This window comes from Ochotona curzoniae, unplaced genomic scaffold (genome assembly GCF_017591425.1).
Source record: "Ochotona curzoniae isolate NIBS_2020 unplaced genomic scaffold, NIBS_Ocur_1.0 contig_2723, whole genome shotgun sequence".
NCBI lineage: Eukaryota > Metazoa > Chordata > Mammalia > Lagomorpha > Ochotonidae > Ochotona > Ochotona curzoniae.
The window spans coordinates 20,681,881-20,749,864 of NW_024465573.1; the positions used below are offsets into that span (position 1 = coordinate 20,681,881).

Genomic DNA, 67,984 nt, shown 5'->3' on the forward strand with positions numbered 1-67,984 from the left:
CATTTTCATTTCATCTAAAAGTGCCTTTCTAGAAACATCTAGAATAATATTTGCCCCAATATTTAAGTACTGGGGCCTAGCAAGTTGACATGTAAAATTATCCCCACAGTTCCAGTGGTCTCTCACTGCCCACCTGTGTACAAAGCCACTAGGCCAGACCAGAAGAGCCCTGGTCACCTAGCACCCGAATCCTAATATAAAAATCCAATGTTCCTCGCCTAAAATACCCTTCCTTAACATTTTCCTTTCTTTGCTTTTCATTGTTTCACACTGTAGTCTTCACTCCAGCCAAGCCATCCTCCTCAGAAGCTTATTTGCATCTAGGCTTCTACTTCTGTTCCATCCATTCCTCTTTTGCTTCACCAATCTGTGTATCAACTCTGTTACAGAACACTGTCCCAAATAACATCCTCCCTCTGCATTTCTCACCGGATCTCCCCCATGGCTCTCTGCATCATCTCTATCTTTACATTGCCTTATATTGTTTTCCTTTGGAATGCCTTGTGGCCTCTTTTATATAGATGCACACATGTGCATGTGTGTGTGCACCTGTGACTTGTCAAACAGACCATACACTCCTAGAACCATTAGCCTGGTTTCTCTATTTTATCCCCTGGCTAAGCCCTGGCCCATACTGATTTGCTGCTTATGTTGATTCTAATATCTACCACAGAGCACCCAGTTGAACTCACTGCTGATGGTGGACACACAGTCTGAGGGACAAAATTGATGATCAGACACCCAGGCCATGGACGTACCCCTAGGCCAAATCTGGGCAATCGTCAGGAGGAAGATTAGCAGCAGAAAAGGCCGTGGGGTTGTAATCATATTCGGTTGCCGAATGGGGACACAAAAGTCCAAAGCTGTTTGCTGGAAGCTTTCTCCAGTACTAAAATTGCCTTTTAAGAAACACGTGCTCCCCCCCATCCTCTCAGAAGAAAAAGAATTTAAATTCAAACAGCTTTTATCTGCATCATCCCTCTCTTATTACCTCCCAGTTAGTGCTCAACGCCAATTGTCCATGAAATTCCACCGCTGCTGTTAATGAAATGAGGAGCATAAGAAGTTTGCCGACAGGAAGTGTCCATGTAAACTTCACCTGTTTCCTTCCTCCCTTCCCTCTCCCAACAGTGGCCTCCTCCGCTGGCTCACTCTGACGCACTGTGCTGGCCTCTATTAATTCTGGCCTTCTCCGCTTGCTCTCCTGGTTCATGGAGGAGGAAAACAGGAAAAAGCCTGCTGTGGGGTTTCCCCTTCTGCCTTGGAGAAAGCACCTGATTAAAATGCAGAAGTCCTGATCTGGGTTCTGGCTCCATTCTTCTCTAGCCACAGGGCATGGAGCTAAGCCCCTCTGACTTCCCTTTATCTTATTTGACATTAGAGCTGTTGGAGTTTACCCTATCCACATCACTGGAGTTGTGAGAATCCAAACAAAACAGCATATTGACCAACACTTCGAAAAGTAAATGACTTATCACCAAAGATAAGATCCACCTTGCTGTCATCAGGTAGGTCCCAGTCTTGGATCCTTGCTGTGGGTTCAGCTTTCCAGCTCCTTCTCCCACAATCAAGTGCTGGGCTCTGGCTCTCCCCAGTAGAGGTGAAGCCTAAACCAACTCCAGGGCAGGCGCTCTCTGCCCAGTGTTGGGTCACCCTGACCACATCCCAGGACCAGGAACTCATTCCCAGGGTCAGGTCTGCCTCCCCACCCTGCCGTGCTACGGACACATCCACTAGACACTTCTTCCTAGGACAGTGGCCTTGGCCGTGGAAGGAACACAGGGTGCCAGCAGCCCTTATGGGAGCAGCTCTGGCTTAATCCTTTCAAACACTTATTTCATGATTCTTGTTTCATCGAGGGAAGAAACTGAGGAAGAGAACAAAATGGGATTCTCCCAGCTGTAAATGCTCTCACCATATGCTGCTTCCCAGAATCTAAAGGTAATTTCAGCATTCACCAAGCACCTGCAGCTCCAGTTCTGAGGACGGCACCGGTGTTTCCAATAGGGTTAAGTATACACACAGTCTCTAGGCTGGCTAGGTAGCTTTTAACTCACCATTACATCTCAAGACAACTTTGACTACTTCTTAACGACCTTCCAGAGCCCCTGCAGCCTTTTGGGTCCCAAATAATCGGGTGGCAAAGCCTTTCCCTTTGCTCCCCAAGTACGCACTCTCCCTACACCTAGCTTCTGCCATCTGTGGTGGGAGCACTTGTCCCGGGAACCTTCACAGTGGAGGGAAGTTGAACTTCTCTCCTCTTAACTGTCCTCTTGGACACCACACGTCTGTCTCCTGGCCTGACTCTTCCTGGCTGGGTCAGAAACTGGAGACAAATAGAAGAACACATGCCAGAATGGGGCAGCCAGCATCATACCTGCTCTGATGAAATTCAGGCTGCCTCAGGTCTTTCCATTTCTCAGGATCTAATTACGCACTTGAAGGCAAGGTCAGCACAAGCACAGCAAGCTTGGATTTTTACCCTCTGAAGCTGCTAGGCGATGTCAGAGGTGGGCTGGCAGGTGGTCAGCCTGGGACAGAGACCCCAGCTCCTGGGCTGCTTCTAGAGGCTGCAGCCCTGGCTGTGCCCCTCGGCCCACCTCAGTGGTCTCTGTGCCCAGCTCGGTATACCTTGTCCTGCCCCCAAGCTCAGCCCCATCTCAACAGTCAGAACTGCTCAGCCCTGAGTTATCTACCTGCAAGAGCTTCACAGGCAGATGAGCCACAGCGGTGAGGGGGCTTTTACGAGCAGCCACGTCTCCCGCCTCACTGCGGTGGCCATAATTGAAATGACCCACACCACTGATTAGATTAGGGGGCTGAAGGAGCGCAGCACGAAGCCCCTCGGACCCCTCCCTCATCCTGCCGGGGAGGTGATGTAGTTAAGTTTGTGCTTCATTTGGCAGAGGCCATAAAGCGGCAATGGCAGGCTGGCATTCTGCAGGGGCTGGCAGGCACCGCTGGGCGCTGAGCAGGCTCTGGGTATGGCAGCATGGTTTCAGGTCCAAGGGAGAAAGCCGCTTGCTAAGCCTTTGCCCCTGGTTTCTCTCTAGTGCCCCTACAGCCTCATGCTGGGCTCCTGGGACCTGCAGGCTACATGGATATAGCAAGATTTTCAATCCTGCTGGTTTTTTTTTGAGGGGGTGGGGAGGAGTGGCAGGGAGGGTCCCTGGAGAGTAAGTCTGCCTGTGGACCCCCGGCACTTGATCTCAGGAGACCCCACTCCTGCTTTCCCTGCTCATCTATTTTTGCAGAACTCATGGCTGACAGCAAGGCAGCCAGGCGCTGTGTACTTTCCACCTGCTCCCTGCATCTCTGCTGCTCCCTGTATCTCTGTGAGCCTCTTCCCCACCTCAGCTCAGGTGTCTTTCTGCTCCCTCCCCTAACCTGACCCTCTGACCACGTTGTGACACAGCCAAAGCCCGAGTTTCTTTCACTTCTTCCTACTCCCTACCCTCACCTACCCAAGACATCTGTCCCCATGCTGCCCAAAGGGCCTCTCACTGCTCCAAATTTACCTTTCTGAAGTTCATGTGCAAAACCAGTCAAAATCCCTCCACTTGGGCCAATTCCTATATAGTCATTTAAATTAATGCATGGGAGGGGGTGGAGGGCAGTTAAGCAGCCATGAAGATGCTATTTAGGATATCTAGATCCCGTATTGGAGTATCTGGGTTCAAGGCCTGGTTCTGCTCTCAGCTCCAGCTTCCTGTTCATGCACAGCCTAGGAGGGAGGTAGCAGTCAAAGGCTTGAGTCGTTGGTTCTGTGCCACCCACCTAGTATACCCAGATTGAGTTTCCAGCTAATATCTGGTGAGTTAAACATCAAATGGAAGGAAGATATGTCACTTTGCCTTGCAAATAAATGATTAAAACAAAAATCTGCAGTCAGTAAAAAAAAAAAAAGATTCTTGTATATTCAAGTGCACATTTGGTGAGGCAAGTTCATGTCTAGTGTTTAGATTGCAGTCCATGCATCCCTGGAAAGGCTGAACAGAACATCAAATGTGTGCAAAGGCCTAGGATGGATACAGTTCCTCTTCTGAATCATTTGTTACTGAGTAGTGTATTGTCAGGAAAGCTGTTCACTTTCCTGTGAAAATAAATACTGATAAATTCTGGTGAAAAAGCAAAAACAATGTTTTTAAAACAAAAATTCAAACTGTATGAAATGGGGGGGGGCAAATTTTAAAAAGTAGAAAATGAGCTTATTTGGTGTTTGTGGAGGGCTTTACCAGCTACCAAGCACTGAGTGGCTAAGTGCTTTGGATGGGATTCTAGGATACAAGCATGCCAGCCCCAGGACAGCAGGGAGCTTGTTTTGTTCCGTGCTGAAATTTTCATCGTCTATACTGAATAGACTGACAGAGTGAGACTAAGCCAGGGTTATCAAGAACGCTGGAGTTATTATGAGGAGAGCGCCTCATATATCCTCATATATCTAGTGAAATCTCATTTAACAGGACTTTCATAACTGCCCCAGTATTATCATTCCCATTTCACAGCTGATAAAACTGAGGTGCAGAGGAATTAGGGATATTGTCCTGGAATACTGCAAGTGGAAATACTGGGACTCAGCTCTAGGCACTCTGGGTCCAGCTTGCCCTCTAACCTTGCCCCCTTGCCCGTTAGCTTTTAGAAGCAACTCCTGTTTGTCCGCTATGTATGGGGAATCGAAGAAAGGGCTAGGGCTGGAAGGTGAATTACTCAACTGTGCAATTCATTGGGTTTCTAAGTCTGGGCAAGTGATTTAACTATCTTAGGACCCAAAATCCTTAAAGAGCTCTTTTGTCCAGCAATGAGAATTTTGTGGGCGACAAGGCCTTAAGCGCTGAGCTCGTTGCCTTGCCTGATCACCAACCTTGCTGCAGGGCTGTGATGATCCCAGCCTGAGATCCCAGGGAGGTTATTTTTCTCATGTTTCTTATATTTCTGAACAGCCTTTGTCAACCACAAGTGGGCTCCTCAACATGTGATGCCTGTACCAAAGACAGATTCTCAGGTCTGCCCACACCTACTGACTCAGAAACTGCATTCTAACCTAACCCCCGGGGGCGGGGGACAACGCTGCTTCGCGTATTCCTTTGTGCATTGCTATTGGAGAAGCAGGGTCCTAAGGACCTCTGAAGGTAAAGGGAAACAATGGGGGTGGCACAGGGACAGTGCAACATCACATGGAGCCTGCCCCTGCTACCAGGGCAGCTGGGCCCGCCAGGCACCTGCCAATCACTGTGCCACACTCAGTAATCTCCTCTCCTCACAATCAGAGCAGTCATACAGTCAGTGCAGCTGGGCGGCTGAATTATAGGCTGTGGGCAGATGGCAGAAATGGCTATGCGTGTGCCATTCAAGGGGAGAGCGATGGGAGAGTAAAGATGGCCCCTTGCACCAGCCTCCTTCCCCTGATAGCACACACCCCCTGTCTTTGAAGAAGAGGCTGCCAGCACAGTGAACCAACACACCCTTTCCCCCAGGGTCCTCTTGTTGCCCTGGGAAGATTCCTGTGTCCCCTAAAGGTTGAATCAAGGCCATAGTATTTCAAGGGGCCCTATGAGTCCCTGTGTGTGTGGGAGGAGCTTCTTCCTGCTGCCGCATGTCTGACAGGTGTACCCTTTGGTTTACCTGGTCACCTTCCCCTCCTCCACTCTCCCCAGCCTGAGGATCAGGTGGAGGTAGGGATGAGACACGAGGGACCACCTTGTGATCAAGTCACCCTCCCTTCACTGCTAGTCAAGAGTTCCATGGAAACATCTTAATCACCTGAGAAGGGCTTAAGCAAGAAGAAGGTTTATTTTGGCTTACAGTTTTGGACACTGCCAGTCTGAGACCGGGTGGCCCCTTTTGTCTGGCGTCTGAAGAGGACAGGATGTTCGCGGGGAATTGGTCACATTGTGAGTCAGGCAGCAGAGTCGGAATCTGGCCTGCACTCCACGATCCCATTAAGTTCCATCCTTAATCCATTAGCATCAGGCTCTGGGGAGCAAGACTTTTAACACACGGCCCTTTGTGGGACAACAAATTATCTTCCAAACCATAATACCCTATCTCCGGCATCCAGTCCCAAGGCTGCCATAGAGCAGGATCATGGAGAGTTCTGGCTGCTCTCCACTCATTTTCCCTGAAGGGCAGCCAGCCAGGCCATGCTGGGAAAAGCACCTTTCTGCCACTTCACATAAAGGACCTGGGGTGCCGGGGAACAAGGGGCTAGGAAGGCAGGTTGCATTGCTGTTACTGCCCAGGCCCCCACCAGCACCCAGCACTTACGAAGAGTGACGTGGAGCCAGCCAGCACTCTGTCTTCCTACCCTGCAGGCTCTCTAGCCACCGGGTCTAAGCCTTGGTCCCTGGGCGAGGCCGATGAAAGCTCTGCATCTCCCAGCCCTACCTTTGTGGGCCAGATCTCCAACACCCATTAGATGCTATGGGCCCCAGGTCCAGGACTACCGGACATAGCTCAGGGTTGCACTGCAGGCCTTTGGGTCTTCTGAGCATCTGCAGATGCCTCTGGCCTCTCTAGCCAGTTCCCCTTCACACACAAACCCCTTGCCCTTCAGCCACCAAGCTGCTCTCTGCACCACCCTGAGTTTGCCAGGAAGGCATTACGAAGAACTTGGAATCCAAGCTTGTGATTGTGGCTTCATCAGTCTGGAGTCTATTGTTTTAGTACTTGGGCAGAAGACAGAGAAAGAGAGAGAGAGAGAGAAAGAAAAAGAGAACTCAGGAGGGGAATCTAGCTCGTGGAAAGCTTTCATTTTGCTGATAAGATTGGGGGAAGATAATGATATGCCCAGGATTATAAAGATGGTGATAATGAAATTGATTATTAGTTGCTGATAACCAAAGCACACGTACTGTGTATCATACATTGTGTGAGACTTTTTGATCAATGTATCTAGTGTAGTCCCCATGATAATCTTCTGTAATAGGGGACACTTACAAATATACTGAAGTCCAGACACACAGGAAAATTTACACATATAATTTGCACAATGAGTAGGGTCCAGCATGATGGCTCAATGGCTAAGTCCTCATCTTGCAAGCACTGAGATCCCATAAGGGTACCAGTTTGTGTCCCAGCTGCTCCACTTCCCTCCAGCTCCCTGGTTGTGGCCTTGGAAAGCAGTTGAGGATGGTCCAAAGCCTTAGGACCCTGCACCCGAGTGGGAGACCTAGAAGAAGCTCCTGGCTCCTGGCATCTAATAAGCTTAGCTCCAGCCACTGTGGCCACTTTGGGGAGTGAATCAGTGGACAGATCTTTCTCTCTGTTTCTCCTTTTCACCATAAAATCTGATCTGCCTTTCCAATAAAAATAAGTAAATCTTTTAAAAAAATTTATGCAATGAGTAAACCAAAGAGTAGAATTTGGTCTCAGGTTTCTCTGCTTTGGTGTCTAGCAACTTCAATCTTATTTGAAAAGGGAGTTGATGATAAGAATAGCCCAGGGAACCAGGGAGGCAGTAAATGAACTGGGGCTGGAGAGGGAAGGATTGAGTACTACAAAAGTGAAGAACGAGCATTCCTGAGCAGGGTTTCCCCTGGGGCTGTGGCCCTGAGACCCTGTGCAACTGCGGCTACCCCCAACCCCTGCTGCCAGCTGAGAAAGAAGCAAGCAGGAAGCAGAAGAGGAGAGTTCCAAAATGGTAGATCAAGAATGGGCAAGGAGTGGGCTAGGGAAGGCTGCCACTTGGCCCTTGGCAAATCATACAGATCCAGGAAAGCCATGGGGCCTGTTGGAGGTGCAGTGGACAAGGAAGGAGCTTAAGAGCAGATGATACACCCAGTACTGGGGCACTGCTCTCCACAGGAAGATAAAGAAGTTGCTGGAGAGCCAACCAACTCTAAATTCAATTCCTGGCTCCACTGCTTAATGCCTGTGTGGCCCGGGCACATTCAGTTACTTACTAGGGCCTCAGTTGACTCATCACCTAAAATAGGTGTAATGATGATGCCTCACCCAAAGGCCATACATTGTGAGGATGTGGTACAGGATTTAGAAAAGTTGCTCAGAAATTCACTCTCCTTTCTCTTCCAGGGCCCTGGCATTAACTCCTAACTAGTGCACTCTGGGACATGTATTTGCCTACCTTTATAATAATAATAGCAAGAGCAATAACAACCACATCTCCCATGAACTGAGCATTTAGTATGTGACAAGCACAGAACTCAAGACACTTAACTCCTCCTGAAAACTGTAGTGGGTGCCATACATCCATCTCCTCAAGCTCCAGAGATGCTGGGTGGCTTGTCCAGCACCGTGTATCTGGGACGTGGCACAGCTGGCATTTGCATGAGGAGAGTCAGGACAAATCAGGTCATGCTGTGAGAACAATGACCACCAAGCTGTGGTAGCTGATAACAGTCCAGTACATGCCTACTGCAGGGTAAGCACATACATCCTCACTTGGAGATGCAGAGCATGGAGCAAGCTCCAACTGGAACATCACCAGTCCCCAGGGCAGAGAAAGAGATCTTGAGCTCTTTGTAAGAGAAAGGGATCTCTGAGAGCAAGTGAATGCCCAAAATTTTGGACTCTGAGAACTCCACGGGGGCCTCCCATGTGGCTATAGGAGCCTACATACTTGGGCCATTTTCTACTGCTTTTCCAAAAGCTGGAGAGGAAGTGAAACATTTGGTACTTCATCCTGGTCTGGAAGACACATCTATCCCTACTACTCAGTATTCCATTGTCCTTGTCATACAACACCCTGCCAACTGCTCCAAGACCAGGAGATACAAACCTGGTAAATATCCAGGAAAGGCGAGAAGGGAGCTATCTGGAGCAGTGCACTTGGAGTACTGCTTCTCATCTCTGCCCTTGGCTTCCTCATCTGAAAGGTGGACATAGTCACTTGGCCTTGCAAGAGTGTTGTGGTGAATAGATGACACATACACAAAAGTGTGCAGCCTCAGAGCACAGAGTCACGACAGTATGTGCCCAGTAGGAAGTTCAGGAAGGGCCTGGCCTGCTCAGCCTTTGCTTAGTGCCCTGAGAAATCAAGCAATAAAATTCAGAATCCTCTGGTTTGAATGTGTCCCCAAAAGGTGCTAGTGATGGAATCTCAGGCCTCAAATGTGGCAGCGTTAGGAGTTGGTGTGGATCACTAAGAGCGGAGGGGACCTGGTATAAGAGCCTTAGTTCGTTGGACTCTGCTCTCAGATGACATTAAAGTACTTTTGTGGGAGTCCTGTTAGTTATCTTGAGAGGATTGCTATGGAGTGATCAATACCGGCTTCCCCAGCCTCTCTGGCTTCCTCTCTGGAGATGGGAACTCTTGCTCCTCTACTTGCTCCCACTTTTGTGATGTCACTCCCCACGGGGCCTTCACTGGAGCCAAGCCATTGGCAGCACCACCCCCTTCGGCCTTCAGCACATTTCTTTGCTTTAGAAAGTTCTCAAGACTCAGGGATCTCACATAGTAATGGAGCTAGACTGCAGACTCTGGAGCAAGAGGACATGCTTTGGTCAGCACTGCTGCTCTCAGTGGGAGTGAAGCTGCCTTTAGAGAAGTCAGAGGGGAAGGGTGCCCAGCAGTGAAGGCGAAGCTGCTCATGTCAGCAAGTACTCAGTGATATGCACTTTTGGAGGGTTCTTCATTTAGGAGTAATTAAATGCTCAGAACCAGGAGGATTGAGAGAGTCCTCTTGGGGAAGCTAGTTCTGACCAGAAAGACACATCAGGGTCTGTTGAACGGGTGGAAATCTTCAGAAGAGGAGGAAAGAAGATGACTTAGCTTGGAACACTCCAGAGGAGGAACATGATGCTACAGGGCTGAAAGTTACTCGGGACAATGTAGGGTCCTCTCACAACTTTGATCTCTGAAGATCTGAAGTTTTCTTTAAAGATTCATTTCATTTATTTGATAGGCAGAGTGAAAGACAGATCTTTCAACTGCCGGTTCACTATCCACATAGCTGCAGTGGCCAGAACTGTTTCAGGCTAAAGTCAGGAGCCGGGAACTGCATCCAAGTCTCCCACAGGGGTGACAGAGACTCAACTACCTGGGCCATCTTCTGTTCCTTTCCAGGAGTGGAACAGGTTCTTAGGACTTGAACACTCTGATTTACAATACAGTTCTCATGGGTGGAGGCTTATCCTACAGTGCTGTAATGCTGGCCCAGATCTGTAGTTTTGTAGAACATGAGAAAATGAAATTATGCAATGGAAGAAAACTAAATCTGGACACCTTCCTGCTCTAAGACTCAACACTGAGAAAATTAAGGGATTTGAGAAGAGAAAGCATATCATTGAAAGGACTTTAATATTAAAAAGGCAGCCTCAAAGCTAGGGGTTGCAGGGGCGGAAGTGTTAGAGAAACAACTTTGAAGATCACTCTAAGAAAAGTTCTTCAGAAGCAAAGTGAGCCACTGTGAAATCAAGACTGAAAACTCGTTTTCCAGGCATTGCAGAAATGTGGGTGTTGGAGGGAACCTAGACTACAGCACTTTCAAGGCCGGCGTGGATTTTCTCTGATGCATGTTTTCTCTGGAGCACTGCGGTACAAAGGCAGGTTTGCGTCTGTTAGGATAGGCAGAAGGTCTGGCTTTAAACTTTCCCACAAATGTTGAGATGAATGAGGCTGTGGTCCCAGAGCAGGAGGGTCACGTGACCTGTTCAGTGGGCCCTGCCTCTCCACCAGGCGGTGTGAGTAGTGGTGCCTTTGGGAAAGATTAAGTTATAAGGTCAGAGCTCTCATGAGCAGGATGAGTAATTTTACAAAAGAGATCGGAGAGACTATATGGCCCCATGAATTATGGCTTTTATCACTTCTGTGTAGTGGGGAAGTGCAAGGGGTGGGTTTCAGGATATCTGAGGGGTGGGACATAATTTGAACCAGGTGATGCTGACATTGCCTTCCCCAGTCCAAATAAGAATTACTGAACTACATGACTCCTAATGAAAGTCTGGCAAATTTGGTAGGCAAGGCACTTATTCATTCCTTCTTTGTCATTTGATAGGAGGCAGTTCACACAGAGAGTTGATGACGGAACTATCATCAACTGCTTAAAAATACTCCTTTGATTTTTTTTAATAGGTCGTGCATTTACAAGGTAAAAGCATGACAGGGTGGAGAGGGAAACAAATATCTTCTTTCAAATGTGCCCTTCGTCTGTTGACACATCCCCCCTAGAGATTTGTGTTCTTTTCCTCTTTGCCTGGGACCCCATTGGAAAAGACTGAGGTGAGAAGCACATTTTTAAGAATGTGGTCCTAGTTAGCTTATGGTGCTGAGCAGCAAGTCAACAAATCGCTCAGAGTCGCAATTCTTCATTTCTTAATGAAGTTCTTCATCTCTGAATGAACATCTTAGAGTGTTACAATGAATTCAAAGAACCTGCATGAAAGTGCATTGTGGGCCAGGCAAAGGCTGGTGAACATGCTTGTTCTCAGCCTGTCCTCTCCTATCAGGAAGAGCCAGTGGACGGCCGCTCCGTGGCCCTGGCTTCTCAGAGGCTGTGCAGAGGATGAGTCGGAGATGGGACTCATTTCTGCAGGATGGGAGGAAATGGCTAAAATGGTACCAAGTGCAATTAAAGCGAGATATTAGAAGAAACTTTGTTTTGAAATCCCAAGGGCTTTTTCTTTCTTTCTTTTTTTTTTTTTTTTTTAGGTCTTTTGTCTTTGAAAACTTCTTAGGAAAAATACCAATAAGGATACATTAAGCCTCTATTGTTCCCAGAAGCAAGAGGAGGGAGAAAATGGCTTCCCCTACCCCTTCCTCTCTAGAAATTAGAATTCAGTAAGAGAGAAATTCAAGATGCCCCTGGCTTAGTTCAGTGCTGGGCAGATGGGTGAGTGATTCTCACCAGGAGTGGTGTGGCCCTCCAGGTCCCTTCCTTTCTGGACTTTATTCTCTTGTTAAAGAGAATTTTAAACCAAATAATCGTCTACTCATAGGTCCAACTAAGGGATGACCAGATAGGCTACCCACCCATGATCAGCTCCACTATGGCCTGGCCTTTGCTACCATCTTACCCCTTCTGGATGCACTTTCTCCACCTAGAGTACCTTGGCATCTGCTGTGCTGTTTGGGGCATGGTGGGGAGAGCTGTTGCTCTCAAAGAGAGGAAACAATCCAGGACTTGATGATGGAAATATCAATGTATGGGGGAAACAGATGGGAGTTTTGTCTCATGGGAAGAGACTGGAATATCCCCTTCTTGGATTACTGTAAGAAATGGAGCAGGTTGAAAGGAAAGGACCCTGCTTGCTCTGCCATTTTCACATGCCCACAATTCTCCAGTCCCCTATTACACAGATGAAAGATTACTGCCTCTCTTATGGAGATAAATCCTCAAATCTCTACAGTCTGGCATCAGTAAGATCTCCAGGTGGTGCAGCAGGAACCACAAACCCCATGCAGTGCTCTGGGTTTCCCCTCCACTGGTGATTTGTTCTTTCACATCACCACCAGAATGGCGTAATCAGGAACAAAACCCCTTTTGCCCTTTGTGTCCGAGTGTGAAGGATGCGTATTGGAAACCATACTATAAGAATACAAACTAAAGGATGAGGCAGAAGGAGTAACTGGGCTGTGAAAGAGTGAAACATGAATTTGTGAAGGGTTGGGTCTGAGCTCTATACCTCTCCTTGAAACAGCTCTGTCAAGTTCAAAGAGACACCCTAATCTCATAGTTCCTTGCTTGTGCTTCTTCATTTCTAGTCCTTATCTTTCTTTACACCTGCCAGGGACAACTTGTCCACCATGTTGAGTTTTTGTGGTCAACACTGAGATAAAAAAAAAAAAGAAGCCCCATGGAGCTACAATGTCAGCATCTCTAAGAGACCTAGGAAAGCCCTTTTCCCCAAGGCTATGGCAGAGGAGAAGCAAACCATCCTTAAAAAAAAAAAAAAGATTTATTTATTTTTATTGGAAAGGCAGATTTGTGAGAGAAGGATACACAGAGAAAAAGACCGTTTGTCTATTGGCTCACTCTCCAAATGGCTGCAACAGCTGGGGTTGAGCCGATCTGAAGCCAGGAGCCAGGAGCCACTTCTGAGTCTCTCACATGGGTACAGGATCCCAAGGCTTTGGGACATCCTCCACTGCTTTCTCCGGCCCCAAGCAGGGAGCTGGATGGGAAGTGGAACAGGTAGAGTACAAACTGGTGTTCATATTGGGTGTCAGTACTTGTAGGTAAAAGATTCACCAATTGTATCATTGTGCCAGTCCCTAAAAACCATCCTTCTAGTGTTGGCCCATCTCACGTACCCAGATCCTACAGAATAGCACAAGGAGGGTCTTCAAAAGTTCATGGAAAACTCATGTTATCAAAAAACTATGAGCATTTCAAAAGTTCTTTTTTAAAGAAAGATTTATTATTTATCTGAAAGATGTAGTAGTGACAGAGCAGAGAGAGAGAATTTTTCATCCGTTATTCATTCTCCAAATGGCTGCAGTGGTCAGGGCTGTGCCAAGCTGAAGTAGGGGCCTGGAACTTTATCCAGATCCAGACCATGGGTACAGAGGCCCAGGTGTTTGGCCCATCTCCTGCTACTTTCCCAGGTGCATCAGTAGCACGCTAGCTCAGAAGCAGAGCAGTGGGTACTTGAACTGATGCTCTGGTATGGGATTACGTTGTTCCCACTGTGCCACAACACCAGTTCTGAGATTTCAAAACATTTTTTTCCAATACCAAATAAGCTCATCTTTTAGTTCAGTGTTTCCATAAAACTGTGTCAGCCTTCCCTGATGTGGGCCAAGGAGCTACCCCGTGGGGCCTGATGTTATTACGAGTGATGGACTTTTTAAACCTCTTTATGGGTTTCAAAAGGTCAGGCTCTTTGGTTGTAAAAGTTTTTACAGACCAGTTAAAAATTTATTGCAGAAGATGGGAAACACAGCTGCCATGGGACACTCTGGGGCCGGGAGTCTGGGCGATCTCGGCTCCACCAGTAATGAGCTGCAGGGAATTAAAGCAAGTCAGAGGGGCGCTCTGGGCTCGATGCTGTAGTCTAGGAAATGGGAACAAGATAACTTATCAGTACAAGACCACATGCAGCAGCCTCGGCTCCAGGCAAGCACGAGGGTGCAGTCCTCCTTCTCAGGGTGCTGGTACTGCTGACCACACAGAGAAGGCTCCGGGCCTGTGGGTCCTCAGACTCAGAGCGTTTCATTACCCAAGCTGGAGGGCTGCCATGTGTGCCTCCACTCCCTGGGAGGAGCCTGGCGGTCTGCAGGCAGAGCTCAGGAATCAAATTAGCCATGCCTCTGTCTTGTCCTCAGCCCCACCAGCCAAGCCAAGTTCATCAAGGCCTCTCGCTAATCCTTATCTTGTTTAACAGGGGGCAAAAGTGACTCTACGATTTCATCTGAGGCAATTTACACGCTGCCACTGGCCACAGCTCCGGCTCCCCACTGTGCGTTGTGTCATCAAATCCATTAATAGGGAATTTCTTCAGGGGAAACTTGATTGCTGCTCCATCAGAGGCACGCGCAGGCAATACATCTCCATCTGATGCTGTGGCCTGGCCGGCTCCCTCTAATCCTGTTACCCAAGGAACTAATTCGCTAATGCACACACTGTACAGAAGACATCCGTTTCCCTCCCTAACCCAATTGGACAGCCCTAGAGGACTTGCAGGAGCTCCGTGCAAAAAGGAAGGATTGGGGCCCAAGGGACAGGGTCTTCAGACTGTCACACTGCCTCTGTGTGGGTCCTGGCCACACCCATGGTGCGAAAGCCACAGCCCACAATCCCCACAGCAACTCAGACCACCTGGCCATGGTGCTATCCCACTCATCCTGCCCCTTCCTCCTTGCTCTCTTTTGCTTTTCCGTCTCTCCCTCTTCTTTCATTTCCATTCTTTCTACCCAACCGCCCCAGCTTTTGCTTCTATTTCTTACCCGTTTTTCCTTCTTGTCCCTTATTCCTTTTCTTCGTGTTCCTTTTATTTTTTGCTTCCTGATCTTGCTTCTCCAGATGCCCTCCCTGCCGACCTCTTTTACACTGTTGGACCTTCTGTGTCTTCTCTCTCTTTCCCCCATGATGAGTGTGAGCCTCTTTCAGAACAAGTTCAGCTCCTAACGCTTCTTCCTGACCCTCTGTCTCCAAATGGTTCAGCCCTGCAAAGGCAAGGGCGTGAGGGCCACACAGGCTTAGGCTGGGTGGAAGAGGTCAGGGAGAGCCATGTGGATAAATGCTGGACACGGAAGAGTACAAAGGAGCATTTGGGGGCATGGTTAGTGTTGGGGAGGGCACAGCTGTTCAATGTGTTCGTTTTTTAATGATGAATGATAATTGTATATGAAGGGGCCCCACTAATGAGTGACTGGTATGTAGCTGTTTGCAGATTTCACAAAACTCACAAACAAGAGGAGAGCTTGGTCTGGAAGCCAGCAGTGTAGTTTCAGATAACAGTGGCCATGAATGGAGGTGAGCAGGAACCCAAGAACCTTGGATGGGTTTGAGGATGCAGTTAGACAGAGTGCCCTGGCTGAGCTTGGCCCCTCCAGGACTTCACAGTGCAGGCCAGCAGGCAGCGTGGCTCTTCTTGCCTTGCCCAGTCCTGCTGTCAAACCTTGGCTCAGATGTGTTTATTTGCCGGGGGCGGGGAGGAGTCCTGACTCTGGTGCTCCCTGTTTGACCACTTGTCCATTGTGCTTCTTGGTCTTCCTCCTGACCACCACTGCTCCTCCCCTCCCAATTTCTGGAACTGATTTTCCTTGCCTGTTCTGGACTGTGCAGCAAGGAAGCACATCACCTAGGAGAAAGGTGAATGCCAGCCCTAGGAACTTGACCACACAGTCCCATGCCAAATCCCGGCTAATGGCCACCTGGAGTGGTGGACACTTCATCAACGACTGGTGGAGCGCTGTGCCATGTCACAGATTGCATGATGCACATAGGAGCTGGAAATGATTCAGCCCTGAGCAGTGTGTGTGTGTGTTTTACCTTCACTGCAATTCAGAAATTTCTCTTCCAGGAATCCTGACAGCTATTTTGTTGTTGTTGAGAGTTCTGTCATGACTGCTACAAGTCCATTTTGCCATCAATGCAGCTGACATAGAAAAGTTCCAATCAAATAGTAAAATGGGGTGGGACTCTTTCTATGAGAAGGTCCCACCTTTGGTACTTTGATCGGGTGCCTTGCATGAGGCACGCAGGTGAGTGCCTGCAGGCATAGCTCACTTGTTTAACTTACAGGGAGAAATGAGAGCACTATTTCTAGAAAGCCACATTTAAAGGAAGGTGTTGAAAACACAGCAAGCCCAGAAAGAAGGGAGGAACACAAAACTGTATGTTGAATGCATTGACTTTGCACACTATAAAAGGAATTGATGGATCAATACATGCCGAAATATTCACAGTGGTTGTGTCTGTATGATTTTTCACGTCTTCATAGTTTTCTACAAGGAGTATGTTGCCTGTTCTATTTTTACTACCCATATTAGTTACCCAGATATAGATTTACTATGTATATTTGACTATTTAAATGTGGAAATTTGTTACAGGACCAAAGAGTGGACCTGTGGAGACCCTAGGGACCTGACTCTGTCTCCACAGGTGCCCAGTCATCTGTTTGCATGTGGCACTGTATCACCACGGGAACAATTGAAGGACCTCCTGCCTTAACCCCAGCCCAGTGCCACGGCAGCAACCTTGCCAGGAGACATAAATTATAGTACCAGGCTGGTGCTCCTCGCAGCAGACAAGCTATACCCTTGCTGCGTGGGCTTTTGCAGCCCCCATCCTCACCTTCCTTTTTGGGGACCTGTGGCTAAGCCACCTGGCTATGAATGGGTGGACAGGGCTTCTGCCACATGACATCAGTTGGAGCGGGCTCCTCTCAGCTCTCAGCATTTCCTCCCTTTCCCTCCCACCCTGAAACCTGATCTAGCCAGAGGAATGATTGCAGGAAAGCTTGGCTGCTCTCCAACCCTGATGGCCCGGGAGTTGGAGGCTGCTGCCTCAGAAGGTACAAGCGACAGCTGGCTTGGAGAGACAGGCGAGCTGGGACATGTAGTCAGTCGACAGCAGTGGGCAGGCTGGCCCTTGGCGGGATTTGCCCTGGGTAGCCACTCCGAGGCTGCCCCCTGCACAGGAAGCTCGCCATGCCGTCGTGGTTCTGGCAGGCACTGCTGGCCTTGCTCCTCCCTACACTCCTGGCACAGAGCGAAGGTAAGGGGGCTTTAGGGCTAAGATGTGGCTGGGAATGGCTAAGGGATGCCCCGTGCTCACGGGATGGAGGGAAGGAGGGTTTTGGAGTGGTGTGGTTGCAGAAAGGTCAGCTGTCTGGCTGTGTGAGCACAAGAACCTTGTAGGGCCTCCAGGCCAAAGGAGAGAGGTGAAGTTGAGCCTGGGGTGAGAGGGGTGCATAGCAGTAGCTGCTGTCTTAGACACAGGGGCACTCCTTTTCTCTGCCCTGCCTCTGCATGCATCCAATGACAGCTACGTGGGACTTACGAGTTCGTTCAGCTCGTCCCTTCCTGTTATAGATGAGAATGCTACTGTCCAGAGAGGGCGAGTGATTTGCTCAAAGCCACACAGCTTAATAGCAATAGAATAGGGCCTGATTCACTTAGTATTCTTTCTGTATGGTCACTGGTTTTGGAGGCATGGATTTTCTAAGGATCTCCTTCCCAGGACAGAGCTCCAGGAACCCAACTCCCCTTTACATCCGCCCTTCTCGAATCCCCTGAACACAGCGGGTTTTAGTCTCAAGGTCCCTGTAGCAGGCCATGCAGGGGCTAGGCAGGTGTGAGTGCCGTAGACGATGAGCGTGACCTGAGCTCCCTCAGCTGGGACATGCTCTGGCCCTCCCAGGGATGGCTCTTTGCTCTGGGGCCTGCTGCTAACAGTCTGTATCTCCTCTGGATTGGTCAGAGTGAACGAATGTGGGCCATCTCTGGAATAGCAACAAGACACAGACCTGGATTTGAATTTCACGTCTTCCTCTTGTAGGGTGTAGCTCTTCCCTTTCTGCGCCTTGGAGATCCCTTGTCTGTAAAATAGTCTCTTTGCATAGCCACTCTGTTGGCTGCTACCAGATTGAATTAATGAGCTGTTAGCCAATGTCAGCTCAAAGGAGAGACTCAGCAAACAGTCTCCTGTTGTGTCCCCAGAGGCCACCTGCCCTGGGAGCAATGCTTCTCCGTTCCACACATCAGCCCGACCTTCTTCCTAAGACTTGGCAAAGCCTTCTCCGTAGCTGGTGTGTGCTTAAATCCCTCCTCCATCCCAGGTGGTTTTGGCAGGAAAGAGAAGGGTGTCAGCTTCACCAATGTCTTCCCTTCCTTCCTCCCTCACTGGTTGCATGCTGGAGTCCAGAAGAAACAGGGAGCTGTGAGTATGTTGACACCTGACCTTGATGAGGAAAATCCTAATGCAGACCCTAGGCTTGGAAACTTGTGCACTTGGAGCCACACCTTCTCGCAGTCTTCTTTGTTTTTGATGATGACATTTGTGTTCCCTTTAGCTAGGCTGTTCATCTGGACTGCAAAACCCCCTACTCATCATCTTTGCCAACCCTCTCCCCCGGTCTTCCCTCATCTGCTCTTGCAGGCTAGCTCCATGCTCATGTGTAAATGAGGGCATCGGACCCTTCTGTGAGAGTTTGTGGGAATGCAGGTGGGACTCTGCAGACAACTTTAGTGATGGGGATTTTAGCCTATGGGACATCTATTGTGAGGCAGGGATATTTCTTTAGAAGCTTACAAACCAGGGCAGGAGGACCAGGCATCCTCTTGGTGTTTACTTTGAACTGTACTCCTTCCCAGCCAGGCACAGGGCAGGTGCCCGGGCCCAGAATAGCAGCAGGCCGGCTCTACTGAGGCTGTCGGATCACCTGCTGGCTGACTATAAGAAGAGCGTGCGGCCCGTGCGGGATTGGAGGAAGCCCACCACTGTAGCCATCGATGTCATTATCTACGCCATCCTCAGCGTGGTGAGCCCCGAGGCCCCAACTGCCCCCCACCCCTTCAGAAGTGGACCTTGTGGGGTGGGAGAAGACCATGTGGGGCCATGTTTGGCAGCACAGCTGACACTAATAAACCCATGGTACTTGTGGCTGACCTCACAGCACTGTCTGTACAGCTGCCGGCACCAGAACCTCATAGCCATCGGAGTCTTCACACCCCAACAGCCAGTGGTCACTTCCTTTTGAGGTTATTCACACAGTACATGCTGGGGACCACCTGCTTACATCAACTATTGGAGGATGAAGACTTTTATGCCCTTGTTGTCTGGGACATGGCATGTGCCACTAAATGATTGAAGAATCACTCAATAAGTCAATTAATTAACTTCCTCATTTACACTTGTCACAACAAGTTCACTGCTCAGAGGTCAGTCGTGGTGCAGGGACAAAACACAGGGCAGCTGTGGAGAAGCACGATCAGCACAGCATGGCCGACTTCCCACCTGTGGCAGGCAGTGCACCCACCTTGACACAGGATCAAGTCGGGGTGCTCACTGCGGCTTAAGAAGGGGAAGAGGGTAAATTCAGTTAGCAGATGATTTTTTTCTTAAAAATTTATTTACTTGAAAGGCAGTTATGCAGAGAGTGAGAGACAGAGAGAGACATAGAGACACACACGGAAAAAGAGAACTTCCATCCACTTGTTCACTCCCCAGTTGGCTAAAATAGCAAAGGCTGGGCCAGGCCAGAGCCAAACAGCCTGGAACTCCATCTGGGTCTCCCACAGGGGTACAGGGGTGCAGGAGTACAGGGGTGCAGGAGTACAGGGGTGCAGAATACAGGGGTGCAGGAGTACAGGGGTGCAGGGGTACAGGGGTGCAGGAGTATAGGGGTGCAGAGGTACAGGGGTGCAGGGGTACAGGGTGCAGGAGTACAGGGGTGCAGGGGTACAGAGGTACAGGAGTACAGGGGTGCAGGAGTACAGGGGTGCAGAATACAGGGGCGCAGGAGTATAGGGGTGCAGAGGTACAGGGGTGCAGGGGTACAGGGTGCAGGAGTACAGAGGTGCAGAATACAGGGGCGCAGGGGTACAGGGGTGCAGGGGTACAGGGTGCAGGAGTGCAGGGTGCAGGAGTATAGGGGTGCAGGGGTACAGGGGTACAGAAGTACAGGGGTGCAGGAGTACAGGGGTACAGGGTACAGGGTGCAGGGGTACAGGGGTGCAGGGGTACAGGAGTACAGGGTGGAGGGGTACAGGGTGGAGGGGTACAGGGGTGCAGGGGTGCAGGGATACAGTGGTGCAGGGGTACAGGAGTGCAGGCGTGCAGGGTTGCAGGGGGTACAGGGTGCAGGAGTATAGGGGTGCAGAAGTACATGGGTGCAGGAGTACAGGGGGTGCAGGGTTGCAGGGGGCCTAAGCTCCTAACCTCATCTTCAATCGTTTTCCTAGGTGCATTAACAGGGAGCTGGATAGGAAGTGGAGCAGCCAGGACATGAACATGTGTCCACACTAGATACAGGTGTTAAAGGCAATAGTTTAGCCTGTTGTGCCTCAACATCAGCCCCTATGAATTTTTTGTTTTGTGTGAATTTGTCCCTCTTTATTTCATACCAAGGCAGACCACATATACAAGCACAAGTTCAAAAAGTTCATGGAAGAAAGAATTTAAAATATCTTTGTTACAAAATAATCAAACTCATGCATATCAGAAAATCTTTAAAATAGTATTGAAAAATGTGATTTGTAAAAAGCTATGCATGGATTTCAAAAATTTCGCATCAAATTATGCTTATTCTTTCCCTATGTTTTTCCTCAAACTTCTGAAGTTTCATGTGTATGTATATATTCTATGATTTCATATACAATAGATAGTATATGTATAACATGTAATTTAATTATATATAATATATACAACAGATATTATACATGAGGGGTCTTCAAAAGCTTCATGGATAATTTGTATTATTCAAACCTACTCATGGACTTTTATATTTTTTGGAGCAAAATAAACTAATCTTTTTTTTTTAAAGATTTATTTATTTTATTGGAAAGTCAGATATACAGAGAGGAGAGACAGAGAGGAAGATCTTCCGACCGATGATTCACTCCCCAAGTGAGCGCAATGGCCGATGCTATGCCGGTCTGAAGCCAGGATCCAGGAACTTCTTCCGGGTCTCCCACGCGGGTGCAGGGTCCCAAGGCTTTGGGCTGTCCTCGACTGCTTTCCCAGGCCACAAGCAGGGAGCTGGATGGTAAGTGGAGCTGCCGGGATTAGAACCAGTACCCATATGGGATCCTGGGGAGTTCAAGGCGAGGACTTAAGCTGCTAGGCCATGCCGCCGGGCCCAAAATAAACTAACCTTGTACATCCATTTTCCACAGACTTTTTGAATCACATTCATATTTAACATACTCAAATAGAGATAAAATAAGTATTATAATTCCTACTATAATCTTCTGTCAAACATTACTTATATGTAAGTTATATCATGCATATATAAATTTTTGCATAGAGGTGTGTGTGTGTATGTGTGCATGTATGTATATACACACATATACTCACATACGTATTTGAGATGGAGAACAAATCACTTCATCTCTTCCAAGTGCTGCTCTAGTGAAAGCTGACCTTATCCCAGTTGGTCCAGCCTGTGCATTTGTTCCTCTGTCCACTCTGCTCCCCTTCAAGGCCCCCGTAGACTCAGGGCCCAAGGAATCAGCTCCCCTGCAGGTGAAGGGACCAGTGTGGCTTTCCAGGCCATGGGGGCCACCTGTACAAGCTCTTTTTCCTTTCCCAGGATGAGAAGAACCAGGTGCTGACCACCTACATCTGGTACCGACAGGTGAGCAGTCCAGTCTTCTCCCACCCCTGGTTCCTGGGCTGGGGATGCCCTGTGGGGTGAGAGGAGAAGCAGGGGGCAGTTAGGCAGCACAGCTAACCTGAGTTCCAGGATCTGGAATCTTCTCATCTCAGGGTTGGGCATAGAGGGCTGCACAGGGAGAAGGGGGAGATGCTCTCCAAGCCCCCTTGCATTTCTAGAGTTCTTTCTGGCACCCTAACAAGTACTGGTCCAGCCTCCATGGCAGAAATATCCCTGTGCCTGGGAGCTCAAACTGCTGGAAAATTCTCTCTGCCATGAAGCTGCATTGTGCTACAGCCAAATGGAGTGACATAAAGGGGCTCACAGCCTGGGTACTTTCCCCACTCGGCCCCTTCTGATGTCCCAGGTGGCGCAGATGAGTGGCCATCTCTGAGGCCTTGCTAGTGGCTGGGCTCCAAGCGGGCAGTAGAAGCACCCACTCTGCTCTGGCAGACCCGAAGTAGTGAGGAAGAAGTCAAAGCAGGGAGGAAACTGAAAAGCCTGAAGAAGAGGAGCACTCACAGGACTCAGGTTGAGGGAGGTACTGGGGACAGTGCTGGCCAACATGGGGCCCTCCCTTCTGCCCGCAGGCATTCCCGAGTCACAGGCAGGAGGCCACATTATTAATCTCACCCTCAGGACTCCCAGAGCACACCCTGCTGAATGGGCAGTCCAGAAAACCTTCCCAGGGACATGCAGCTCAAGCCCCCAAACCTCTGGGGGTCTTTGTTTATACCAACTGCTTACAGTCAGGGAGAGGATGTTGGTGTGGCATAAGGCATCACCTGTGCTGAGGGACTAGAACTAGACACATACAATGGGCTTGGAGATGAGTGCAAGCACCAAACACAAAGCCAACTAGTCTCATGAGATAAGAAAAAGATGTTGATTGCAGGGACGCAGAGGAGGCACACACAGGAGACACACACACACCCTGATTGGGTGAGGGGCTGGCCAGAAGGGGTCCTGGAGAAAGGGGCAGATAGATGGCTTGGCTTTGTGTGCACGGATGAGAAAGAATTCCCTTGGTGAAGAAGGCAAGGATTACACTGCTAGAGAAGGAGCTGGGTTTGCATAGCGTTTAATTCCTCATGGCTGCATGCTACAATTCACAGGAAGATGGGGCCTAAAAATGAGCCAGGAGAGACAGGTGCAGATCCTTTGTTGGCCATGACTGAACCTTATCCCAAGGGCAATGGACACCATTGCAGAATTGTAGGCAAGGGAGTGATACGGCCAAGTTCACATTTTAGGCAGGTCGTTCTGGCACGAAAAGTGGAGAAGGCACTGATGCAAACACAACAGCCATCTCTATCCTGTGAGGCGACTTACTAGCCCCATCTACCTATGTACAGATTGACACCCAGGAAGTGGCTTGTACGAGACCTCCCCATTGGGTAGGGGACTCCTGCCATTGCCTTCGTTGGAGAGCAGACTGTATCTGGTTTGTCATTATTGGTGGAGAGAATGTGAAGACAGGGCTGGGGACACGCTCAGTTACTACAGAGATGGGCCATCATCGTACCCAGACTTTCCTGAGAAAGTTGTCCACCTGCAGTCTGGGATGAGGGCAGCCAGCCGGAGTTGCTGGTGCCACTCACCTCAGTGGAGGGGCCGCCCGTGACCACTCCTGCTCCTCCCTTAGTTCTGGACAGATGAGTTTCTCCAGTGGAACCCAGAGGACTTTGACAACATCACCAAATTGTCCATCCCCACGGACAGTGTCTGGGTCCCAGACATTCTCATCAATGAGTTGTGAGTCCTGGCCTCGGAGGTGGGGTGCTGGGGAACTGAGGGGTGGGGGAGCTAGGGGTTCTGGGTGGCAAGATGGCTGTTGGTGCCTCTGGGGTGCCCCGTCCTGACTCATGGGCTGCAAGTCAAGCTGACCTGAGCCCAGAATGTCCTTCGCCTGTTTTTCTTTCTTTCTCTTTCTTTCTTTCTTTTTCTTTCTTTCTCTTTCTTTCTTTTTCTTTCTTTTTCTTTCTTTCTTTCTTTCTTTCTTTCTTTCTTTCTTTCTTTCTTTCTTTCTTTCTTTCTTTCTTTCTTTCCTTTCTTTCTTCCTTCCTTCCTTCCTTCCTCCCTCCCTTCCTTCCTTCCTTCTTTCCTTTCTTTCTCTTTCTTTCTTTCTTTCTTTCTTTCTTTCTTTCTTTCTTTCTTTCTTTCTTTCTTTCTTTCTTTCTTTCTTTCTTTCTTTCTCTTTTTCTCTTTCTCTCCATCCCTCCCTTCTTTCCTTCTTTCCTCCCTTCCTTCCTTCATAATTCCTCTTTCTCCAGACCTAATGTTGAAATTCTGTGCTTTGTAATCCAGAAGCCCCTGTCACAGGGAGTGAATTCACACTACACTAGAATAGCCTGTCAGGGACAGCTGCATTTTTAAAGGAGATTGTACCATAGGTTTGGAACTGAGACACGCCAGCCCCAAGTCCCACAAGCGCATGACAGGCTGCAATTGCACTTCCAGTGCCCAGTGAGTCTCCCAAGCCTTTATTTCCAACAGCCAAACACTGACCCATAACATCTCAGCCAAAAGGCCTTCTTCCCCTCCTGCAGGTTCGTTCGGAGTGCACCAAGTGGGCTTCTGAATTCAATGGCAGGGAAAGTGGCTGGGCAAGATAGATGAGAGGAGGAAGGTGACAGATGGGGCCAGTTGCCCTCCATGCAGGACCACTAGATTTTCCAGCACCAAAGGACGTGCCACTGGCATTTCCCCAGGCAAAAGAGCTGATTCATGCCCTGTTTAGGATGGAGAGGGTCTGAGAAAATTGTTGTTTCAGGCTAGGCCTCAAGTTCCAGCAGTGTGGCAGCCTTAGTCCTGGCTTCTCATTTTACAGCTTGATTCGCAGGGAACTGAACATGTAGGACTCCAGGCCTGGTCCCAGCATGCCTCAGTGGTCACTCCGGAGCCCTCTCCACAGCTCCCTGCCCCTGGGGGCTTCTGGATCAGCCATGGGAGTGGGATGGATTTTGCAGGGTTCTTCTGCTCCTGCCCCATGTCTAATGCATGATTTCTTCAGTTCCCTTTTCCCCAGAGATGACTCCTGTCCCTTTAAAGGACCTCTAGGAGTGAGAAGCAGAAAGAAACTGGATGTGGGAGGGAACATATGGGTCTGTGGCCAGGGGCATAAGTTTTACTGTTTGGAAAGTAGCCTTACCCTTGGCTAGAGGAGAATGTAGGTCATGCGGTGGCAGACAAAGCTGTTGGCATTGTCCTGTGGGATTGCTGAGAGCTCGTTAGCCTCCCCAGGGCCTGACCTGCCTCCTACCCCCAAACTGACCCTTCTTCCCTGGCCAGTGTGGACGTGGGGAAATCTCCCTATATCCCGTACGTGTATGTTCGGCATCAGGGTGAGGTCCAGAACTACAAGCCCTTGCAGGTGGTGACCGCCTGCAGCCTCGACATCTACAACTTCCCCTTCGATGTACAGAACTGCTCCCTGACCTTCACCAGCTGGCTGCACACCAGTGAGTATGCTCAGCTTGGGAGGGGTGGCACGAGGTGCACCTGCGTGATGAGCACTCTGTTACGTATCCTCCCTTACCTCCTTGCTTGCTTACTGCTGTTTTCTTAATGTCCCCAAGACTTTGTTTCCTCAACCTGCAGATGGAGCAAAGATTGCTGTCCCCTGTAAAGGATTTGTCCAAATAGGGTGAACTGACTGCAAGACCATTGGAGATGGTTCTTTTCCAACAGCACACACAAGATCTGGCCTTGAATCTCTCACTGTACACCACTCTTTATATCCAGGCATCTCAGCCTCCTTTCCTGCCCAAGTGTTGCACGAGTCCCCTGGCTTTCCTCCTGTTCTTTCTTCTGCCGCATGCCTGTCCCACATGTGCCCTCTCACCACACCCAGCCTGGCCAACCCTCTATTTCCCTATCTGATGGCACCCTAAGTGTCAGCTCCTGAGGAATGCCCCGGCCCCCACCCAGACTCAGCCTTCCCTGTTCCTAGTGTTAGAGCTTCCTTTTCTCCCCCTCTGCTGCACCTGCCCTTGCTTGTTCCATGTCTACTCTCTTCATGGCTGTAAACTTAGAGGGGGCAGGGACATGCTTTCTTGTCCACCATTAGATCCTGGCACGATGCCTGGCACAAAGCAAGGTCTTTGGCAAACATTACTGGGTGAGTGAAAGCTGGATACTCCCCGGAGAGCCAATGTGGACATTGCCTGACTGCAAAGCATCCTCCATTTCTAGCCTCATTTATTCATCACATTAAGCTTAAATTATAATGCCCAACACACAGCCCCTTTGATAAAGCAGACTAAAAATAAGGCTGAAGGCTCCTTTGACCTCTGTCCTTGACCCCAAACTCTAGCAGCTTGTTTTTAGAAGAGTTTCACACTTGTGTCAGCATAAACCCTCACTTATCCTCACTACCTGTGCAGCAGGTCCCATGTGCAATGCTGCCTCAAGCTGGAGCTGAGGTTGCAGAGGCTGAGGGTTCAGAGATAAGCTTGAGGTCCAGGCCCCTGACTCCAGGTTCTCTGGGCCATGGCCTGCCTCTTGCCCTGCCATCATGGAGTCTAGCACTGGGCTCCAAAGCCAACCTGCTTTCTTCTCCCTCAGTCCAGGACATCAACATCAGCTTGTGGCGCTTGCCAGAGGAAGTGAAGTATGACAAAAGCGTCTTCATGAACCAGGGCGAGTGGGAGCTGCTGGCAGTGCTGACCCAGTTCCGGAGATTCAGCATGGAGAGCAGTGACTGCTATGCCGAAATGAAGTTTTATGTGAGTGGGAAAGGATGTGGGTGAAATGATGATACAACCACTAGCACTAGATCTTCATGCCCAGGTAGAAGTAAGGCAGTAGATTGGAAAACAACTTCCACAGCCCCTTCCCAGCCCCAGGACCACACACTAACTCTGGATGGAAGTTCCTTGCTTACTGGGGACAGCTGCAAGTCTGGATTAGGAGACAGAGTATGGGGCCTGTCTGCTTCCTCCTCTGAAGAGCTCCACAAAGCAAGAGGGTCTGAGCTGGGGGTGGTGGCTTCCAGATGCACAGGCCCTTTGCCCCAGGCTTCTCACAGTTTCCTCCCTCACTCTCAGGTGGTCATCCGCAGGCGGCCCCTGTTTTATGCAGTCAGCTTGTTGCTGCCTAGTATCTTCCTCATGGTCATGGACATTGTGGGCTTCTACCTGCCCCCGGACAGTGGTGAGAGGGTCTCCTTCAAGATCACGCTGCTCCTGGGCTACTCGGTCTTCCTGATCATTGTGTCTGACACGTTGCCAGCCACAGCCATCGGTACTCCCCTCATTGGTAAGCCTGGGGGATGAACTGAATCGGCCTGGTGAGGATCTGACCCTCTTCCACTTCCTGTGTGTCTCATAGCCCTGCCCTGGGGTCTGCAGGTGTCTACTTTGTGGTGTGTATGGCTCTGCTGGTGGTAAGTTTGGCCGAGACCATCCTCATTGTGCGGCTGGTGCACAAGCAAGACCTGCAGCAGCCCGTGCCAACCTGGCTGCGACACCTGGTTCTGGAAAGAATTGCCCGGCTGCTCTGCCTCCAGGAGCAGGTGACATCTCAAAGACTCCAAGCTACCTCCCAGGCCGCCAAGACAGATGACTGCTCAGGTGAGAGGGAAGAGAAGAATTCCACACAGAGCAGGCATTACCAGCAGAGCTGCAGGATGTGGTGGGAGTCCCCACGGGTAGGCGGTGTCCAAGGGCCCAGGAAGCATCAGTGCTATTCTGCACATGTTTCCCCCTCTAGCCTTATGTGGAAGGGCAGGCTTCAGGCGAAGGAGTCATTCTGAACCCCTTCTTTGCTTCCCCGTGCCCACATCAGCCTGAGCATGAACAGAGAGGTTGGGCATGTCAGGAGCCTCTGGGCTGGGTGGTCATTTCAACAGGATGCCCTATAGGCAATCACTGACCACCTGGCATTTTTTAGACTCTCTCCTGTAACCAGCCCAAGCCCAGGTCCCTTAGAATGCAGACATCTGTGGGGCAGCGAGACCCTGAATGCTCAGCTCCTGCTCTTCTAAGAACCATTATGGCTGCCATCTATTGCCATGGTGGCGTTGGTGGCAGACTTGCTGGCTCACTCTTTGAACCCTTTGTGCCAGGTCTGCGGTGAGCACAAAAGTGCATCTCCACCTGTGGGATTCCCATTCTTTCTTTTCAAAGACAGAGAGCGAGAGACAGAGGTTTGCTAGCTTTCCTCAAGCCACAGAGAGAGAAACTGGTGGAAGGTGGTCTGAATCCACACCCACTCAACTCTAAACCTGTGTTTTCAACCTAGCTGTTCACCTGCTCCTTCTTGTTCTTTCTCCTGGCTGAGGCCAGGCCACTTATGTGAGCCTTTGTCTCTCTAAGACTGTCTCATTGTGTGCTGGAGAATACGTCCCTCGGCCCACTGCTGGCTTCATCTGGTGACAGTAGCTATCCTTGAGAAGGTCTTCTGGTCCAGAGGGGTCCAGAGGAAGCCAATGGCTCTGGCCATATTTCCCTTTCTGTGCTGTGGCATTCAGGACAGTAGGTTGGAAGTGCAGGTGCCTGGGCATGGTAATCTCACCAGCAAAGGATGCTCTGGCAGTAGGATGCAGGCTGGTCATTTACCTTCTCTGGGCTTCAGTAGCATAACTTGAAACACAGGAAAAGTTATCATTTCTACTTTGCTTCTCTTATGCTATTGTGAAGCTCAACTGAAATAATAGAAGTGAGATTGCTGAGGGCAGCCCACAGGTTCAAAGCAACGCATGGAAAGGGTGAACTTAACAACCTGGGAAAGAACTGCAGGCTGTGTCTTTGGGCTCCACAGTTGCACTAGTTGCTTTTGATAAATTTGTGCACATTAGCTGGTATAGAAATGTAGGGCACAGTCTTCAGTCCATGCCTCTGTGCTTCCCTGCCCAGCCAACACTCTGTTCTTCTTCCAGCAATGGGAAACCACTGCAGCCACATGGATGGACCCCAGAACTCAGAGAAGATGGTCCGGGGGAGTGGCAGCCCTCCCCCGCCCCCACGGGAGGCCTCTCTGGCTGTGCGTGGACTGCTACAGGAGCTGGCCTCCATCCGTCACTTCCTGGAGAAGCGGGATGAGATCCGAGAGGTGGCTCGGGACTGGTTGCGTGTGGGCTCCGTGCTGGACAAGCTGCTCTTCCGCATTTACCTGCTGGCAGTGCTGGCCTACACCATCACCCTGGTCTCACTCTGGTCCGTCTGGCAGTATTCCTGAGGAAGTGGGCTCAGCAGAGAGCCAAATGGGCATGGGGAGATAGGGCTGCAGGATTTTGGCCTAAGTCCTTCAGGACCCCTGTGATGTCAGGGACATCCCAGATTCTGTTCTGCCCCTATTTCCAATGCCAGTTGCTCTTGGCAACCTGAATGCTTCCTCCAGAACTTGTTGACCAAGACTCTTACTTCTTGTCCTCCCATTCAGCTATCCGTCACGGCTTTAAAGCACACTCCATTAGATTGTGAGAAACCGCAGCATTCTGTACCTTCACTCTACCTATATCTATCTATATTAGGTCTCAGTTACCGCATTGGCACTTTCCTGAATAAAGCTCTTTGGAATTCTGCTCACCTCCCCCAAACTTGTCTTTAGGTTAGGCAAAAGCAACACAGACCTGATACCTATGCACAAGATTTACCCAACCCATAAAATCTCCTTCACCTCACCTATGGACACACTTCCCTGGATACGTATTCTCTGTCATCAGATAGGGCTTGTGGGGGGGTCATAAAACAGTGAAGTCGTAGACTCAATTGACTGTTTATTAGCAGCTCTGGGAAAAATTCGGACAGCTGAATGAAGAGGTTGAAGGTTACCAGTAGACATAAGGCTTGGGAATTACCCCTTTAATCGATCATTTGGTGCTTTTGATTTAAGGTACCATGGGAGGTGAAGTGTTAACAGTTATGAAAAAGAAATGGTAGGAGAGCGGGTGTGAGGTTCAGTAGCAGAACACTTAGCAACAAGAGAATGAGGGAGCCTCTCCCTGCTGCCACCCCTGTCTAGGTGCCTGGAACACTGTCCAATCCCCCAGTCCTGTATCATTCTGGGCTCCCATCTCTATGAAGCTGGCAGCAAGCTCTCCCTACAAGAGGATCCTGCAATGGACAGAGCAACTTCAGCACCACGGTCAGTGCCTGCTGGTTTGCTATTTGGAGGACACCATGAAAACCAAGGCTTGGGGTTATTTTTTACCTAACTCCTCTAGAGCTCTCAGCAGCCCCCACCAGGTAGGACCATGAAAGAGGCAGACTCAGAGGAATGCCCTTGAATTTTACTTTTTATATATCCAGATTTCAGGGGTTAAGACATGGCAAGAAACAGCCATGCCATCTCACTCTACCAATCTAACAAGCATTCAGAGAGAAGGCATGCTGGTCTGCACCAGGGGGCTGTCTTTGTGCCCTTCTCTGGCTTTCCCAGTCTCTTTCCAGCCTCATTCTTTCACTCTGTCACCTTGAGAAAGGCATGGTGGAGGGTGATGAAGTAACATCAGGGTAAAGGGACAGGATCCAACTGAAATATCCCCAATGACCCACTGTCTCCCCAGTCATCCCAGGCCTGCCAGTCACACATTCTCAGTCTAAAATATCTGAAGTTAGATCTCTGAACCAAAATTTACAATTCCAGTTCAGAAATCGTCTGGGAAACTGGGTGGAGATGCCCATGTATGAAGAGCCTAGTGGCTAAGGAAGCGGCTTTATCGGATTCAGCGTCCCCTAGCTTCTCCTCCTCCCCAGCCTCCCCAGCATGTCACGCAGCTCATCAAATACTAACTGGCTGCTTGTTCCTAAGGCTAATGGCTGCCTCCACCTCAGACACAGGTGCTGTATATATGCTTGGTATTCATTTTTATTTTGTTGATGGTTAAAAGTCAGGTTCTTCCAGTGCAGAGCCAGAGGTTGTAGAGCTGGGGATTGGTCCTCATGGACCTCTGTTGCTTCCTGCTGAGCTAACCCTGGACTTGCTCACCTACCCTCACTTTGGATGGCTCCTTTTAGGCAGATTTACAGAAAGAAGGAGAGACATCGCGAAAGGTTTTCTATCTATCGGTTCATTCCCCACCCCAGAGGCTGCCACATCTTGAACTGGGCCAATCCAAAGCCAGAAGCCAGGAGCTTCCTCTAAGGTCTTTCATATGAGTGCAGGGAACCAATGCTTTGGGCCATCCTCCAGTGATTTCCCAGGCCATAAGCAGAGAGCTAGATGGGAAGTGGAACAGCCAGGTCATACGTTGGCAGTGCGTGTAGGTAGAGAACTAGCCAATTGAGTCATTGCACCACCCCAGGAAGGTTTCTAAAGTCCACACTTTGGGTATATTCTCAGAATGAAGAGCTGCCACCCCAGGCCTGACTGAGGCCAATCATCCTGTTAGGGTTTTGGACCCAAGAGATAGAAATGTGGATAATCTGGCACTGTCGATGTACCACTGGTCAGTAAATGGGTGGGTATTGACAAAGTGTCCAATCAGAGAGCTGGTAAGACACTAATCAACCTATTGATTTTCCATCTCTCCCTCCTCACCCTTTATCCATAATCAATGGGGCAAGAGAGCCCAGCATCAAGGTAGCCAATTAACTAGCTCTGGAATGAACTGCCTCTTGTAACATCCTTTGCTCCACTGGCCACATCCGATGAGCACATTGATCCAGGATCTGGGCTGTGCTGCCCAAGGGTGGGAAACTGAGGCCCAGGCCAGTGAATCTCTCTGTGTCTGAATCAGCACAAATGCTGATTTCTGCCTTCCCTCCTAGAGACCTCTGCCCCACATGGGCTATGATCACACTTGGAAGCCCTTCTGACTTGTTGCACCTGCAGAAACCTGCTGCCTCTCCTCTCTGGCCTCTTCAGCATTCGGCCTCCAGGAGCGAAGTTGGCAGCACCCACACCTTCCCAAGTTCCCTGCTTCTCTCTCATCCCCACTCTTCTCTTTGCAGCCTTTCCTGTTCATCTCTCAAACTCCCGATTCTCATCTTCTTTCCCCATCACCTGGATTTCCAAGGCTACTGAAAACAGTCCCTTGGCTCTGTTCTAAGTGTGTGGGGGAGGTGCCGACACCCTTCCTCCCCGAACACGGATGACATGGGTTCAAGGTTCCCAGGACAGAACACCCAGATTGCAACAACTGAACTCACAGGCCAGGGTGTGGTCTCACGGAGGGATCCCAGAGGAGATACAGTTGCTGGGCTGGGTGGAAGCAAGGGGCGTGGGGGCGGGGGGGGGGGAGCATGCGCCCATCCCAGAACCAGGCTCGCCTCTCTCTCCCGCCTTCCCCCAGCTCCTGAATCAATACATTTTGAATCTAATCTAATAACAGAGATTTAACGAGGGGATAATGCTCGAGGAGCCGCCAGGCGCTTTGTCTCTTATTTCAAACAGGCAGCTGGGGCCCATTATCCGGGGACAATGCCCCAATGCTAATCACTCCCTCCCCAGTGTTCAGGGAGGGTGGTGGGCAGGCAAGGGCAGCTCCACCCCTGATGGGAAGGGAGTGGAGGGTGGGGGCTGTGGATGGAGTTGCCAGGGGTTTGGATGGCTGCTACAAGCTTGCTTGTTTTGACCTGACTGAGAAGCCGGAGGTAGGCGCTCTAGCAACAAACAACAGATAGTTACCAGCCACAGAAGCAGTGCCCGGAGGGGTGTGTGTGTGTGTGCATTTCTACTTTGGTCCTCTTTCATTTAAGCAATGTCACTGAGTTCTGTGATTGGTCAGCCCTGGTTGTCAAGGTCAGATCATTAAACTCTGATTTTAGGGACCAAGAACACCCCCAGCCTCTGAAATAAAAGCTGGCTGGCTGTCCCACTTCTTCCATCTAGAAGTGTGTGGAAGTTAGACTGTAGGAAGAACTGCCTGATGATAATGTTCCCAGGATAAATTACATGGGGAGGCTGAAAGCAAAAGAACAGCCACATTCCTTAGAAGCCTTGGGAGAAGTGGGAGGGGAGGGGAGTGGAGGACAGACCAGAGAGGAGAGATCTGCCTCAATTTCCTATCAGAGTTCCAGTTGGGAAAGAGTCCAGGACCAGCACACCAGCCACCTCTATTGCACACATACTGGGGACCATGTGCTGTGTAGAGTGAGGACTTGACTCCAGCCCCAACAAGACTTGCCTTATCAGATGAGCACTTTACTCCCTCTGCCTCAATTTTCTCACACTAGTGCTCCTTGGAGCCCCCTCCTGCTACGAGGGAGGGCGTCTTCCCCCTCTTCCTAAATGAATCCTGCTTTGCAAACTAGAGCTGTCTGCATGAAAGTTCTTCTTTGTGTGAGACAAGAAACAATGTTGCTGTCGTGTTTCACATTGTTGAATTCTCTGCAACAACACGTGCTTCTGCATGGGCCACACCCAGGAAAATGAGGCTCTGGGGGGTGGAGAGATGTCCAATGATGGCTGTCTTCACCTATGAGAGCCACTCTTGGAGGAAGGTAGCAGGAGAGCCTTTGCCCTTGACCCCATTTCAGGGTAGAAAGAATTTAGCTGATCATTTCCTGTGGCCTGGAAGGGCCTAAAGTTGTTGTCCAACCAGCTGGTTACACACCTCGTGTCCCCTATCTTTGTCCCCCTTTCCTCCCACGGTTGTTCCCCCACCCCACCCCCCCCACCCCGGGCCATGCACATTCAGGGATTCCTTGCAGAGTTCCTCCTGAGAGCCCCACCTTGGGATTTCTGGTCCAGGACAGCATACCAGGGGCACCAGGTATCCTAATCCTGATCATAGCTGTGTGGTTACTCCTCGTACCACCTTGACACTGCATGAAGCTTGGACAAACTTTTTAATAAAAAGACTTATTTATTTATTTTCATTGGAAATATAGATTTACAGAGAGAAAGAGAGACTGAGAGGAACATCTTCCATCCACTGGTTCACAGAGCTGAGCCTATCCGAAGCCAGGAGCCAGGAGATTCTTTTGGGTCTCTCATGCAGGTGCAGGGTCCCAAGGCTTTGGGCCATCCATCCTCTACTGCTTTCCCAGGCCATAAACAGGGACCTGGATGGGAAATAGGGCATCTGGGATCTGAACCAGCGCCCATACGAGATCCTGGCCAATGCAAGGTGAGGATTTTAGCCACAAGATTATTGCACCAAGCCCGAAGCCTGAACTCTTGACAAGGAGACATCACGATTGTGACAGCTGATGATGTGGTAGCCTGGGAACTCAGTTGCCCAGGTCCGGGTGAATTCCCTACTTGGAGATTCCTTAAAGCGGCTCTCCCAAAAGCACACCTTGGGGCACACCAATTCTGGCCTAGGGCGGCACAATCCTGCCTTCTAGCTTCCTTCCACAAGGTGGCAGCAAAGCCTAGTCGTTCTCTGGAGGGCCTTGGAAATCGTGCGTGACCCTTTTATACCCCTGGGAAAGGCCTCTATTCCACCCTAGGGACCTCTGAAAGCCCCCTTCCTTCCAGTCTGACCCTTCCCCCGGCCAGCACTGAGGATCACATTCTGAGTGCTCTGTATCTTGCTTTAACACTCACGCCTCCAACAGCGGTCCTCACTGATCCCTGATTGCAGAGCCCCTGTCAGGTGCCCAGGTGCCCAGGGGCACACCCAGTCACTTTCAAAGCTGACAGGAGAGACAGCTGATTCACCCCAAACCCACACAGGCCAGGCCTTCTCTTCTGCCTGTTTCTCTAACACAGCACCCCCCTGCAGCCTGTCTGTGCTAGCTTTGGGGGCCTGGGCAGAGAGAAGTGAGAGTGAAGTGCCACCCAGAGAGGGTGCTGGAGCCCCGGGCTCAGTAGTTGGCAGGTGGCAGAACCCATCCCATGGTGATGGCGCAAGGACAGAGGGAGGGATGGAGTGACCCTAAGGAACATCTCGATGATGGTGCTTTCCGACCCATTCTGGGGCCATGTGGCGACTTTGCTGTGCCACCTAAATGCTGTACGTATTTGTTTCCTGCCAGTGCTAGAGCACATCACCAACTTATTCTTACAGAGCTGCAGGTTCCAAGGCCGACGTGAGTTGGGCACCCTGTAGTCCTGATGGAGTGGATCGGTCACCCTGTGGTCCTATCAAAGTGGGTTGACCACGCTATGGTCCTGCTGGAAGCTCCGAGAGAGAATTTTCCTGCTGAGGAGGCTGTTGTATCTCTCGACACAGGGTCCTTTCCTTGTCCTCAAGGCCAGGAGTAAGATCCTGCCCCTGCCCTTTGCTTCATCGCACCTGCTTCTCTTTCCCATGTAAAGACCTTTGTGGTCCAGCTCATCTGAAATGATCTCATCTCAAAAGCCTTCAATGAATCGCATTGGCAAAGTCACCTTCATCCTGCAGCCACAGGTCCTGGCCGGCAGGCAGCAGGCATCACAGAGTGAGGATCCCACCATTCTGTGGGATTTTGGACAAGTTGCCTGCTTCGTGCCTTCTGGGTTATTCTGAGGATTAAACCAGCCAACGGTGGGGCCAGGTTGTGGAATAGCTGGCTAAGCTGTCGCTTGCCATGCTTCCTGTGGCGAGAGGTGACAGACCAGCTAGAGCGCACACCCATTCCCTGGACACCTTTTCCTGATACGTCAGAGATCTCAGGAAGCAGTGGATGGGTGGGACAAGCTTTTGAGCCCCTTCCTGGATTCAGGACCAGGATGTGCTGCCCTCCCATGCTGGAGGACCCCCAGCCAGTGCCTCTGGGCTGGTACCCCATTCCCTGCCCTTTCTACCCAAGGGCTCCATTTTTCTGGCTCTTGCTCATGAAAGTCAAATCTATCTGGCATATGGGTTTGTTGCTGGGCTTGACATCCCGATGAAGGCTTTCTTCCTCAAAGTCTTTCAAAAGTGAGACATGCTCTCCAGCGTCCACTTCAGCCTCACCCTGAGCACGCTCTCTCAGCCCCTCCTCACTCTGAGGATACTTGTGCCTCAACTGTTTGTTGCTGTGTCACCTGTTTAGCCTGGGTTCTCTTCTCAGCTAATCAAGTACAAAAGATAGGTATAGAGCCCGGCACAGTGGCCTAGTGGCTAAAGTCCTCACCATGCACATGCCGGGATACCATATGGGCACCGGTTCTAATCCCGATGGCCTGCTTCCCATCCAGCTCCCTGCTTGTGGCCTGGGAAAGTAGTAGAGGATGGCCCAAGGCCTTGGGACCTTGCACCCATGTGGGAGACCTGGAAGAATCTCCTGGCTCCTGGCTTCGGATAGGCTCAGCTCTTGCTGTTGCAGCCATTTGGGGAGCGAATTATCGGACAGAAGGTCTCCTCTGTCTCTCCTCCTCTCTGTATATCTGACTTTTTAATAAAAATAAATAAATATTTTAAAAAAACCCACAGGTGCTTTTTCTCCCGTTTACTCCTCACAGAGCCAGGCCTGAGTCGTGGGAATGAATCAATGAGTACGCTGCAGATGGGAAAGAGCCATGAGCTTCTCAGAGATACATTTCAGGAATTCTCCTATTCTGAGATTCTCCCTGTCACAGCCAGGTGGGTTGGAGAGGCTAAGGGAGATGTGGGCAGCCCCCAAGGCTTTAGGGAAGCCCTAACGTCTCCCCTCTAAGAGAATCGATCACGGCCCCGGAGGCCACCAGTCAAGGCACCTGCCTTAGGATTTGATTGCTTGTCACTTTTACTCAGGCTGAACTGTGCCTGGGGAGAGGGGACAGAGACCCACTATATCTTGAGTTTGTGAAGCGGGTGGGACTGTGGATTCTACCGGAGTTCTTTTTTGGTTAGGAAATTAATCGACTACTCCAGGGCACTCTTATCCTGACAGTGGAGGCATCAGCAGCCATGGCACAGGACCCACATGCTCTGGTGGATGCTGCTCAGGCCCTCCCACAACTGGGGGCTCCCAGCATTGGTCCCACTGGGAGCCTATGACTCATATTCTCTGGGCTGCACCCCGGGGGTCAAGGGGTCTCAGACTAGAAGGGAAGAGAGGCCTCAGCGCGATTGCAGCTGCTGGTCCAACATGGGGTCACTGTTTTGCTCCCTGAGGCTCACCTAGGAGGTCAGAAATGTTTTCTTTGGGGTCACAGTTAATGCTGCATGTGCTGAGCAGGGCTGAGAGGAGTCCTGGCCAGGCCTTGGCCCTCCTCTCCCCCTGGAAGGATGGGCCGACTCCAGAGCAGGAAGCAGCAGCACTGGGCAGGCTGGGTGGGCACAGGGCTGTCGTCCACCTCTACTGTCTATCAGTTCCCTCCACTCTTAGCTATTTAGATGCTCATCCATGCTGACAGCACTGGGGTGCAGGGTGGAAGGGGTGATGCTGGCAGAGGGGCCCTGACCGTTCTGTCTACCCTGTGGCCTGTCTGACCACAGTTGCGTTGACAAGGGCTCCCCACGTATGCGTAGCCTTTCTGCCCTTCTCTTTCCCACTTTTCCCAGATACAGGAAGAAAAAAGGACGTTGGAAATGGTTGTTTCATCCACTTTTCCCCATTCTTCAACCCTCCCCACTCTAATTGGTGATCCACATGGACATGCAACCTTCCCAACTACATAAACATCACCAAAAGCAAAATCTACTCAAAACTGAAAAAAAAGAAAAGGAAGTCTTCATGGGGAAGCTCTTTGAAGCAGAATCCCACACGCTCACTTGCAGAGGAAAAAGTTGAGACAGTCTTTGCTAAAGGGGGAAGTGGATTTGGGTCTTCCTGCTAGAGTTCAGAATGGAACAGAAATCCTCCTGGGACCAAGTCCTGTCTAAGCAGTAGCACCTCCTCCATGGCTCATGGCTGTGGGGGCTGATGTCAGGCAGGTGGTGGGAAATAGAATGTGTATCCTCCCCTGAAGGCTCCTCCAGGGTGCACATCTGGGATTGGGATCAGCCTCCCTAGACGCTGCCTGCACATTGAGCTCCCAGCTTTGCAGGGTTGTTCGGTCAGGCGGGAGACTGCACACAGCACAACTCAATGACATGTGAATGGAGCCCCCAGAATTACACTGCTGATCTCCACCTGGGATGCTGTTCTGGTAAGTTCCTATTTGACCTACAGGATCCTCTTTGGTCATCTCCCCTGTGAGGTCTTCATTTATGTGAGAGGCAGGAAACAAAGGCGCTAGGGAGAGAAAAGAACAGATAACATGGCTAGATGATAGCTATACTTAGGTACATAGATATAGTTACATAGATGATGATTGATCGATAATAGATATAGATAAAAATAGATAGATAGATAGATAGATAGATAGATAGATAGATAGATAGATAGATAGATATTGCTGATGTTTGCTGGTTCATTCTATAGATACCCACAATGATGAAGGTTTGGCCACACAGAGACTGGGAACCAATCATTCAATCCACATCTCCCATGGGTACCAGGAACTCACTGCTGCCTTTCAGGGTCTGCATTAGCAGGGAGCTGGAGTCTGCAGCCGGAGCCGGGCATCAAGCAGAGGTCCTTGGCTATGAGGTGCAGGCATCTTCATTGATGTCCACCACTCATCTGTGAAGCTGGCTGGCTCCTCTGGGGGTCCGTCAGACCCACCCACACAGCCACTGTTCTCTGATGGTTACACTGAATTCCCATGATGGGCTTCAGTGTTCATCTTCCTCATTGTGCCTGCAACCGTAATCTTGCTCCTGTCCCTGCTTTCCCAGCTCACTGCTTGGAATATACGGGCTTTAAGTGAACGACAGTGACTGGGTGTTTACACCCGTAAGGAGTGGAGCTAGTCTTGCGCATTCCCACTATGGCCTTGGGAATGAAGCTCTTTGTCCACCTCGGTTTGTGGCAGAAACTAAGAGGGTACTTTTGGGACAGACTTGTCAAGATCTCCCTGTCCAGGCCAGGGACACAGCAGGAATTCCAGGACCTGTTCTGAGAAGGCTTCTCTCCTTAGTCTGTCCCTTCCCATCCGCTCCTCACTTTCCATCGTAGGATATTCTAAAGGCTATTTTGAGTCTCTCTGTTAATAAGAAAGTACAATTAGCTATTACAAGACTGCTTTTACAATTGTATAGAAGCCCCTTTTATCCACTTTGCTTTATATGGCTATATCCTTTATCCCTAGTTTTCAGGAATATAAAACTTTACAGTGTTTGCTGCAAACCTTCATACTTGACGGTTTATTGCTCCCTCTGCAGATACAGCTTTCTCATAAATAAGACTTTCATTTGTACAGTACCAGACTCGGAGATGGTGCCTCTGCACGCTTTCCTCATTGCAGCTCAGCTTTGGAGCACAGGGGGATTCTCTTGGAGCCTCTGGCCTCTGACCAGGGCTGGACCAACGGTGCTGCCTTGAAGAGGGCAACCCCAGGGAGAAGGAGATCCAGTGGGAGATTCCACACAGTGTGCCCTGCCCACTCAGGGCTTGCCCTGAGGTCTATGTTCCCACAGACGCTGGTTAAGCGTGTCCTGTCTTTTCCCATCCGTGTACCCAGGCAAGTCATCGTTGCACAGGGCTGAGGAGCAGTGGCAGTAAGCTCAGCCAGGTTTGCCCGAGGCATGGCCAAGCCAAGGTCCTAGGCAGCTGCGTCCTGGCCCTCCTCTTGGGGAGACCTGAAGAATGACCCAAGTCGCGGTACCATACAGAACAGCCATAGAAGACCAGGTGGTGATTATGTTCTAAGTGACTCCTCCAAGTTTGAACTTACTTTGTTTCATAATCTGGAATGTTTGAGTCAAATGCAAAAACTGGATGGCTCCTCATTTGGTGGCCAATAGAATGCGCCTGCCTTGGGTCCTCAATGACAACCAAATAGTGGCACAACGGCTCCAGCTGCTGCTCTGAAATCCACATCAGCCACTGCAGCTGTTGCGCTATGCCTTGCCTCCCACGTGCTACTCCCAGCCTGTGGCTAAGTGGGGCAGAGATATGGAGATAGGCACCTTCTCAGGGGGCCAGGGCTTCCTCTGAAGGCGCTCTGAAGGTCTCCCCGCAGCCCTGCCAAAACCTTGTTACACTATAGGGACTTTAGGAACACAACATCCTTCTACCCAACCGTCACCCAAGGAAGCTTTGCAGCAAAAGTCTGCTGTGGTTTTCTTTCCATTTCCCTTAATAAGATCCTAGCAAGTTTAATTCCATCTTGGCACCTGATTCTCAGAGGATTCAGAATGAAGGGAGTCCTTCACTTCTTTTTTTCTAATTTTAATTTTATTTTTAAATTTTATTATTATTTTTCATTATATGGTTCCATAGGCACAGGGATTCCCCCCTCGGGTCCCTTTCTCCATTGTTTTCCGCGTATTATTACAATAGTATAGTATACAAAGACTATATTCTTGGGGCCCGACATGATAGCCTAGTGGCTAAAGTTCCCGCCTTGTACCAGCTGGGAACCCATATGGGCATCGGTTCTAATCCCAACAGCTCCACTTTCCAACCAGCTCCCTGCTTGTGGCCTAGAAAAACAGTCGAGGACGGCCCAAAACCTTGGGACCCTGCACCCACATGGGAGACCTGGAGGAAGCCCCTGACTCCTGGTTTCAGATAGGCTCAGCTCCAGCCGTTGCAGCTGGTTAGGGAATGAACCATTGGACTGAAGATCTTCCTGTCTCTGCTCCTCTCTGTATATCTGACTTTCCAATAAAAATAAATAAATCTTTAAAATAAAAGACTATACTCTCTCTCTCTCTATATATATATACACTATATATAAACTGTATATGTTATACAGTATATATACTAGTATTTGGTGTATATATGTATAGTTTATATGCCATATAAATATAATACATATAATAGATACATGTCACTATATATACTAGCGTATATACTGTATCTTATAGTATGTGTATAGTTCCGTATATTTATTATACTTTATATATCATATACAATATAGATTATATAAATCAAGTCCCTCAGCAACAGTCCCAAGTCCAATATTCTGCTATTTAAGTTTAACACAGCATTGTAGGACTAGATAATGGTACTCCATTGTCAAGGTATATTTAACAGTTTCACTGGGAGTCCTGCTTTTATTCGGGAGTAGAGATGCACAGTGCAATGAATCTTTACTTCTGGGTATGTTAGCCTCACTTCTTTTTTTATTTTTAAAGATTTATTTTTGTTTATTTGAAAAATAAAAAGAGTTACACAGTTACAGGGTTGGGAGAGAAAGGGAGACAGAGAAGGAAGGGAGATTTTTTATTTACTAGTTCACTCCTCAGATACCTGCAACAGCTGGACACGGGCCAGTCTAAAACAGGAACCAGGAACCCGAGTTTTGTCATCCTCTGCTGCTTTCCCAGGTACATTAGCATGGAGCTGGACTGGAAGTAGAGCAGTCAGGACTTGAACCAACACCCAAGCACCACAGGTGATGGTTTTACCACTTAAATCACAGTGCCAGCCCCAAGGGCAACTTTCATTTTGATAGAGTAGGAGTTGTGTATTCGAGCATCACTGCCAGGACTCTGCATCTACCTGTTGTTTGTGTAGAAAGACTCATAGGTTGAATTGATGTGCAAATTTCTATGCTGGCAACAAAGGCATGTATCTCGAGGCATAGACATATTATAGGTGGGTGTAAGTCAACAAATACAAACACCTTAAAAGTATACTCTTCAGGGCTGGCACCGTCAGTGCAGTTAACATGCCTTTTAGCTACCCACCTCTCATCTTGGAGTGCCTAAGTGTGTCCTGGTTTCTTTTCTTATTCCTATTTTCTGCTAATACACAGCCTGGGAGGCAGCAAGGCATGGCTCAAATGGTTGGGTCTCTGCATCCCACATGGGAGAGACCTGGACTGAGTTCCTGGATCCTAGCCTCAGCCTGGCCCACTGAGAGTAAGTTGGTGAGTGGAATCTGTGGCTCCCTGCATTACCCCTCACCCCCAGAGAGTAGCAGTATTGACTGAGGCAGCCAACCTGAACAAATACCAACAACTGTAAGTCAAAGTCTCACTTCAAATAAGCGCATTTCTGCTTTCATAGCATCATAATGTGAAAAAGTGCTAAGTCAAAACCTTAAATGCTGGTGTCAGCTGTCTGCTCACGTTGTCCCCTGAGAGGGCTCTCTCTCCAGTTAGTAGTCCTCTCCTGTCAGTCTGGGGGAGTCTCCCAAACTCCCAATCAAATAATGAGGTCAACAGTATTACTGCGGGCCTGAGATCACTGCCCCAGTCAGCGTTATGCTCACTGTCTTAACATACACCCTCAGCGTTCTGGCCAGCGCCTTCTCGCCTGGCACAGCTGCCCCGGCCAAGTCCAGGGACCTGCACCCTCTGCCCTCCGCATATGAGGAGTTGAGTGTTCTTAAGGGAAAAACCAATATGACTTTGCTGAATTTACTAGAAAATCAAGGTCTCAAACCACAGTGGGCACTCACTGCCTTCTGAGAAACCCACATTTCCCATCTAAGTTTGACTTCTTATCACCAAGTAATTCTATTATTTCCCCTGTTTTTTACAAGCTGGCCAGCCTTGTTAAGGTCTGTCTGTGGGTTGATGGCCTCATCCGTCCCCTCTCTGCGAACATAGGGGCTGTTGGTAGGGAATCCCTTCACCTTCCCATCACCAAATCACAGATGGACCGAGAGGAAGAGGGGAAGGACCTCCCTTGAGATGAATCTTGCACCATCTCAAGGACTTGTTCTGCAGCAACACCCCTTTTGCTCTGCATCACCAACCAATCCTGTCTCCTGGACTGGCCTCACAAAGAGATGCCAGTATCTCCAATTTCAGTGGTTAATCACGGCTTAAGATGCTTGCCTCCCACTTCATGGTACCTGTGTTTGAGATGCAACCCTAACTCTCCATTCCAAATTTCTACTAATGCACACCTTGGGGACAGCAGGTAAGGATGGCTCAGATAGTTGGGTCTCTGCTACCAACATGGGAGACTCAGATTGAGTTGCCAGCTCTGGCTTCAGCCTGGTCCAGTTCAAGCTATTGCAGGAATTTGAGAACTGAATCTATATGTGGAAGCTCTCTCAGCTTCTCAGAAATTCAAATACAAAGGAAGAAAAAGACCTGATACTGTGATATAGCATGTAGAGCTGCTGCCTGTGGCACCCACATTCCATATGGGCACCAGTTCAAGTCCTGGCTGCTCTACTTTCAATCCAGTTTCTGCTAATGTACCTTGGAAAGCAGTCGAAGATGCTCCAAATGCTTGGGTTCCTACACCTGTGTGGGAGACCCAAAAGAAACTCCTGACTTCTGGCTTCAGACCAGCCCAGCACCAGCCATTGCAGCAATTTGGGCAGTAAACCAGTGGATTGAAGACCTCTCTCTCTTATTTCTCTGTAACTTTGCCTTTAAAATAAATCTTTTTTTAAAAAGAGGAAAGAAGGAGGCAAGAATGAGAGAAATAAAGAGAAAGAAGAAAATTTAAAACTACAGAATCAAAGAAACTCCTTGGAAAGTGCTTCAAAGGAAAATTTCAAATTCGTGTTACAGTTTGCTTTTCCTATTTTCCGTCTTTAACTTATTCTGCTTTTAGCACTCATCGTTCCATGAATGCAGCCTTGTCAGATTTACCAGTAGTCACACATCAGTGGCCAAGAGCAGTGGGTAGTCATTGAGAAAGACACATCAAAACCACACTGCGTCATCCCTTCACAGCCCTTACTTGGCCTAAATCAGCAAAGCAGACAATCACAGGCAATGAGGAGGATGTGTAGGAACTGGAAGCATCTTGCAGCTGGAGCTGGAAAAATGATACAACTGCTGTGGAAAACAACCTGGCAGTTGCTACAAATGTTCAACAGGGCCTTACCACATGATCTAGCACCCTCACTCCAGGAATGCACTCTGCAGAAACGAAAACATGCTTGAAAAATGAAGAACAACTTGTCCTCAAACACCAATGGAAGAATGACTCAAAACTGTCAAAAGTGGAAACAAAGGGAAGTTTTTGCCTTTGCAGTGAATATAATGAGCACGAGCCTTTCATCCATATTGGATGATCTGAGTTCCTCCTGGCTCCAGGTTCTGACCCCAGCTTCCTGCTAACGCAGACCCTGGAGGCAGCAAGTGCTAACTCAGGTAGTGGGTTCCCACCACTGAATGGACTGAGGCCTGGACTGAGTTCCTTTGGCTTCTTTCAACTGGCAGGGATACTTGGGAGTGAATGTGGGAAGCAAATGTGGATGGGAGCTCTTCCTCTCTCTTTTTCTTCCTTCCTTGCTTCCTTGCTTCCTTCCTTCCTTGTTTTCTTTTTGAGATTTCTTCCTTTTTTATTTGAAAGGCAGATTTATACACAGAAGGCAAGACAGAGAGATCTTTCATCTACCAGCTCTTGCCGCAGATGGCCCCAATGACCAGAACTCACCTGATCCAAAGCCAAGAGCTTCTTCCAGGTCTTCCCACTAACAAGGCCTGGGAAGGAGGAGATGATGATGCAAGTAAGTGGGTTCCAGACACTCGCGTGGGAAGGCTGGATGGCGTTCCTGTTTCCTAGGCTCAGCCTAGCCCAGCAATGGCTGCTGTGAACACTTGTGGGGTGGACAAGAATATGAACATGTGTGCCCCATCTCTCTGTCACTGCCTTTCAAATATATAAAATAGATCATTTTCTGAGATTTTTCTCTTTCATTCTAAATATTCACAATGTGCCTCCTTGTATATTCAAAATATCATTCAGATGAAATTTTTCAGAGGCTGAAGTTGTCCAGATCCCTGTTTGGGGGCTTGCAGGGCAACAGCAGCCCAACATGGGTAGGTTTCTTAAACACCTAGTCCCAGCAACAAAGAAACTTGCCTTCAACTCTGGGTAGTGAACATCAAGGGGCCAGAAATCCTTAGGATGCCAGGCTGTAAGGGCCTCAGTGCCCACAGCCTTCTTGCAGGCAGCTATGTGGGATATACCCTCCTAGTACCAGGCCTGGAGGAGCTGGGTGACAGCAAGTAGCTGCCAAGAAAGTTTATGGCACCGCTGCATGCTCTAGCTTCTATTTCTGGACCCACAAAGGTCAAAGTCAGCTCCCCCACCCCCACCCCTGCCTGTGGAAATGGCGAGAAGCGTGTGGAGCAGCTGGGGTTCCCAGCCTCCTGGGTCCCACTAACCAGGAGGCACAAACCTCAAACCCATCAAGCATGGGGTTGACATCAACTCCCGCGCCGAGCCCCGAGAGGCCACGCTGCAGAGTCCCCCACAAGCCCTGAACGGAGAGAAACACAGTCTCATGGCTCATACCTGGAGCTGCCTGCCTCCTGTGTTCCCACGTCCATGGCTGCTGGAGTCACTGGGTTAACCATTACAAACAGCAGCGATTTGAAATCACCCTGCTGCAGGCGCCGCTGCAGCCACTGAGCAAACTGCTGTTTACCCTGGCGGAGCTGAGCTCCTCGCCCCACACTGGGGCTGGCACTGTAAACTCTCCCATAAAACACCCTGTAAAGGCAGTTCCCTCCAGGCTTCCAATGCACCCTGCTGGTGCTGGAGACCACAGCACTCAGGACTTGCTTTCCGCCAGTGCCTAGGCGCAGGAGTCCCCTGTCCATCCGTGTGACTCTCAGGTGGCTGCCTTTCAGGGACACAGGGGAGAACACTCTGTAACTGAACTTGCTTTAAGGGGGACGGGAGCAGGCACCAGACTGGGACCTGACACCTGGGTGTCAAAGTCTAGTCCCACGTCATGTAGAAAGGAACGTGATAAAAATGCCGATTCCCAGGCCCCACGTGGGAACCAGAAACTCAGCTCGCAGCCCGACAACCTGCGTTGCCATCAGTGCTCCAGGGGAACCAAATGTCCAATCAAGTTCTGGTGCCTTCAGTCACTTCCCTGGTCCCAGACCCATCTGTTTCATCTGCCTCGTGGGGCAGAAGCACTGTATTCTAGGGATGAGATGCTAGCACTGAAACATGCCTACTCTGCACGGACCACAGCACTCCAGGAGGTCGCCCCTCCTGAACGCTGGGGTCCTGAGTCCTCACTCCCACCACACAGAAGAGGGAGTCTCTCATTGGGCTGTAGGATTCCAAAGCCAGATCTCATTGCATCCCACCAGAAAGGCTGGGCAAGCAGGCACCTGCAGAGAGAGCATCAAGCTGCAGGTTAGGGGGGAAAAAAAGGCAGATGGGGAGGAAAGAGGGGTGTGTGGGCGGGGTCCAAGGACAGGTGAGTGAAGCAGGAAGGGCTGGTGGAAAGCTCACGGGAGATGCTTGTTCAAGGGGCCTTGGCATTGGGAGCTGCCCCTTGGTGAAAACCTTTGTGGAGGTGGAGTCATCATCATGTCTAAAAGCCTCTTGCCCCTGTAACTACAGCTGACAGACAGTGAGGGAACTAACCCCATCTGCATGGCCTCTCTATCCTGTGGAACTTACATGGGAAAAACCCTTGTGGCACAGGAATGGTAGTGCAGTGGGTTAAGCCATCGCCTGTGATGCTGAGTCCTGAGTCTGAGTCTGAGTCCTGGCTGTTCCACTTCAATCCAGCTCCCTACTAATGCACACAGGAAAACAGTGGAGAATGGCTCAAGTGCTTGGGCCCCTTTCACCCACCTGAGAGACCCAGGTGGACTTTCAGGCTCCTGGCTTCTGCCTGGCCCAGCCTGGCTATTACAGCCACTCAGAAAGTGAACCTGTGGATGGAAGACTGATCTCTTTCTTTGTAATTCTGCCCTTCAAATAAATAAATATATTCAAAACACACACATAATGAAAAATTCTAGGGGCCAGTGATGTGGCACAGTAGGGCATACCACCACCTACTATGCCAGTATTCCATATGGGCACTGACTTGTGTCTCACTGCTCCACTTCCAATCCAGCTCTCTGCTAATGGCCTGCAAAGAGCAGTGGAGAATAGCCCAAGTGTTTGGACCCCTGCCGCCCATGCAGGAGATCTGGAAGAAGTTCCTAGTTTGTGACTTCAGCCTGGTATGCTGGCTGTTTAGACCACCTGGGGAATGACCCAATGGTTGGAAGCTTAAGGCCTCTCTCTCTTTGTCTTGCTCTCACTCTCTCTCTTCCTTCCTCTCTTCCTCTCTCCCTCTATTCTTCTCTCTGTGTAACTCTGAGTTAAATGAACAAACTTAAAAAAAAACCACATTTTTATCTTAGTCATCTTTAAGATTTATTAGACACCTAATACAGGGCTCCATCAAAGTAAAATACATTCTCTGCCCTTTGATATCACTGTCTGGTATCATGAGAATAACAGTGTGTCCCATCATGCCACCTAAGACAACCTATTTCCCTACTAGTAGGGGCTGTGCTGGTGATGGTGGTGGTGCGTGTGTGTGTGTGTGTGTGTGTGTGTGTGTGTGTGAAACAGAGAGAGACAGAGAGACTGAAGGCTGCAGATCCCTCTCTCCCACAACGTAATGCTTCCGTCCCCAGCTTTATCTGGTTCTAGGAGACATCTGCACCCCACAGCAATGGGAGCTCTAACTCCTACAACCCGATGGAGGAGTCTATCCTTCTGTCTCTGGGCAAGATGCCATCTGTGCTTACATTCTCAGGTCTTTCTGACTTCCAGTGGGCCCAACTCCTGAAAGCAACCACACAACAGCTTCTGTTGATTGAGGTCGTCAAGGGCCAGGGTGAGAGTGTCCTGCAAGACTCACTCCTGGAAGCACCTGGAGGAGGGTGTGATACACTTCTACCATATTTGTTTACACATCCCTCAGGGACTGTTCCCATTCCTTCTGCCTCCCCCTTCTGTACACACAAACACACACACACACAAACACACACACACACACACCCTCTTCTGAGGTGGCCCAGGAGCTCCAACCAAAGAAGTCTGTATTGACTTGCAACAACTGGTTCCTTGCTCCTGGGATATGTCACAGCTTTGCCCTGCCACCTACTGCCAGTCGAAGTTTCACATTTGCTGTCCTCCCACCTACTGAGGCCCTGTCCAGTTAGCAGGGCCTTCATACAGGAACCTGTCTCTGGAGGTGGAAGCTGAGAACTGCACATTGGAAGACACTGTCAGCGTCAGGCCTCTTGGAAAGGTTGTGTGAGCTGCAGGTCTCAAATTTCAGGAAAGCTCAGATGAACTGGGTGTGGTGGGTTGCTTGGACAAGGGCCCATCAAAAAGTTCATAAAAAGTAGAGTTGAAAGGGCCCTGAATGATGGCATAGCGGCTAAAGTCCTTGCTTTAAACATGCTGGAATCCCATATGGGCGCCGGTTCTAAACCCGACAGCCCTGCTTTCCTATCCAGCTCCCTGCTTGTGGCCTGGGAAAGCAGTCAAGGGTGGCCCAAAGCCTTGGGATCCTGCACCCATGTGGGAGACCTGGAAGAAATTCCTGGCTCCTGGCTTCGGATAGGCTCAGCTCTTGCTGTTGCGCTCACTTGGGGAGTGAATCATCGGATGGAAGATCTTCCTCTCTGTCTCTCCTCCTCTCTGTAATCTGACTTTCCAATAAAAATAAATAAATATTTTAAAAAACAAAAACAAATTAGAGTTGAGGACCCAGAGCAGTAGCCTGGTGGCTAAAGTCCTCACCTTGCATGTGCTGGGATCCCAGATGGGTGCCAGCTCATAACTCGGCTGCTCCACTTCCCACCAAGCTCCCTGCTTGTGGCCTGGGAAAGCAGCAGAGGATGCCCCAAAGACTTGGGACCCTGTACCTGCGGGGAGACCCAGAAGTAGCTCCTGGCTCCTGGCTCTGGATTGGCTGAGTTCCAGTCATTGTGGCCACTTGGGGAGTGAATCAGCAGATAGAAGATCTTTCTCTCTGTAAATCTGATTTTTAAATAAATAAATAAATAAAAATAGTTTTTTTTTTTTTTTTTTTAGAGAAGGTAGAATTGACAAGTTTATCTTGGTGCGAAAATATTTGAAAGCCATACACATAAAGGGTTTTCACCAAGTTCATGGAGAATGCAGTGGGAGGGGGGAGGAAATGGATTTTCAGAATGTGGGCACTCAAATAAAACAACCCTCTCAATTGCATTTTCCGTGAACTCTTTAAAGCCCCATCACTTGTGCACACTCACAGCAATGACTTCAGTTCGTTCCTGGAGCACCTGGCATGGTCACTGACAGCCTGATTCGCAGCATGAGCTAAGATTGCCCATGGCCTCAGGCTTAAATAGGTCAATGCTATAGACTTTCTCCTGGAAGGAAGGATCAGCTACCTTCCTTCTCTTCCCTTCCCTTCCCTTCCTTCCCCTTCCCTTCTCTTCTCTCTCTCCCTCTCTCTCTCCCTCTCTTTCTCCCTCTCTCTCTTCCTCTCTCTCTTTCTCTCAAAGGTAGAGTTATGAGGAGAGAGAGGCGGAGCGAGGGAGGGAGAGAGAGTGATTTTCCATCTGCTGGTTCACTCCCCAAGTGGATCCACAGCTGGAGCTGGGCTAGTCCAAAGTCAGGAGCTTGTTCCAGATCTCCCACATGAATACAGGGCCCCAAGTGCTTGGACCATCTCCCATTGCTTTCCTAGATCATTAACAGGGTGCTGGATTTGAAGTGGAGCAGCTGGGACAAAAACCTGTGCCCATATAGGATCCTGGTGCCACAGAGGCTTAGCTTGCTCTGCCATGGCACCAGCCCCAAAATCAAGCATTCTGATATGGCATGCAGGTGACTTAACCACTTAAGCTCATATCACCAAAGTCCATTTTGTTAATTTTCCCAAATAGCTGTCAGCTCTTCCCTTTTCTCTGGTACCACTTCCAAGGCTCCTGGCATTGTTCATTTTGTATTGTCATCTGAATTACTGCGAGCCCTCCAATTGCACTTCCCCAGCTTCTTCATTCTCCTCCTCCCTGTAGCTCTGATTAGGTCTCTGCGCTGGCTGACGTCCTCACTGGTTCTGCATTGCTCATTGAGCAAAGCCCTACCCAGCTTTATCATAACCTGGTCCCTGCTTCCCCAGCATCAACCCTCCCTACCAGTGACACTACTACTTCAGTAGAGTCCCAGGGCAAAAATCTAACAGGCGCTTCTGCACATGGCAGGATAAATAGCTCTTCTTTTTCCTGGAGAAGGCAGGACTGTGCACAGGAAGTCGAGGTTCTTGGGCAGAATGTGGAAGAGAGGTGGGCAGGTAAGGGCAAAGGGAACAGAGCATGGAATTCAGTTCAGTATCTGCAGAGGGTAGGTGCCTTCTGAGAGGGGAGAGTCTCAAGCTATCCCAGGAATATGGTCTTGCAAGGTTGTGGTTGCAACTATGTAGGGATCACAGGAGACACCAAAGTAGCCTGTGCTTGTCAGTTGCTGAAAAAAACAAAACAAAACAAAAAACTGAAGAGCAGGCACTGGTCTCATCCCACTCACCTGCACCTTGTCCCTCTCAGTCATGAGCTCTCAGAACCTCACCTGCGATCCTGTCAGTGGAATGAGCCCAGCGCACACACCTGAAAGCCATAGACCACAATAGAGCAGCTGCACATTGCTGGTTTTACAGTGGCCTGCAAATATCACAGTGTTGTAGCCACTGGGATGGAGGGGTAAGGCAGTTGGACTGTGGAGGGTTTTAAACACACCAATCGTTGGTTAAGGGTCATGGGCAGTGGGAAGGCAAATCGGGTTTTTACCTTCCCAGGCACTTCTAGCAAAGCAGGTTCCAGCAGCTTGAAGGTCCACCTACAAGAAGGTCAGGTGCTGGCTGCTGGGAGGTGTCTGTGCTAGGAGTCTATGCAATGACAAAAGGGTCTGAGAAAATACAGGGACAGCAGGAGGGTGTCTGCTGCACAAAAGGAAGATTGGGGTGGTGTTGGACAAGGGGGCTCAACAAAGGCCTCCTTAAGATGACCAGTGAAGAAGAACCTGTAGGAATGAGGGCAAGCAATGCACACAGGTGCCCTTAATTTCCATCACAGTACCTGACATGTGGGCAGAGACTCTGGTTGAACAGGTGAGCTAGTGCAAAGACAAGCCCTGGTCCCTATGAAGAAGTGGGGAGGTGGGGAGTCTGGTGTGCAATGGATGGCCCATGCCAGGCAGGAGGTCCGGGTGCAGCCCTCTTCCAAGTTATACTGCCCAGGGATGGCAGAGAAATGAGCATCTTGGGTCCCCCAGCATCCTTGTGGAGAAAACACTCCAAGTTGCTGGAGAGTTGCAAACTTGCTGGGTGCGTGTGGGCTGCCTCGGGAGCAACAAATGAGCCTGTGCAGATGGTGCTGAGATAAACGGCGCCATCTTTTTACTGTAGCAGTACAGTCGTAATTTTCCAGAGACATTTATTAGGTGGCGTCTCCCTTCTGCGGGGCTGTGCAGTGGCTGGCACACACAGCCACGGCAAGCAAAGCGGAGAGCCAAACCCAGCGCAGCTGGTATGACGGGCACCTGAGTCTCTCCTGGTCCTTGCCTCCCATGCTTGCTTTTGACAATTTATGGGTTAGTTTGATGTGTGAATAGCTGTCTCTCCCCGGCAATATGTATTCTTTGTAAGTGTTCCCTGCTGTGGCATATCCTAAGAGAACTCCATCAAATAATTATCTTCCCTCTTATTTATTCCTTTTCTTTTCACTTGATCTGCATCCCTATAAAGTATTCTGATGGTCTCCTCTGAGTAGTGAGTTTTTCCGTGATTGCAAAGTGCAATTATATACAGTATTAAATCCACTCTCGGGGGCTCTGCTCATGCCACTGGTCCAGTTAGGGCTCTGGGCTCACAGTGGCTTCCTGCTGCCTTCCATTAGGAGAGAGAAAACTGGGATCTTGGAGACCACCTGCTGGATCCCAGACCACAGGGCCATGGAGAAGCCAACAGTGGAGCCCTAGCTGGCCCCTGCTTCCCTACCTTGAGCCTCTGGGATCTGGTGGACAGGTGCACAGCATCATCAACCTTTCTTGATTTTCTCAAACTCTTTAGCGCACAGTTGGACAATCAACTCATGCCCAGATCACAATTTACAATGAAAAGCAAACTGTTATCTCTAGGGAGGGTTGTCTGATAAGGGTCTTCCTTCCAGGTCCCCGAGGCTATTACTTTTTCATATGTGATCTAACGGATTTACTATGTCTATGCAACTCTTTCCAAACAGGTGGCAAGGGCCTGTGGCATCTCACAATTGCAGGCCTGGAAACCTGCTCACAGCCCATATCTGAACCTGAATCCTGGATTTCTTCCTGCTCTGGTTCTATCCCCTCAGGCGTCCAGATTAAGCAAGGAAGAGAACACAAATGTTCCAGAAATGAAACTCACACTAAGAGTCAAGGTAACTGACCCTAATCAGCTCCAACACCACCCTCCCCTCCCCAGAGTGATAGAATTGCCCTCGCCTTTGCTTTCCTCATCTATGAAGTCCAAAAATATTTAGAAGGTCACAGAAGCCAACGATCCAAAGGCCTTTTAGTTGGACCCTTTGCACTGTGTCTCTGGTTAAACTGGGAAGGTCATCAGGGGTGCAAATCTTCTTTGTGCCTTTTTGCCCAGGGTTTAGCCACATGGAGCTAAATGTGTCTTCTGTTTGCTTCTCTAGCTGGCTCACAATTTAAGTAGAATCTTGGTATTTTCCCTGCTGCTTCTCAGGGATGGTGCAGGCATCTCTCCTCCACAGACAGTCTGGAGCTGCCCGGGAGGTGGGAGTGAGGGCCAGGTGTGGAGTTCCCCAGAGGAGCGTTCACCTGGCTTGGCATCCGGGCCGCTGTGGATCTTCACACATTTGCACAGGTCAGGCGCACATCTTGGGTCTGCTGACTTACAGCTTATGGGGTTGGGTCCCTGGGTGGGCAAGTCTCAAGATTCCCAATTCATTCAGAAACTCCATGGATTAGAAACGGCCTGGGGGACACGCCCATGTCCACTGGCAGGGGGTGGCCAAAGCTCTGGGGTCTCAGCTTGTGCTATTACCGGGTTCAGGACCAATGAACAAGGAGGCTGACAACTTTTGCTCAGGATCACAGTATAGGCTGAGCACTATGACCTTGAGATAGACCTAGGGCTGCAGGTGGATGTACCAACATGCAGCTGATAGGAGGTTGACCCCTTACCTCCCCCCCAAGCAGATTACAGGTGATCCTGCCATCCTGCAATTGCTGCTGCCAGCAGGAACCATCACCCACACCAACAGCCCACCCAGCTGGACTGACACAGGTACTTCCGCCTTATGCAGTGTCCTCTAGACTTCCGATGGCCATCTTGTTCAAGTTACCAACCAGATAAGACGTTGACTGCTAGGATCAGATGGGTTCTCTCCTTTGAGTATCTCATCTGAACAGTAGACCCCCCTCTTTCTTCCCCATTCAAGCCAGACTCTGCTGTGTGCTCATAATTTCTTCATGCTATCACACAGCAGGCTTCGCTCTGACTGCTGGCCCTGGAGACACCCTCCCCTCCAGCATCCTGCACCTGACCCTGCTCTCCAGGCGGAGCTGAACATGCTCTGACCCACACAGGGTCACCCCTGGCAGGGTCTCAATCATTTTTTTTTTCACTTATGCCAACATCCCTTATTTCCAACAACTCCCACCTCTCATACTCGCCCCTCTCTGAATACAGTCAAGTTTAGTGTAACACCAAAAGAGGTGCCCCTTTTCTTTCAAAGTGCTTTGCTACAAAGGAAATCTTTTAAAAAACATCTTGAATGCTTCTGTTTTGAGGTGGTGGGGAGGGGGGAGAGCCATCTATCCACTAGTTTGCTCTCGGAGTGCCTATGACAGCTGGGGCGAGGCCAGGGCTGAAGCTGGGAGGTGGGATACTCAGTCCAGGTCTCCCGCATGGGGTGGGGGGTCAAGATCCAACTACTTGAGCATTGCTGCTGGTTCCTAGGAACTGGAGCCAGAGCCAGAAGCAGAAACGAGGCACCCTGAAGTGGGATACAGGCATCCTACGTAGTGACTTAACCTCCAGACCAAACATCTGTCCATGGAGAGGAAATGTTCATGTCCTCCAAGCCACAGCCTGGGGCACTGCCACGGGATGTGGCCTAGTGGGATCAGTACATTTCAGGAGAGCAGCAGCCTTGAAGCTCCCTCTGCTCTCACAGCTGGACACCTGGCTCTACCTCCCCCCGCACACCCGGGCTCCCTCCAACCCCTGCCTATCCCCCATTCCTCTCCACCAGGGCTGAAGGGTGCCATGGCTGTTGCACTCTCTAGGAACAAGGTGCTTTGCCCCCCTCTAGTTCTTCTTCCCGTTACACAGTGCACTTCTTTCGCCCAGGGAGCCTTCCAAATGCGGCGGAAAGTTCAGTGGCAGCTGCTCGGCATTTACATTTTACACAGTGCAAGGTTATTTGACTGCCACGATTTGATCTTCTCTAGTTAATAACCTTGACTTATGGAATAATAGCAGCCGTGGCTCAGTCCCTCTTCCTGCTGCCGGGAGCGGTGGGTGAGCACAGACAGCCCTCTCTCTGTCTCCTCCACCCACCATGAAGGGAACCCTGTAAGCCTAGAGCAGCCCAACTGATGCTGGCTGAGGTCAGAGCTCCCATCCACCACTGGCTGCTTCCTCTCTCTGCCCATCAAGAGCCTAGCTCCGCCCCTCTTCTGGGGCACTCTGTGTTTCTCCCCATGCACTTCTTCAAGCAGGGCCACCAGCAGAGTGGGCCACCATTTTGATCCCTCCCCCCTCCTCTCTGGGAGTCCTTCCTGGCAAGGGTTAACTGTGTGTATAAAATTGATTGCGATTTTAGTAATTCGGTATAATCACAGTCTACCAGCAGGCTGCTTTTCCAGCAGGAGGGTTTGGAATTATTTTCTGGAGTTTGCAATATAGAACTTAAATTAAGCCTCAGAAGTCAGGGGAGCCGCGCAGCATCCCTAATGCGGTGCTAAATTCTCAGCAGCACAGTCTCTGTATTAAGCCTTTGCTGGCAATTAGGTTCATTAACTATCACAATACCTTATTTATTACTCGCCGTGCCATATGGTTTCCCAGCTAAAGAATGGCGCCCGTTCTCCTACAGACCATTTGGCATCATAAAAATGTTAACAAATAATATTATGGCTCTCGGGGGCACCAGGCCTCACTGGGTTCCGGGTCTGAGCGGCGGGAGAGAATATGAAAACATTTTTCTTCGATGGCGAAATAAAAAATTCCTCAAGACAGAAGTCTTCAAAGAACGGAGCCCGGCAGAACAGGAATGGGAGTTTTATTCGCCCTCGTAATGGTTATGTCAATATTTGCATCAGCCGGGACTTTTACTCATCTTTCTCCCTGCTCTCTTTTGGGGCTGTTTTCACTTTCTTCTTTGCTCCCTGACTGTGGTAGCTCAGGCCAACCACCTCAGGCACCACCCATGTCCAGGGCTGAATGCTGCTGATGCCAAGAGCTGCACGTGAGATTCTCCCAGGATCCACCGGGTCGTGCGGTCTAGCACCACCCCTGCTGCCTTTCCCTGCCCCAGGCTGCCTGCTCTGTGCTCCCCCTGTTCAGTCTCCAGCTAGTATTGTCGGCAGAACACGTGTGTGCCCGTGTGGTGCTGTACTGAGCAGACGCGTTCCACTGTTCAGATCTGGCTGGGCTCCCGCGCAGGAGGAGGGTGGGCAAAGAGCAAGGTTAAAGCCAGAAGAGGAGCCCTAGGAAGGAATGGCAAGAAGCACATCAGAAGGCCCATCTCAAGAGGCCTGCACACTGTCCTGCTCACTGTCCCCTGCGTGGAAAAGTACCAGGCACCTGGCATGGGGCTGTCGGCCCCTTAGTGCAAGAGGCTCTGTATTAAACAGGTCCTCTCGCCATCAGGGGCTGCCCTCATTCCGGCCATGGCTTTCCTGACAAATGCAAGGTCTTCCCACACAGGTTCCAGAAAGAACTCCTTGGCTTGCTTTTTCCTTAGACCTGGATGGATGCTGGCAAGTAATATAACCTGGCAGCGGCGGGGGACTGGAGCCAGAGCAACTCTGGCTTTGCCTCGTAGTGTACCCCTGTGCTTAGCTGGGTATCTTTCCAAAGCTTAGTGTCTCTCTCTATGAAATAGTGATAATAATGGTACCTGATACCAAGGACTCAGTGCACTGGGCTCCCAAGGGGCCTGAAACAGTCACTGGTTCAGGGTAAGCACAACACAGCAGAAAGCTGTGTTGGGAACCACTCTTCTTGATGTTTGCTTTTTGATCCCTTTGGGGCATTGGCAGGGTGGACGGGGGAAGCGGTGAGTGGGCCACACCCAACTCCTCCACTACTCTGGGTCCCAGTTCCAACCCCGAGGTGGAGCCAGGAGGGCAGGGCAGTCATGCCAGGCTGACATTTACTCTCTTTTCCCCTCATTTTCCCTCACTGTGCCCAGATGACTAGATATGATGTGGTCAGCGTCACTCAGCCGGGAAGGGGGCAGAAAGAAACTCCTGGCAGCAGACCAGTGAGGAAAGGAATGGGGTGATGCGGAGGAGAACTCGACACCGGTCCCATTAGGAGTCAATAAGGTCATGCACAGTGCAGAAGGAACCAGGCCCCATCACTGGCATCAGTCAGCACAGGAAGCTGGGGAGAGCGCCCCTACCCTGTCTGCTGCACCCAGAGTTCCTGGAAAGAAACAGGTGGGTCCTGGCAAGAGAGTGCTCCTGCTTCCCTGAGCCAGCCTTGCCTTCAGGGTGTGGGCGATGGCGAGCCCCACTGCCCTGACCCCTCAGCCATCTCCTGTGTCCCGGGCTTCCACCCTGCTGGTTGCTGCAGACTTTCTCTGCCCTTGTGTCTCCAGAGAGGTGGCCTCCTGGGGCAGATGCTTCCTGGAGGAAGTACACAGGCTTGTGCCGGTGTGGTGACAGTGTGCTGACACCTGTGCTGCCCTCCACGCAGCCACAAGCAAATGTTGTACATCACTATGAGCAGGTCAAGGACACGCCCTTTGTTCTTTTGGAACTTAACTCATTTCCATTGCCTGCTACCCAGGATCAGTGTGTCTTAGTTCAAGTTTTTCCATACCCTCTCTACCACGTGTTTCTCCTCAAAACTTGGCTGCAAGACTTAACACAATATATCAGAAGCGCTCCCAACACCATCCACATGAGCATCAGCTCTGGCTATAATTAATATTCTGCATGATCGTCTATCCTGGGTCAGGTTCTATTACCTTATTGATTAACTGCTATCTATCTGTAATGTATTTATATTCTACATATTATCTCAGTTAGTCCTCAAAACACTATACATGGGCACAAGGGCTACCAGGTCCCACTTTCTCTGGCATGTTCATGAGGGCACTGTGCCAGACGGTCCCACTGCTGAGGGTCACGCCGGGCCCTGAGGTCACCCTGTCCCTCTGCCTCAGTAAGTGTGGGGAGAGGTGGGTCAGGCCGTTCAGACTGGAGCCAAGCCAAGGCTCTACAGGGCCAGTGCGGATACGGGGTATGGGGTGGGCAGAGCCGGCCGGAGTGAATGTGAGAAGCAGTGTAGCAAGGATTCTGGAACATTACACAGAGCCCAGAGAGAAGTGGGTAATTTTAATCCCATGCAGCTGCTGGAAATTAATTTAATTGTGCTGGCGCTGGCTTTCCTCCCTTCCAGCCCATTTCATCCAGGGCCTGATGGAGTGCTGGGACTGCAGACCACAGCCCCCCTCCCACCCCCATGCCAAGCAGCTCTGGGCACACAGCCCTGGGCTGGACTCACCACTCCTGTGGCTGCTCCCACAGCTGACGGCACGTTTTGTTTCAATCTTGATTATCTGTTTTTCTCCTCTGGAGGAAGGGACTGAGGTGAGATCACAGGAAGAATTTCTCAATAGTGAAAAGTGGGCAGTTTACTACTAAGCACCTGACTGACCAAGGACAGCCACACTCAGGCTGTATTCATGCAGGCCCGCTCGAGGCCAGAGAGGATGCTGGGCCCTGGGGCTACTTCGGAATTTCCAGAAGTGCAACCTGACCAGTCCTGGTTTTCGAAGCTCCCAGGGGACTTTCAAAGCTGCAGCCTAGCGCTGAGATCTGCGCATGGGGAGGAGCCCTCGCTTCTCCCTCCGGCCCCGCAGGTTGTACATCAGTTCTGCCTTGTGACCACTAGAGGTCAGCAGGACCTGGAGGAAGCCGCGCTCCTGGGCCTGCACAGGCCAGCCTTCCCTGCTTGCCTGGCCCCCAGTGCAGCTGTGCTGGAAGGTCAGGCAGCCTACTGGGACCTGTGCTGAGAGAGGACACCGCCAGGGGGCAGGGGCGGCCTGCTGCCAGTGAGCTTTACAACTTGAAAGTCAATTCTGCTTAAAAAGATTTTCAAAATAGCATGCTCCACGAAAGTTCCCAGTTCTGGGCGGCTGCTGCTGCAAATACCTCTTTGCACCCAGGAGCCTCTGCACCAGCCAGGAATATTGCTGTGTGCAGGGAAGCAATGCATGTGTCCTGTCCACGTGACAGGCACGTGGGGGAAGGGGCAAGCCTAGAAAAGAGAGCCATTTAGCCTTTCCCAGAGGAGGGGCTGGTGTGGGGGATCCCAGGGGTTCGTTTGGACTCTTTGCTGTTTTTGCTGGAGAAGAGCGAAGCCAAGAGTTCCTTTACTTTGGCTCAGATGTGCACACATGAAGAAAAGGGGCCCCGAGTCTTAGAAAAGAAAGCTGGAAGGGACCTGCGGACCAGCTCTCTCTCTAGCATCTCCATGAACCATGAAGCTAATGCAAAGGTGAGAGAACAGCAGCTTCTACCTCTTTTGGCCGTAAGGGAGAAGAGCGATTTACCTGTGGAAACACTTGACCTAAGCAGCAAGAAGTGCGAAAGCCCGGTTCAACTACTAGCTCCTCCTTCCTTGCTTGGTTCTGGCTTCTGGATTGCCGTGGTGCTTTGCACGTCCACACATCCATGATTCCTACCTCCCTTCCCCTCTAAACCGTGAGATAGGTGGGGCGTGTTTACAAGTCCCTAGGGTCCATGCCCTAAGTTGGTATGCCTGTTTTGAGATCTGGCTCCTCCACTTCTGATCTAGCGCCATGTTAGTGGGCACCTGGGAGGCAGCAGTGATGGCTCAGGTACCTGGGTTTCTGCCCCCTCCCCACCCCGCACAAGGGACACCTGGACTGAGCTCCAGGCTCTTGGGTCCAGCCTGGCCCAACCCTGCCTGTGGTGTGACCATCTGGGAAGCGGGCCAGCAGATTAAAAGATTTCTATCTTTCCCTATCTCCCAGTCCGTCAAATGTGAAAACATAAATAAAGACTTAAAAAGAAACATTTAAGCTGTGAGGTTGTCTGACAGCAGGATGGGTTCTTGGCATACAGTAGGTGCACAATAGATGCTTGCCAAACCAAAGTGTTTGCTGTCAATCATGTCTTGAATCTAGCTTCCATAATATTTATGATCAAGCCAGAGAGAACTTTCTAAACCTGTGTGTATTCAAAGGCCTCTCACTCTTAACTGGAAAATGGAGGGAGAGCGAATTGTTTCATGTGCCTGCAGAGCTTGACAGAGGGACTTGGGATGTGTGTGTCAGAGGGAGTGAGCACCTTGTCCCTGGTCCCCACATCCCAGCTGGCTTTCTGGCCAGGATGTTTGATACTCACAGGACTGTAAAGCTTTGATCCTGTCAGCAGGGGGTGCTGTGTGTTATCCTCATTGCTTCCAATGGGGAAGCGGGCAGGGTTTGGCTCCTGTTCACCTCTTCTGCTCTTCCGCAGGCCTGCTTGTCTTCCCTCCTCACTCTGATTTTATTGCTACTTCCCTTGGTTCCCTGTACTTATCCCAGCAGCTGGGGCATGGCAGACGTCGGAGTTTCCTATGGGACGAATCTGGGGGTTCCTGACCTTGACTGGCAGACAGAACTTGGAGCCTGTTGGCTCACCTGTTTGCACCGCGCCTTTTTGCATACAGATCCTTCTCCAAAAGGGCGCGCTGCATGACGTCATCTCTGTGAGCCCAACTATAACAGTGGGAGGGGAAGCCACCTGGAACAATACCAGCCACATGTCTTGCAGACATTGAACGCTGCACCTTGATTTACATCCCATTAAGCCCTAAGCCAGCATTCGAGGGTGACACATAGAAGATGATGCCAGCCCCACCTCACAGAGCAGTTAGGCCATTTGCTTAAGTCACTCAGCAAGGACCTGGCAGAGACGGGACTTGAACTCAGATCTACCTGACCAAAGTTCCAAAGCTCAACCTCCAGCCCCACCCAAGCCCCACACCAAATAAACAAAAAATGGGGCCTTGCCTTCTGCCCAGGCTTCCCAGACCAAGCACACGAGACCAGCAGAGGTCCCAGAGCCACCTAACAACCTTGCTGATGCCAAACACATAGGGAAGACGGACAAGCCATTTGGAAGCAATGAAGCCATGATAAGCGATTAACCACAGCTTGTCCTGAGTGCCTTTACCAGGGATGGCTGGGGCTGGGGCAGCTGGGAGTGGCTCCTGAAGGAGCACCTAGGTACTGTCACATCAGCTCACCTGGCCGTGCTAATCTATAAACACTGCCAGAAACACAAATGCAAGAGACCCTGCTCCAAATAAGTCCCAACAGGCACTCGTTATGTCAGTTTTCCCACCTGTAGAATGGGCTTAATGCTACTATACTGATCCTATTTCATTCCCAAATAAAAATACAAAAGCTCAAATAGAAATCATCTCTTGGGGGCCCAGTATGATAGCATGGCAGTTAAAGTCCTTGCACTGGGATCCCATATGGGCACTGGTTCTAATCCAGGCAGCCCTGCTTCCCATCCAGCTCCCTGCCTGTGACCTGGGAAAGCAGTCGAGGATGACCCAAAGCCTTGGGACCCTACACCGGCGTGGGAGACCTGGAACAGGTTCCTGGCTGCTGGTTTCAGATTGACTCAGCTCCAGCTGTTGCAGCTACCTGGGGAGTAAATCATCAGATGGAAGATCTTCCTCTCTGTCTCTCCTTCTCACAGTATTTCTGCCTTTCCAATAAAGAATAAATAAATCTTTTTAAAAAGTCATCTCTTGAGGAACATAAACTCCTACCATCTTTCCAAGAAACCTGGAGTGGAAAGGGTGATAATTTCTCAAAACACAGTATACAACCTTACTCACATCACAATAAGGAGAGCCACAAGTGCTGAAAAAAATCCCAAGTGTCCTATTTTATTGTTTTTCTAAATATATTGATCTTTAAAAAAAAAAAAGATTTATTTTTATTGAAAAGTCAGATATGCAAAGAGAAGGCGAGACAAAGAGGAAGTTTTTCTGTCCACTGATTCACTCCTCAAGTGGTTGCAGTGACCAAAGCTGTGCTGATCTGAAACCAGGAGCCAGGAGCTTCTTCTGGATCTCCCACAAGGGCACAGGGTCCCAAGGGTTTGGGCTGTTCTCTATTGCTTTCCCAGGCCACAAACAGGGAACCACAGGGGCACAAACCAGTGTCCGTATGGGATCCTGGCACGTACAAGGTGAGGATTTAGCCACTAGGCTACCACAGCGGACCACCTATTTTGTTCTGTGCCATTCCCAATCTCATGAGGTTTGGTATGTCATATCCCCTGCACAGCGGACCACGTTCTCCATTCTGTCTTATACACTAAGTGGAACCCTCCCACCTGCTTTCTCTTTTCTAACAGACAATGCACCCAAGGCTCGGAGAGACAGAGTGGCTTGCTCAGAGCCACTGAATAGTGAGGGCTGAATCCTGGAAGCCTGACGTGGACGCTGGCTCTGTCTACCAGCGATGTGACCTTGAGCTGAAATGCTCTCATTTGGAAATAGATACCACGCTTTCTCCATCTGTCTGGGCTGATATGACAGAATGCCACAGGGCAGGTCATTTCTAAATAATAAACATTTGTTTCTCTCAGCTCAGGATCTGGACGAGTCCAAGATCAAGGCTCCGGCAGATGCGGTGTGGGGCGAGGCACCACTGCCTGGTTCCTCATTGCCTTCTCTGTGCATCCATCCATGCTGGAAGCAGCCTCCATCTCATGGAATCATCCCATCTCCGACCTAATCACCTCCTAATACTATTGCCATGGTAACTGAGCATCAACCTGTGAATTGCACAAATGTTTAGGCCATGGCAGATTCCCATCTTTAAAATGGGTAGGCAGTGACTGCACCTGTCTTCTGGGACTATTCTGAAGTTAATCGCTTGGCCCAGTTCCTCAGTAGCTGATGCTCAGCAAACACTAAAGTTGTTTTCCATTGTACCGCAGTTGTTACTGTCATAGCAGTCACCCCATCTTCTTTTCTTCTCTGAGACCTCTCCCAAACCAAACCCATCCATAAACTTTCTTTCCAGGAATGAAGCTCTCAGATCTAAGCTCCCTGGGGAGACTGGGCCAAAATGTCAGCTTGACTTTGCTTGATTCTCAAGAACATGCAAAGAAGACAGAAAAGCTCAACGCAGGGGAGGAGGGAAAACTAGTCAGTGGCAGCTGAGACACAAAGCTGAGAGGAGGAGAGCCAGCGGCAGGCTGAGACCTCTGCTGCAAACCAGTGACAGGACCCTGGCAAGGGGGGTATGCGAGGCCTGGCATTGAAGGGCAGACTCTTACCCAGGCCCAGCAGGACTGGGCAGCCCCAGGGCACTTGGGAGGCTGGTTCCATGACATTGCCAACAACCAGGAGCAACGTTGTCACAGGGAAATATGAGCAAACTACTTCAAAGGCTGATTCACACACTTAGCCTCACTGTAAAGGCAGTATTGCCCAGGCTCAGTATTAGGTTAAAACTCTGCTTCTGTCTTGTGTGGGGTGTAATGGGTAGGAGCCCTGGAGGTCCTAGTAAGCTGCCTAATGAGGATTCCAATTCTATGCCCTTAGTGCCAACCTCCAAGATCTGGCTGCTTCTTTGGCCTGTAGTCATGAGCTCAGTTCACATCCTACCTGATCCAGTCTCTGAGACTATAGTGACAGCAGCTCATCAGAGCATCGGCCAGAGGATTCCCAGGCCTTCAAAACTCCATAGTCCTCATGGAGCTGAAAAGACAGAGAACTTACACTCTGGTTAGCCACCTGTTTGACAACTCATGTCTCAACACAAATGTACATGCATGAGAATTTTACCATCCCACGGCCCCACCACGATGACTCAATGGCTAAATCCTCACATTGCAAGTGCTAGGATTCCATATGGGCACTGGTTCAAGTCCTGGCTGCCCCTCTTCCCATCCAGCTCCCTGCTTATAGACTGTGAGGGCAGTGGAGGACGGCCCAAAGCCTTGGGAATGTACAATCTCATGGGAGACCCAGAAGAAGCTTCTGATTCATGGCTTCAGATTGTCTCAGTTATGGCCTTCGTGGCTACCTGGGGAGTAAATCAGCAGACAGAAGATCTTTCTGTCTCTCCTTCTCTTTGTATCTCTGATCTGCCTTTCCAATAAAAATAAATAAATAAATCTAAAAAAAGAATCTGGGCCTGGTACAGTAGCCTACTGGTTAAATTCTTGCCTTGAATGCACCAGGATCCCATATGGGTGCTGATTTGTTTCCCAACAGCTCCACTTGCCACCCAGCTCTCTGCTTCTGGCCTGGGAAATCAGTCGAGGGCAGCCCAAAGCCTTGAGACCCTGCACCTGTGTGGGAGACCTTAGAAGAAGCTCCTGGCTCCTGGCTTCAGATCAGCTCAGCTTTGGCCATTGCAGTTACTTGGGGAGTGAATCAGTGGACAGAAGGTCTTTCTCTGTATATTTGACTTTCCATTAAAGATAAAATAAATCTTAAAAAAAAAAAAAAGGACTTTAACCATCCTCCCTGTCTCTGGTTGTGTCCACCATCCTCCCCCAGAAACTTTTTGGGGGCACCTGCTAAAGGAACTCTGGAGTCAGGTGCTATGGGAAATCCCAGTGTTTCTGCGGTCCCGTGTCCCTCTCGTCTACCCACTCCAGTGTTCCATGAACCTTCTGTAAGTGAGCCAGTGTGCTGGGCGCCAGGAAATTGGGAGATAGAGATTGAAGGCAGAGTGCTTTTGACCCGGACAGAGAGAGCAGTATCTGGAGTAGAAGGCACAGTCTGTCCAACGCTAGTGAAATGCAGCAAGCCTGGCCAGGGAGTAGGATGTGGCTCCCAGGGCAAGAGAACGCTGCCAACTCGAAAAGGTCTTAAAGGCCTTGCAAGGAGCTGAATGCAGGCCATGAGAGAAGCCAATGAAAGATGTGAAATAGAAGTGTGACAGATCTGTCCCTTAGAAAAATACTTCCTGGGGCCATCTGGGGGCAAGGTTACCAGCAGCAAAGTAGTAAAGTGGGTCAAATCCTTGCTCCAGTCACTTCTCCCTGTAGTTATTTTAAGGCTACTTCTAGACAAGTATCAGATGACATGATAGGAAAGGACAGAAAATCTGCTAAAAGCTTCAATAAGCAGGGGTGGGCTGGTGAGCCTAGAGGTGCATATCTGGGGTACAGGTGAGAAAAGTAGGGATGCCCCCAGCTGCTTTGCCAAGTGTGTGTGTGTGTGTGTGTGTGTGTGTGTGTGTGTGTGTGTGTGTGTGTGTGTGTGTGTGTGACTCAGCTTGCTTGAATTTAGCTGCAGATTATTCACAAGCAAAGGCTGAGAGTGCTGGCTGCATTCTGCTGCTTTGCCAAGTGTGTGTGTGTGTGTGTGTGTGTGTGTGTGTGTGTGTGTGTGTGACTCAGCTTGCTTGAATTTAGCTGCAGATTATTCACAAGCAAAGGCTGAGAGTGCTGGCTGCATTCTGGGCAAGACCCAGCTGTATTTGATCAGTCAAAATGCAGAGCCGTGGGAGCTGAGTTTGCTCATCTGTAGCATGGGTCCTGCAGAAGTCCTGGCACAGCACTGTGCACATTTCGGGTATTCTTGCACACACCGGAGACCAGGAACAGCGTGATGCACAAGGTATTTACCTCGCTGGCAGCACCAGCGAGAACTGCCATGCTCACTGGCACTGCTAGCCCCTAGGCCAGGGAAGGACAGATGCCTGTCCCCGGCCTGATTGTTGCTTAGGCCTGCCTTCTCTAGAACAGGCTGCCTATTTGTTCAAAAGTCTTCCTAGGAAGACAGCATAAAGCATGTTTCCTGTTCTGTTCTTTCCTTCTTTGAACAAGTTAGGTTTTATGAATCTCCTGTGTGGAAAGCATTATCTTGGTGCTGGGGGGGACAAGAAGAGGCCTGAGAGTCCAGGCCTCTGCCCTCATGAAGCTTACAGGGGCTACAAGGGGTTCAGCTAAAGAGGCTCCTGGGAGGCCAGCCAGGAAATAGACAGGCAGTCACATAAACAAAGGAAACAATTTCAAGTAGCAACAAGTGCTGTGAAAACAATCAAGTAGGGCAGAGGGCCTGCAGGGCAGGAGTCAGCTCCAGATAGGGCTGAAAGGGGAAGTGCTGTTTGGATGGAGAGTTTGAAGATAAAGATCAGGGGAAACAAACTAGGAGCTACTCTTGTGTGCTGGGAAAGGGGTTCTGGGGGCATGAAGAAGGGGCAACAATGGCAGGTGCAAAGGCCCCAAGGTGAGAATTAGTGACCTTGTGTGTGTGAACCTGCTTTGAATCAGGTGTGTGGGATTTGGACATGATATCCTAAGGGGCATCCCGAAGGAGAAAGACATGTATTTCTACACTACAAAGTGGCCAGTCTATATCTAATTTCCGCCCTTGCTACACCAAGGCCTACTCATTGGGTCACCACTAAACTCCTACATAACCACAGCAGCATGCCTTTTCCTCCTACTCCATCCTCTCCAACCTGGCCTCTAGCATGGGTATTTCTTTCCTTTTCTGGAACCTCAGAGCCATCCTCGGCAGAAACATCTCCCATTTCCTGTCCAGCTGGCTCTCCTTCTCCATTTTCTCCATTTTGCCTGCTCCGATGTGGAGCTGGCTTCCTGAAGATGGAGGTTCAAGCTGTGATAGGACAAGAGACCTTCTAAATCTGCCCTTCTCTTTAGATTTCATTTCAACATGCCTGATAGAATCCACAGAGTCTTTGAGTGTTTTCCAGGCAGAGCGGGCTTGGTGACACTTTCAGGTTGTCCACAAGGAAGTTGAGATTTGAAGGAGGGACAGTACCTGGCTCCAGGTCAAACAGGACAGTAAGGTCAGGTCTTGGGGGCTTTTCTCAGAGTTGAGCAGAGATCTTAAGGTGGTCAAAGAAAAAAATTTTTCCCCATATAGTATCTCCTGGCATTACAGAGAATAAGTGGGAGCACAGAGAGGTTGAGTGAGCTGCCCAGAGCAACACAGGAAGTGGCCCAGAATCCATGTCTTCTGAATGAAGTACAATGTTTCTGTGGTTTCATCATGCTTTTTCATGCCAAGCAGTCCGCCAGAGCATTTCAATGACATTTGGAGGAGAAAAAAGGAATTCACTATCTCTGCATGATTATATATTTTTTTCCTTGTTACTCACCAGGCAATAAGCTCAATAGAAGGATCATTCTCTTTCTGGAAGCATCAGATGTAAGTCTGAAAGGAATTTCCCCACAGTCAACTATTGGTGCAGTTTGTTTCAATGATTTCTCCTGAAAGACAATCCGCAGGGACTAACAGCTCCTGCAGAACGCGCCTTCAACGAACCCGAGAGATCCATGCCATGCAGGATTCGATTTATAGCCATTCCTGCTTTTCACCAAATTTCTCTTCCTGGTAATATTTTTGGCATTTTATTTTTAGGACATGAATGAGGAGTGAGGATGTTTTTTTTTTTTTTTTAAACTGAAGTATGGTATATATCACTAGAATCTTGTCATTTCAAACAAGATCCATTGATTTGAAAGGCAAAGCTACAGAGACAGAGAAGGAGAGACAGAACAAGATCTATGCTGGTTCACTCACTAAGTGGCTGTAGTGGTCAGAGCTGGGCAGGGCTGAAGCCAGAAGCCAGGAGCTTCATCTGGGTCTCCCACGTGGCTGGCAGGGGTCTAAGAACGCAGACTATCTTCTGCTGATGTCCCAGGCACATAAACAGGGAGCTGGAGCAGCTAGGATTCAAACCTAGGATATCGGTACTGCAGGTGACAGGTTAGCCCATTTCACAACACTGGCCCATCACACAGGATTTTAACCTACATGTCTTTTTTTCTTTCTTTTTTTGAGGAGGCGCTAGAGAGAAAAGTGTCTTATATTCACTGGTTCACTTGCCAGTGCACACAACCATCATACCGGGGCCAGTCTGAAGCCAGGAGCCAGGACTTCATCATCGTCCCCTACGGCAAGGCTCCAGGCATTTGCGTCATCAGCTGCTGCCTCTCGGGATTCACCAACAGAAAGCTGGATCAGAAGCAGAGGTGCTAGGACTCCAGCTGGCACTCCAGTAAGGCAATGGACATCCGAAGGGGTGGCCTAACTTGCTATGCCACATGGTTTGATTTTAACATAAATCATCAGAATGACCATATAGATACGTGTATATTTATATGAAACTACTTTAAAAGGTTTTTGGAAAAACGCAATTGAAATGTTTTAATGTATTTATTTTTATTGGAAATGCAGATTTATAGAGAGAAGGAGAGACAGAAAAATTTACCGTTTGCTGACTCACTCCCCAAGCAGTCACAACAGCCGGAGATGAGCCAATGGTCAGAGCTGAGCCAATCCAAAGCCAGGAGCCAGGAACTTCCTCCAGGTCTCCCACCCGGGTGCAGGGTCCCAAGGCTTTGGGCCATCCTCTGTTGCTTTCCCAGGCCACAAGCAGGGAGCTGGATGGGAAGTAGAGCAGCCAGGATATGAACCAGCACACATACGGGATCCAGGAGCATGCAAGGCAAGGATTTTAACCACCAGGCTACCGCACCAGATGCAAAATAATCTTATCCTTTAATTCCAGTTTTTGAAGTGCCCTTGTACATATATAAGCGCACATGTGGACAAATAGACAGATGTGTCTCCCAATGTGTATAACACACTTCTACCTAATCAGGTGACAGTGATGTGACACTCCTTACGGCTCTGTGGCATGAGGCCTCGGTCTTGAGATAGCCCCTGGGGCATCCTTAGCCTCAGCTCCCCAATCTGGCTTGTTGTTGGGACCTCAAATTTTATTACCCAGTTTTATTACCCTCTGGCGCTAGTTTGGAAAATGAAATCTTCCCTCTAGGGGCAAGATATGCCATGATGGAGAATTTTCCAAAGACTAATGTTGAACAGCAATTCCCAAAAATCTCATCTAAAAATGACTAAATGGCTTCTACTCCATTCTTGCGATGGTCCCAACCGTGGCAGCTCTGGGCTGGAGGCCTGGTTCTGACAGATTGTGAGGTTTGGGGAATGTTGTACCCCTTTTCTGCTCTGTTACTCTTGCGTAAAATGACAGGTTGTCCCAGAGGAAGCTTTATACTCATTTCAGTTTTAAGAGTTTTTCGGGGACTTTGAAAAAGGCAGTCATTTAAAAAAACATATTTATTTGAGAGGCCGAGAGAGTTATCTCATTTGCTGGCTGATTCTCCAAATGCCAGCAATGATAGGGGCTGGATCAAGCCAAACCAGGAGCCAGGAGCTCAAGTCAGGGCTCCCAGGCAGGCAGCTGGAAGCCCTCATGCTGCCTACCAAAGTCTGCCTTAGCGGGGAGCTGCAGTCAGGAGTTGGAGCGGGGGATTGAACCCAAGGACTCCAATGGGGGACAGGAATGGCTTCATCTCTAGGCTCAACACCTGCCGGCAGACGAGGCTATCTCAAGACCGAGGCTTGTCTTTGAAACAGACAAGCTCTAAAAATACTCCAGCAAAACGGAACTGCCTTCCTCTATGAGTGGTCAGCAAGACGGATGCCCCTTATTTACCAGCCTACATATTTTTTGTAAAGATTTATTT

General features: G+C 49.8%; 1 protein-coding gene across 1 annotated transcript; it reads left to right on the plus strand.

Annotated features, from left to right (window-relative positions):
- Window positions 1-17,053: 17,053 nt before the first annotated feature.
- Window positions 17,054-29,034, plus strand: HTR3A (5-hydroxytryptamine receptor 3A). The gene is made up of 9 exons (XM_040976730.1): window positions 17,054-17,120; window positions 18,719-18,885; window positions 21,658-21,702; window positions 23,366-23,475; window positions 25,012-25,181; window positions 26,287-26,447; window positions 26,769-26,979; window positions 27,072-27,293; window positions 28,601-29,034. Exons 1-9 carry the CDS (start codon window positions 17,054-17,056, stop codon window positions 28,897-28,899), a joined length of 1,452 nt encoding a protein of 483 aa, XP_040832664.1. The 3' UTR covers window positions 28,900-29,034.
- Window positions 29,035-67,984: the final 38,950 nt, after the last annotated feature.

Coding starts and splice junctions, on each gene's coding strand:
- HTR3A (XM_040976730.1), top strand. CDS start 17,054: ATGCCGTCGTGGTTCTGGCAGGCACTGCTGGCCTTGCTCCTCCCTACA. Junction 23,476..25,011: donor GACATTCTCATCAATGAGTT/GTGAGTCCTGGC, acceptor TTCCCTGGCCAG/TGTGGACGTGGGGAAATCTC. Junction 27,294..28,600: donor CAAGACAGATGACTGCTCAG/GTGAGAGGGAAG, acceptor TTCTTCTTCCAG/CAATGGGAAACCACTGCAGC.